Source organism: Capricornis sumatraensis, chromosome 11 (assembly GCF_032405125.1).
Source record: "Capricornis sumatraensis isolate serow.1 chromosome 11, serow.2, whole genome shotgun sequence".
NCBI classification, from domain to species: domain Eukaryota; kingdom Metazoa; phylum Chordata; class Mammalia; order Artiodactyla; family Bovidae; genus Capricornis; species Capricornis sumatraensis.
In genome coordinates this window covers 59,265,659-59,337,747 of record NC_091079.1, presented here as the reverse complement: position 1 = coordinate 59,337,747, position 72,089 = coordinate 59,265,659, and the positions used below count along the sequence as shown (strand labels likewise).

General features: G+C 40.0%; 1 protein-coding gene and 1 pseudogene across 2 annotated transcripts in view; one reads left to right on the top strand and one right to left on the bottom strand.

Annotated features, from left to right (window-relative positions):
• The window catches only part of PEX2 (peroxisomal biogenesis factor 2), a 16,335-nt gene extending 8,593 nt beyond the window's left edge, over window positions 1-7,742 (top strand). Inside the window, exons 1-2 of one of the 2 annotated variants that reach the window (XM_068983873.1) lie at window positions 5,187-5,244; window positions 6,243-7,742. In XM_068983873.1, coding sequence (XP_068839974.1) covers window positions 5,187-5,244; window positions 6,243-7,177 — 993 coding nt within the window. In that variant the 3' untranslated portion in view covers window positions 7,178-7,742. Of the gene's footprint in view, window positions 1-5,186; window positions 5,245-6,242 lie in introns of those variants that run through there. The other variant, XM_068983875.1, reaches the window with a different exon arrangement.
• Window positions 7,743-48,549: 40,807 nt separating this feature from the next.
• Window positions 48,550-59,210, bottom strand: LOC138088324 (putative MAGE domain-containing protein MAGEA13P; annotated as a pseudogene).
• Between the last annotated feature and the right edge of the window lie 12,879 nt (window positions 59,211-72,089).

Here is a 72,089-nt window from a genome sequence, read left to right as displayed (position 1 = left end):
CATTGCTTCCAAAGAACACCCAGGGCTGATCTCCTTTAGAATGGACTGGTTGGATCTCCTTGCAGTCCAAGGGACTCTCAAGAGTCTTCTCCAACACCGCAGTTCTAAAGCATCGAGTCTTCAGCACTCGGCTGTCTTCACAGTCCAGCTCTCACATCCATACATGACTACTGGCAAAACCATAGCCTTGACTAGACGGACCTTTGTTGGCAAAGTAATGTCTCTTTTTTGGAACATGCTATCTAGGTTGGTCATAACTTTCCTTCCAAGGAGTAAGCATCTTTTAATTTCATGGCTGCAATCACCACCTGCAGTGATTTTGGAGCCCAAGAAAATAAAGTCTGACACTATTTCCACTGTTTCCCCATCTATTTCCCATGAAGTGATGGGACCAGATGCCATGATCTTAGTTTTCTGAACGTTGAACTTTAAGCCAACTTTTTCACTCCCCTCTTTTCACTTTCATCAAGAGACTTTTTAGTTCCTCTTCACTTTCTGCCATAAGGGTGGTGTCCACTGTATATCTGAGGTTATTGATATTTCTCCTGGCAATCTTGATTCCAGGTTGTGCTTCTTCCAGCCCAGCTTGAGGCATTAGATGAGTAATAATGAAGATTTCAGTCTTTTAAAATGAGATTTGGCAAAATCAGCTGAGTCTTTTTCTTCTAAAGCTCATCCCTAGCCAAAGTAGCAATAATGTAATAGTAATACTGCCTGCCTGTTTCCAAACCACTTACACAACATTGTCTGCTTTAATCTCAGCAACATCTTGAGGTAGCCATTCATTTCCAACTCTTGGAAGAATCTGCTGCTAGTGATTTTTTTAAGATGACTTAGCAGCCAAGAGACCAAGCTGGAGTTTGAGCCTGAGTCTATCAGATTTTAAACCTGGTCTTTCTACTCTGTCCCAGGCACCTGAACAGGATGACAGAGCAATAGGAAGGCAGTGGCACCCCACTCCAGGACTCTTGCCTGGAAAATCCCATGGGCAGAGGAGCCTGGTGGGCTGCAGTCCATGGGGCCGTAAGAGTCAGACATGACTGAGTGACTTCACTCTCACTTTTCACTTCATGCATTGGAGAAGGAAATGGCAGCCCACTCCAGTGTTCTTGCCTGGAGAATCCCAGGGACAGGGGAGCCTGGTGGGCTGCTGTCTCTGGGGTCGCACAGAGTCGGACACAACTGAAGCGACCTAGCAGCAGCAGCAGCAGCAGCTCCTACTTTAACACACTGTGATGCATAATAGACAATGCCTGTTCTATGTTTACAGTGAAACAAAGTCACAAAAATGACTAAAATGTTGGATACTGAAACCTAAAACAAAACCAAAAAAAGAAACAAATTATTCATCTGGAAGAATAGTTTAATAATAGTCTTTTGCTCTAGTAAAGAGTCTTCTGTAGAGAGGAGATCGGGCCCAGCTGTTCTTAATCTTCACTGAAGCCAGGCCTGGGGTGAAGAAGAGGAAAGAAACAAGAAAAAAAGTTAAACTGTAACAGAAGGTATAAGAAAGAATTTTCTGATGATAAGGATTGTTGAATATTGGATTGGTTAGAGAGTGTGTTAAGTCTTCTTTCCTGGCACCCATTAAAAATTCCTGTCTTTACTAACTGTACTTAAGTATGATTCCTCCAGAAATGAGGGATTTGAGATCAGTGATTCCTGTCAGAAGCCAGTCTCTCTGACCAGTTTCTTCCTGCATACAAGTAAGGAACCTGAGAAGAGAGAGCTGCCCTCAGACTCCAGTTTATCAGCAGTGTTCAATCTGAACATTGATTCACTACCAAACTGCTCACTCCACCACGTATGAGTTCAACAGACCTTTACTGAGCAACTGCTACAGCTGGCCCATCTTTGCAGTAAGTTCTATAGAGATTACCAAGAACTGATTGTGACTCTAATATCTGAAGATACATAAGTTGGCACACTTGGCCCTCTTAACACATGCCATAAATTTCATCTGCTACTCAACTGAAACAAAGAAGGAAATGGCAGCCCACTCTAGTATTCTTGCCTGGAAGATTCCACAGAAGAGCCTGATGGGAGTCCATGGGCTCACAAAGAGTCAAACACTACTGAGAAACTGAGCACACAACTGAAAAAAATTCCCAGTCCATCCGGTTCAGGACTGGGGGCAGGGATGGTGTGATGGGAGTAGGCTGAAGTGCTGGAGTTGATGTCCAGTACAGCCTGAGCTTTTCAAGCGTACTTTGACAAATAAGAGAACTTCCTTTATCTCGTTTACCACAAGATACAAAACCTGGGAAACATGCCGAGTTGTCCAGACTGTCACAGTAGAGGAATTGTATATACCATATTTTCACCTATCCTGAGCGATTATGGAATTTTGCATGAGGAAAAGTGAGTTAGGTATCAGTCTCTGTTGATGGCAGGTACCTTGAGAAGCAGCTATGAGGCAGTTTCCCTTGACTGGTTCATGGTTAAGTTAGGGAAAGGTGTATTCAGACAACTGGAGTGAGGACCCCAGCACACAGCACAGACAGTTGCTGTGATAGTTAGAGATGGTGACAGTGGGAATTGGAGAGAGAATTGTGAAGCAGAATGTTGAAATAGGGTTGCAATGTACTTGGGGCTGGCAGGAGGAGATGGTAGAGAAGGTAAGTGTTCGGGTACATGAGAAAAGGCATAGAGGCAGGACCAGAAGAGAGTCAGTTAAAATTTCTTTGGTTTTCTCTGGTGATCCAGTGGTTAAAACTTTGCCGTTGTCCAACCCAGACAGTGCAGTTCCATCCCTGGTCAGGAAGCTAAGATCCCACAGGCCTCTCAGCAAAAAAAAAAAAAAAAAACAAGAAAAAAAAAACATAAAACAGAAGCAATAATGTAACGAACTCAATAAAGACTTTAAAAAATTGTCCGCATCAAAAAAGTCTTTTAAAAGTAAAATAAAGACTCTTCAGTGAATAACTGGTTATATGGTTAAAAAGGATACAGAAAGGCTAGAATCTAAAAAGTTTGTACTTTATCCTGGGGTCAGTGAGGTAAGAGATGATTTGGTAAATCTGAACAAATAATTGTCTAGATTTTGATTTGCCTATGAGGTTTTTTTAAATAATGTTTTAGTGTGTTTTTTTCTTAATTGTATTTCTTAAATACATCAGGGTTTCTTTCAGTGAGTTGGCTCTTTGCATCAGGTAGCCAAAGTACTGGAGCTTCAGCTTCAGCATCAGTCCTTCCAATGAATATTCTGGGTTGATTTCCTTTAGAATTGACTGGTTTGATCTCCTTGCTGTTTAGGGGACTCTCAGGAGTCTTCTCCAGAACCACAGTTTCGAAAGTGTCTGTTCTTTGGTGCTCAGCCTTTATTATGATCCAGCTCTCACATCTGTACATGACTACTGGTAAAAACGTAGCTTTGACTGTATGGACCTTTATTTAATTACATAAATGACATATTTAAAGAAGATTTTAAATTACATAAAATGTGAGAAAAATAATCACTAATGATTTTTTTGCATAAAGATTGAAAGTCTTTTTCTGTTGAGACAGTTCTGAGATTTTATGCAGTTGTCTTTTAAGAATCTTGCAATACCATGTAATTCTGCTGCTGCCCGACTTGTCCATCGATTTGCCTGCTTCCTTGTGCAGACCCAGGTTGGTGTCTTCATTTGCATCCCAAGCACCTGCAGAGCTAGGATACATTGATGCTCATAGACTTTGTGAAATCTGTGAGTGGTCTCAGTCTCACAAGGACTACATAGTAGCAGAAAGAGAAAACTGAATCAGAGTGAGATCTGTAAGAGCCTCTGCAGATCTGTGGACAAAAACCAAAAAAGACAGGAGGACTGGTGTGCAGCATTGAGCCGTGTGGGCGACAGGCCCACAAAATCGTGAATTTTGCCTGGAAATGGACTAGCCCAGTCATTCGCAACATCAGCAGGGAACTTGCTAGAAATGCAAATTATTGGTGCCCATTCCAGAGGACATCAGGAACTCTGGAACTGAGTCTGACAAGTCCTGCATGTGATGGTGATTAATGCTCAGGTGTGAAGGCCACTAGACTACAAGCAGAGAGACCACAGGACTGTGATACACAGACCCCAGCAGAGAAAGCTTTGAAAGGTCAGAGGTTGGTGATGGCAGTGATCGTGACCCATGAAACGCTACAGTGACTGGAGAAGAAAACCAAGGGAATAAGCTTATATTGTACAAAGAAAGTTGGATGTGCTGTGAATGGGCAGGACCTACCTTATCTTTAGACGACTGTCTTCCTGATCTTAGCATTTAAATAGATCAAGTAGATTTAAAATAGATCAGTCCCATCAGAGGGGCTCACACAAAATCTCCTCCCCAAATCTATCTCCCATATATCCTCAGAACTTCCTACTGAGCTTTTCCACTTAGCTGTCTCATAGGGGCCTCAGCTCTCTAAAACTGCCCAGATTTATTATCTTCCCTTCAAGCCTATATCTCTGCATATGTTTCCTATTTCAGAGAATTGGACTACCATCCACTCCATTACTCAAGTCAGTTATTCTTGGCTTACTTCTCACTGAGTCGTGTCCATCCTTCCACTTCGTAGCTTTCAAAGGTACCTATTTTTCTCCATCCCCACTGATACCCTTCTAATTTAGACTATCATTAGTTTCTCACTAAATCATGTTAACAATCATCTTAATTGGTCTCTCTGCCTCCAGTCTTTCAGCCTGTAATCCATTCTCTGTGTGGCCAGAACACACTGTTTAAAATGCAGAGTTGATCACTTCTTTCCTTACAGCTACGTGGTGTCTCCCCATTACCTTCTTGATAAAATGCAGCCTCAAAGGTGGCTGTTAGCATCAGTCTTTCCTTTCCAGCCTGATCTTTTGTCCTGGCTCCTCCCATCCTTAGCACCCTCTGTTCCTCTGTAGGAGTGGTTTTCTTGCCTATCTTTACCCTCGTGACACTGCTGATCCTTCAGGTGCCTACCTTCAGAAGGTCTTGCCTCTTCCGTGAAGCCTTCTTGGACCTTCTGCGGTCTAGTTGTAAGCACGATGTTCTTAAGTTCCCCTTGCACATCACCTTTCACATCTTGTAATTGCCTATTTATTATTTTCTGCAGTACACTCTTGCTTCATCCCTCTTCCCAGTCACTTGATTATGATCTCCACAAGGGTTGGGACTGTGTTCTCCCGTTTTATCACGGGCTTCTGACACATTCATTGGGAAAAAGCCGGTGAGCAACAAACATGTTGAAAGATGTGGCAATCAGCAGTCGAGATACGGTAACTCAAAATCGTTTGAAAGGTTATTGGGTGGAAATTTGTATTTTCTACCACTCCCCCACTCCAGACTTTCATCCTGTTTCTTGTTCCACTCATCTTGAATTTGTGGGAAGCATTCTCTATACGAAGCACTGGGCTATTTGCTAAGAATCAACTGTAAGAAGACTCAGTCTTTGCTATAGGGTTTATCCTCCAGTGGAGGAAATAGACAATTGAAAAGTAGTTTATATACAGTAGGGACATCATGAAAGAGGAAGGACAGAGAGCTAAAGAAACAGCTAGAGAGGCAACTAAATTAGAAGAAGTGGTCCCTAAGCTAGTACTCAAAAACTTAATTGTTTAGTCACTAAGTCACATCCGCCACTTTTGCAGCCCCATGGACCATAGCCCACCAGACTCCTCTGTCTATGGGGTTTCCAGGCAATGTGAGTTTTCCAGTTAGAGAATGGGAGCAGATTGTTCCAGATGAAGAGAACAGACAACAAATGTCCAGGAGTGAACAAGAGAAGGGAGCACTTTGTAACTAGAGGGTGAGGCATGAGGAAAGCAGCCTTGGGGGTCCACTTGGGAAGGGTCGTGTTTTCACAGTATTGCAGTGTGGGACAGGCACTGAAGGAGGCAGAAGGGAAGACAAACGTTAGATACCATCCAGTGGGGAGCTCAGAGCAGCCAGAATGAGAAAAGGCCAGGAGGGGATAGAGTCATGAATGGATAAAAGAAGGGGAACTCTGTCCTGACCCGTTCCTTTCCCTACAGCTCTTGGCTAGCGTGAGGCAAGGATTTCACAGAATTCCTGTCTCCTCTGTCCATTGTCACTTGTGTGTCAACAAGAGTTTTCCAGCTCTAAGTTGGGAAGACAGTACAAGATTGCGACTGTTCGATGATGTTTTCTTTGTGTGTGTGTGGCCGGGGGCAGGGAGTTTTGGGGCAAAATGAGGATTGCAGCCCGGGAGACAGCATTTTAGATAGCTCTGAGAAACTGCTCCGTCAGTGATGGTTTCTGATTGTACTTCTTCCTAGAGACCTTCAGAGAAGGCATGGCTTCCAGAGACGAGAATGCAGAGCGGACAAACAGAGTGCTAAGAATCAGCCAGTTGGATGCACTTGAACTAAACAAGGCCCTGGAGCAGCTCGTTTGGTCCCAGTTTACTCAGTGCTTTCATGGATTTAAGCCAGGGCTGTTAGCCCGCTTTGAACCAGAGGTGAAAGCGTTCTTGTGGCTTTTCTTGTGGAGATTCACCATCTACTCTAAAAATGCCACAGTGGGACAGTCAGTGTTGAATATTCAGTACCAGAACGATCTTTCCCCAAACCTGAGCTACCAGCCACCGAGCAGAAATCAGAAGCTCTGGTATGCTGTCTGTACAATTGGTGGCAAGTGGTTAGAAGAACGATGCTACGATTTGTTTCGGAACCGTCACATCGCATCCTTCAGGAAAGCCAAGCAGTGCGTGAATCTGGTGGTCGGACTTCTGAAGTTAGGCGGGTTGATTAATTTCTTGATCTTCCTCCAAAGGGGCAAGTTTGCAACTTTGACTGAACGTCTGCTGGGCATCCATTCTGTCTTTCACAAGCCCCAAAGTGTCCGAGAACTGGGCTTTGAGTATATGAATAGGGAACTCCTCTGGCACGGCTTTGCCGAGTTTCTAATTTTTCTCCTCCCCCTAATCAATGTCCAGAAGTTGAGAGCCAAGCTCTCTTTATGGTGTGTCCCGCTGACTGGAGCCCCAGGCAGCGACAACACGCTGGCAACCAGTGGCAGACACTGTTCTCTGTGTGGGGAGTGGCCCACCATGCCTCACACCATTGGCTGCGAGCATGTCTTTTGTTACTACTGCGTGAAAAGTAGCTTCTTATTTGATGTGTCCTTCACTTGTCCTAAGTGTGGCACAGAAGTCCATAGCCTGCAACCTTTGAAATCGGGCATTGAGATGGCAGAAGTGAGTGTCCCTTAGAAACTAAAATTGTTTCCTCTGAGAAGAACTGCTGCTGCTAAGTCAGTTCAGTCGTGTCCGACTCTGTGTGTCCCCGTAGACGCCAGCCCACCAGGCTCCCCCGTCCCTGGGATTCTCCAGGCAAAAACACTGGAGTAGGTTGCCATTTCCTTCTCCAATGCATGAAAGTGAAAAGTGAAAGTGAAGTCACTCAGTCGTGTCCGACTCTTCACAACCCCATGGACTGCAGCCTACTAGGCTCTTCCATCCATGGGATTTTCCAGGCAAGAGTACTGGACTGGGGTATTATGTCTAAATCCTTAGCATGAGTCATCCTGAGTGTACTACTTAGATATGTTTTATGAGGACACGTGCTTCTCAGCCACTGCCTTCTGTTCCTTCACAGGCACAACTACATTCTACTCACACTGGAAACCACATGATCCTAAATATGTGATATAAATGGTAACATGCTATTTTTTTTAATCATTGGGTTTAATTTTTAATGTCAAGAATAATGGGCAGTTTTGGGGTTTTTTTTTTTTTTTTTTTTTAACAAATGACCACTAAAACTGTGCCTTCATTCTGCCACTTCCTGGAAAGAGGTGAGACTAAAAATAAAAGATTATGGAGACTCTGGCCTGATTGTACATTTATTTTCAGAAATGACACCAGAAAATTATACAATAACAAAGAGTAAGACCTGTTGTTTGAAACTTTCAGACCCAATGTCCCAATTGTAATTGTAAGCTTTTCTCTGAAGCCAGCTTTTAAGGGGTTCTGTCTGCTTCATTCTCAGAGCTAATGACAGCCACCAGAGGCCCAAGATTTCTGTCCTACCATCTTTGATCCCACTGGCCAAAGAGCTTCTCACCTAATAGTCTGGCAGAGTCCAGGAGCCCACAGTCATTGGTCAGCCTGAAATTGTGTGCACATTCCTAAACCATGATGGAGAAACACTGTTCCCAATCCCTCAACTGTGGACGATGCACCGTCACAAACACCCCAGGAACCTAATACAGGACAGGAAGCAGTTGACCTCAGGCGCTAGTTAGGAGCATGGTGGCCGCTGGGCAGGGGAGAAGCGGTAGACCTTGCCCAGTCTCCATTTGCCCTCTCTCCTGGAGGTCTACACCCGCCTCTAATTTTACCAGTCATCTAGTCTGACAAGCACGTTAGCAACTGAATGGTCATCTTAGATTGCAGATTTGAAAGAATGAAATAAGGTCAACAAGATTTTGTTCTACCAACAATTTTTTTACAGTGTTATTTTGATAGTTTCTGAGCAGGTGCCCACATTATCATAATTTTAACATGAAAACAATACGCATGCTAACAGTTGTCAGTATTATGGATGGGGGCGGATACTTTCTACAGACCCTCATGGCACTTAGTACAAAATATATATTTTTAAATTTAATATCTGCCACCTCCACTAAGTGATATCCCCCCCATGAGGTCAGAGACTATAGCTCTTCTGCCCATCACTGGATAGTCAGACCCTGCCTCTTGTTCCGGGGTACTGAGACAGACATCTTGTGAGCCAGTGGCGAAACCTATCACAGATTGGGTTCTGTGGTGGGAAAGGGTTTGAAGTGCAAGATACTCATTAGGGAGTCCTATGCCTGTGAAAGTAAATGGTGAAGAAGCAGGAATAAGCTGAAGAACTTGTCCAACCCAGAGGAGAGCCCTGGAGCATTTGAAGGCCTCGATGTCCTAGGTGGAGCCAGAGCAGTCAGGCTTTTGACCTCCACCTATCAGATGCTGGCGGTGGCCACTCAGGAGGGTACAACCTCAGGCCTGGCAGCTCTGTTCCCGAGGCAGCGTGCTGCCCTGATCCCCACCCCCCACCCCCACAGCTGGGCTGCAAAGCCATTCCTAAAGGGCCATCTGGATATCACACCTGACCCTGTCTCTCCATTCTTTTTCTTCTTAGTTTTCCACATTTGTTTTTCCTGCTTGTAAGGATTCTTGGCCAAGAGCACACTGAGGGCAGCTGGTGTGCAGCTTCTCATCAGTGGGTGACACTGAATGCCGCCTAAAGGAGCTTCAGCTCACCCCAGAGAAAGGCCTGCTGGCCAAGCTGCAATGACAGGCCCAGACAGCACCTAGTCCCTGCTGCCCCAGGGCTGCCAGGGGACTTGGTTGAACCCTGGTGCTTCTGTTCCCACTCCCCAGTGGCTGCAGGGCTCCAAGTTCATGACCACTGGGTCGTATCTAGCTACATCATATATTTCCACTTTGGCATTCAGAACCCAACATTCAGCCCTGAGTGTCCTCCTTTGGGAAAATAACTTCTACACTAACATTTTTCTTCTCCCTCCCATGCACCTGGTTCTCAAGTCAGCTTTGCTCCTTGTGTGTTTAGTGTGTCCAAGTGGCTTCAGTGACCATGTCTAAAAGACATCAGTCCAGGTGAACACAAGCCATGACCTGTTCCCTCATTCCCAGCTCCCCTGCCTTCAATACTTAGTGTCCGTGGGGTTTGGACAAGTTTATTTAACTTCCCTGAGTTTCAATTTGCCCAGCCTATGAAATGGACATTTAGTAATGTTGACCTATTAAGCCTGTAACTGAGGCTTCCCTGGTGGCTCAGACGGTAAAGCGTCTGCCTGAAATGCGGGAGACGTGGGTTCAATCCCTGGGTCGGGAAGATCCTCTGGAGAAGGCAATGGCAACCCACTCTAGTACTCTTGTCTGGAAAATCCCATGGACAGAGGAGACTGGTGGGCTATAGTCCCTGGGGTCACAGAGTCAGACACAACTGAGCAACTCCACTAAGACTGTAATGGGGAATTAAATAGCGTATCATTCTTTCAAAAATTATTTCTCGAGGCCCTACAGGCATTCTTCGGTACTCAGAGATGCATTCATGAATAAAACAAAACCCTGGCTTTCATGGAGTTTACCTTCTTGAAGGGGTGATAGACAATAAACAAATGTTGTAAGATCGTTTCAGATGTTAGAATACTTTGAGAAAAATAAAATAGACTAAGAGAATGGAGAGTGACAAGGGATGCTGTATTGAATTACATGCTCCTGGAAGTCCTCTCTGAGAAGCTGAAGTTTAAAAAGATCTGAATGAAAAGAGAAAGCCAAGCAGAGGAGGGGTGCCAGGATAAGAAAATGGCAAGTGTCCCAGGTCTCAGATGAGCATCCATCACCTGTTCTGAGAAAGCAAGAAATCAGAGTGAACAAGACTGGGATATGAGGCAATGAGACGGGGATGCCAGGCCAGCCCATGCAGGCCACGGTGAAAAAGTACCTGAATTTATTCCAAGTGTGGTTTTTCTGGTGGCTCAGACAGTAAAGGATCTGCCTGCAATATGGGAGACCTAGGTTCTATCCCTGGTTTGGGAAGACCACCTGAAGAAGGGAATGGCAACTCACACCAATATTCTTGCCTGCAGAATTACATAGACAGAGGAGCCTGGCGGGCTACAGTCTGCGGGATCATAAAGAGTCAGACACAACTGAGTGACTTTCACACACACATTCTAAGTATGAGGAAACCGCCGGAAGACTTTAAACCAAGAAATGGCATCAAACACATTCTTTTAAAGGATCACAAAAACTGATGTGTGTAGAATTATGAGTAAAAGCAAGAAAACCAGTTCAAAGGCTACAGCAAATAACAAGCCACAATTGTTACAATTTCTATTAGGCTTGTGGTACATTAACAGCATGACTCTCTGAAATGGTCACAGACATGGAAACCAGCAAAGCCTTGAGAAACTAAAATAGGGGGTGGTTCCCTGAATCCCCATTTAGACGCTACTTTCTTTTAACTAGACTTCTGTGAACTTTCACCAACAGGTGAAAACTAAGAGATGTGAGACAGAGGACACTGGTAAAACACAAGCCTGTCTACAATAACAAGAAATAATAAAAAAGTTGATATCAATGGGAAAAAACTTAAAAACTAATCTGCTAGTATTTAGAATAGGGACCCATTGACTGTGAAGAATAACTAACTGAATAGTAATTTTGGCTTGGAGCTTCCCACGTGACTCAGCAATGAAGAACCTGCTTGCCAATGCAGGACATGCAGGTTTGATCCCTGGGTGCAAAGATCCCATGGAAAAAGAAATGGCAACCGCCTCCAGTATGCATGCCTGGGAAATCCCATGGACAGAGGAGCCTGGCGGGCTACAGTCCATGGGGTTACAAAAGAGCAGGACATGACTTAGAGACTAAATGACAACAATGGCAAAACTGTGGCTTAAAAATGACCTTGAATCATCAATAAAAACTACCATATAATCTGTATCATTTGATTAAGGAGGCAGTGACATTAGCATTGTTTTATTTGAGGAAGCCTTCAAAATGTGTTGGTACTCAAAGCAAAAACTTGATTCATTTGAAACATTTCCTTTTTAAAAAGTTGTTTTTCCTAACAGCACTCCCTAAGTGAAGCATTACTCTATTAAGAAAAGACATTTTCAGCAACAGAACAATTCCAAACAGATTTTTAGCCAAGCCAATAGGCCATATTGTCTATAGAACTGATGCTCCATGGTTCTCTGCAGCTAAAATTAGTGTGAAGAGTAAATTTATATTCATCGCCACCAGTAAGTTGGCAAATATTTCAAGTGTATTTTTTTTTCCTTCAAAGAGTATATAAATCATGTAACAAGACAGAATAGGCCTTTATGTTTGCAGGTCATCTCTTATTTTTTCTTGATATTTTTAAAAAAGTCTTATGGTTTTTAAAATGTCATTTTAAAAAAAGGAAGCACCATTTTGAGCAAGGGCCTTCATGGAAACCTGTCTTCGAATTGTTATTCTGGCAATTAAAACAAGTCAAATGAGGTTAAACCAAGTCACTCCTGAAGCCAGGAAATCCAAGTGTACAGTATTCAGTGGGTAGTACTCTTTCCTTCTCATTAGCAGTGAAGTAACTTCACATTAACAGGTTTTGGGTCATGCCACTGCTGAAATCCCCAAACCAATAAAACATAAATCTATTGAAGTAAAGCTGAATTTAAAATCAAATGGATGTGGATATGTTTATACGATTGACCTTAAGAATTTGTCTCAAGGAAACAGTAAGATTTTAGATGTAGATTTATTGAAATGATGGTCAATATAGCACTATTCATAATAATAATACAAATGTTCAAAAATAAGGAAATGAGTAAAATGGTATAGCTGTTTAATAAGTCAGTGTTATAAATACCATGGAAAAAAGTTTATGTAAAAATATACACAAATAATTTTATAACGGAAACATGTTTACAATATACTATTAAAATGAAAGAAGGAGGATATAAAGTACAATGTGATCTCAACTTTGAGGTAAACATGCACATATATCTTACAATCAGTGTCTAAGTAATTCAGTTTTCCTTTTTTTTTAAATTCTTTTCTGTATTCCTGTATTTTCTACAAGGAGCATGTAATAGTTTTTAATCACACCAAAACAAGTTACTTATTTCTTTAAAATCTCCTGGCCAGCTTTGCTTCAGTTCAGTTCAAAGGTAAACATCTGCACAGCTTGTAAACAAATCCTTGAACAATATGAATTTAGGAGATACAAGATCCTAAAAACCTTAGAGTACCTATTTTTGCATTACAATAAATAAAGTCTTTTTTTTTTTTATGGCCAACTGCCCACAACTCTTAAAATAAGTCTGAATTATTTCATGCATTTTAAATTACATATTAAATCTCTGACTCATAGCATATACATTTTTTTCAACCACTTAGAAATATGTAGGCAACAAAAAGGTAGAAAGTTCCCCACACCCTTTTCCAAAAGTATTTGTATGATACTTATAAATTCATGTAACGTAAATGAAAGTGGTTTAGTTACTTTAAAATATCTAGAACTAATACAGCAGATCAAAACAAATGACAGAAATATATTAGCAATTCACCTAAGCCTGGAAGATGACCATATATCCTGAACTAAGAGTCAAGACAGAGTCTGACCCAGGATTTTGTATTCCTTCCAAATGTGGACACAGAAATCCTGACATTTCTAAGATATTTTTATGATCTGGTTGCCAATAATACACATGAACTGCAGCTGATACTTTATCTAAATAGTCACAGTCCTGAATTAGCGGACCCAGAGGCTTTACTGTCTTGTAAGGTGTCAAGGATGGTTCCCTGGTAAACATATTCCTTAAGCACTCAGGAAATAGCATCTTTTCCTAACAGCCTCTTTTCTTTCAAACCCCTAACAATTTGTAAGAGTGCCTTTTTAGTCAACAAAATTCTGAAATACAATTGTTTTCCACTTGTGGAAATTATAGTTAATTGCTTTAAAAATGCTTAGCTCCAGACCAAATACAAAAGGCAGATAAATTCTTTGAGAGCAAGAAATGGAAGTCACTCAGTCATGTCCAACTCTTTGAGACCCCCATGGACTGTAGCCCACCAGGCTCCTCTGTCCATGGGATTTTCCAGACAAGAATACTGGAGTGGGTTGCTATGTCCTCCTCCAGGGGATCTTTGAAACCAGGGATTGAACCCAGATCTCTTGCATTGTGGGCAGGTTATTTACCATCTGAGCCACCAAGAAAGCCCCCATCTAATATTCTATGCAATATTTCTTAGTGCCGCTTCTCAGAGCGACCAGAATAGTCCTCAATTTCAGTCAGATGACTCTCAAACGTCAAAATAGGCTGTGAAGAGAGAGACTGTATCTTGCTCATTGTTTTCTGACACTGCAGCCAAAAATAGTGACTGGCACATTGCAAATGCTCAGTATTTGAAGAAGGCAAGAGACTTTGGGGTTTGATCATGAAGCTTTTCGCAAGCATGGAGCTGAACAGCTAATGGTATTATTGTGAGAAGATTTCTACATGCGTTTCTATAACACCATAGAGAAGCCAGCACCCCCAGTTTGTCTTTGTGATGAATTTTAGGAGTACCATTTTTAATTTAAAATAATCTGTGGTATTCTTGCTTTGAGAGAAAACAGTCGGAATTCAGGAGCACAATAAGAGAATTAATAACTTTTCTTTGAAAATGCATGCAATTTTGGAGCTGTCAATTTCAGCTATGTCTCTTTAAATACTTTTTCTTCTAGAATCCAACTGGGTAGATGAGATTTTTTTTTTTTTAATTCCATTATAGAAGTAATAGCCCTGTTTTGGTGTTTTGTAAGCAGATAATATTCTGCTAGTGACTGTCTTTGCAGTAATGCATTGCTCCGAATTTTGAATTCTATTATTTTACATCTACAGCAGCTTAAAGTGTATTTTTTATAAACAGCAAACTTCACCTCATAAAAATTCATTACATAAGGGCATAAACAAGTGCTTTTCCTTCTAGTCATTGGCAGTAAGTGATTCATCAGTTTTCCACAGAAAACCAATTTCATTGCAGATGCTCTGTAATTTCCAATCTCCCTGAATTGTGGAACCATATCACACAATCCCAATGCAAGGAATGTAAGGATTTTTTTTGTTAAGGTCTGTGCTTAGTCTCTTTAATAGGATTGAATATCATTTGCTGTCTCATCAGTTTTATTTTAAAAAATTAAATATTCAGTCTCCTATTCTTCCCTTTCCTGCATATGTTGATGCCACACATGGATAGGTCACTGGTAGAAAATTCAAAACCCACAGATTACTTGACGTCTGAAAACAATAACATTTACTCCTTTTCCCCGAGGTCAAACCAGACATACGGAGAGAAACAAAATTTTTCCAAGGCTAAATCCTTTTTTCCTCAACAATGTTTACTTTCTCTTTTCAACCCCACAGTGAAGGAGGAGTTTAGGGGTCTTTCTATTAACAATGGAACTCCTGGGGACTTCTCTGGTGGTCCAGTGGGTAAGACTTCCTGCTCTCAATGCAGGGGGCTCAGGTTCCATCTCTCATGGGGGAGCTAGACCCCACATACCCAGCTAAGAAGTCTCACTAACCACAACTAAGATCCAATGCAGCCAAAATAAATATCAATAAATAAATTTTTTTAAAAAATGAAATTCTTGACAGTGATCCTTGGAAAAACTGTATCCACCAATTCTTGAGTCTAATTTTGTTCAACGTTTCAGAGTAGAAACTAGAAAATGGGTGCATGTGGGCTTGCTAAGTCACTGTGTTCAACTCTTTGCAACCCCATGGACTGTAGCCTGCCAGGCTCCTCTGTCCATGAGATTTTCCAGGCAAGAAAGAATGCTGAAGTGGGCTGCCATTTCCTTCTGCAGGAGATCTTCCCAACCCAGGGATAGAACCCGTGTCTCTTATGTCTCCTGTATTGGCAGATGGATTCTTTACCGCTAGGGTATTAAAGTATAAAATAAGGAGTGAAAAGGGAAAAAAATGCCTGCAGATTCCGTGATGGTTTAAGACCATATATGATCAGTGAAACATTTCTTAGAAATGCTGAAAAGGAAAAGGTTAAATATCTCCAAAAAAAACTTAGGAAACTAAAGTTCAGTCTTTTTAAAAACACCTCAATCTTTGGATTGAGAAGTGGAATCAAAAGCATGATAATTAAATTTACGAATAACCGAAAGTTATGAGGTATTGCAAGGGTGAAGTGACAGATTTTCAAGATAACCAATTTGATTCTGAAGCTGGTCCTTATTTACCCCTCTGCCTTCCACTGCAGCTCTGGTTACTCACATATTTCCTTTAATGAGTTACATAAGGAAGGCCCATGGACTTGTCTCAGCAGGACCATTCCACTCAGAGGCTTCCAAGTGTGTTTTGAAAAGTTATAAATATCTGCCGTAAGTCGGCCATGCGGCCTGGAATTCCATCATCAATGGATGTCTCTAAAGTTAGAGCCTGATTTCTAATTTGCTAACTTTTATGGAATGTGCTGCCATCTCTAGTGGCTTTCCTGCTGGTACCAGGCAGAAACCAGAGGCAGCCAAGAAAGGGAAAAGCTGGTCTCTATACATACACCCATAAACTGCAAAACCACCAATCAAACCTAGTCTATCTCTTCATCCCCTGCGTGCCCTAATTATTGCACATTGCCTATTTTACTTACTGTGCTTCAAGTTTATTTAAATCAGCTTCTCCTTAAAAGAATCTGAAACTGAAAGTCATAGGAATAATTAAATATAGCCTCCCTTCCCATTCAACTCGATTGTTGAAGAAAGTGTTCAACAATTATTGAACACTTTCTTCAGTCTGTTGAGCACTGGAAATCCAATGATGAATAGGAGATCATAGTCTCCCCACGGAGAAGAGGATGAGAGTAAATAGCCAAAGTGCTTGGTGAGCATGAAGAAATGAATCATTTGTTTCATCAGGGACCTGTGCAAGGCCTCCCAGGAAGGGTGACATAGGGGTTCAGTCTTGATGGGTAAGTAGGGTCTCTTCAAATGAAACAAATGAAGAACACTGAAATGAGAAAAATAAAATTACTCGAGATTTAACACATGAACCCCTCATGCCCAAGTTCAGATGAATAGTCATTCAGCAGGTAATCATCAAGGACCTGTAGGGTGCCAGATACTGTGCAAGGTAAGCAGTGAGAATGAAACCACAGGACATGTTTTCTGCCCACAAGGAGCTCATAGGTTTCCCTGAAACTATTTTATCTCTGTGGAAAATAGATTCTGGTCAGAACAGGGGTTTGCATATGAGCAAGGTGAAGACAGGTTTGCAACATAAGACATCATCTAGAGAAGAAAACACAGGTGAATAATCTCAAGTGGAGATCCACAATTTATAGGGCCAGCAGAGTGGGTTAAGGATTTCTCAGAAGATACAGGGCAGCAAAACTAGAAATGAGATTAGTGAAAGAAAACATCCCAAGTAACAAAGTTTGGTGACTAAGTTGCCCAAAGTTACAGTGCAGGTGTTAGAACTTGTATCTTTCTTGGTGATGATGGTTTAATCAGTAAGTCATGTCCAACTCTTGCTACTTCATGCACTGTGGCCTTCCAGGCTCTTCTGTCCATGGGATTTCCCAAGCAAGAACCCTGGAGTGAGTTACCATTTCCTTCTCCAAGGGATCTTCCCAACCCAGAGATTAAACCCACATCTCCTGTTCTGGCGGGTGGATTCTTTACCACTGAGTCACCAGGTAAGCCCCAATATCTTTCTTACTCAAAATCTATTCTCTTTATATGTGAATCTGCATTTCAGTTTTCTTTTAGCTTCTCCCAGAGACTCATTGTTCAATTGACTTGCCCATGCTTCCTGTATCACATGAATCTCAACAAAAATTAAGAACATATCAGAATAAAAAGTTACTCAGATGGAACTATCCTTTCGAGTATTGGCTATAATAGGGCAGATGCTGTTCAAAATGTCCTGTTTGAGTACCTATACCAAAATTGAGAAATAGAGGAGGTTCAGTATATCCTTGAGATCCATGAATATTTGAAATGAGAAGTCAATGTCAATGTCAACTATCCTTTGTATATTTGTCTTTTTTCCTGCAATCTTATATTAGTTTGCCAGGGTTGCCTCCAAAAAGCACCATAGACTGGGTGACACAACAGAAATGTGTTGTCTCACAGCTCTGGAAGCCAGAAATCAGAAAGTGTCAGTCTAGTTGATCCCTTCCAAAGGCATTGAATTATGTGTCATGCCTCTCACCTGACTTCTGGTGGTTTGCTGGCAACCTCATGCATTCCTTGGCTTGGAGAAGCATCACTCTGATTTCTGTCTCCATCTTCACATGGTGTTCCACTGTGTACGTCTCTCCAAATTTCCACTTTTTATAAGGACACCAGTGATACTGAATGTTTGTTCTTGTCATTGTTCAATCACTAAGTCGTGTCTGACTCTGCGACCCCATGGACTACAGCACACCAGGCTCCTCTGTCTTTCACTATCTACCGGTGATGATAGTGATCATTATCACTATCAAACTCGTGTCCATTGAGTTGGTGATGCTATCTAACCATCTTACCCTCTGCCACCCCTTTCTCCCTTTGCCTTCAAGCCTTCCCAACATCAGAGTCTTTTTCATTGAGTTGGCTTTTCACATCACATGGCCAAAGTCCTGGAGTTTCAGCTTCAGCTAGGAATAAACTTTAGGATTGTGCATATTGAATCACTTGAGGAGTTTAACTGAGACCAGGAAGAGAATGGAGAGGATTTATGCCCTGGAGCCAAGGTGAGCGAAAGAATGGCACAGTGTTCTGCCCACCCTCATGAAATAAGTATGACTTGTGTATTAGTCAGTATTCTGCAGAAAAATAGAGCCAGTAGGGTGTGTGTATATAAATATGGATACAGATATAAATATATTTAAATATATATGAAGAGATTTATTATAATCGACTTGTACAATAGTGGGTGGAAAATTCAAACTCTGCAGGTACACAGGTATGCTGTTGACTCACTGTAGCCAGTGCTACTTTTCCAATCTGAAAGCCAGCAGGCTGGAGAATTCTGTCTTACTCTGGGTGGGCTGATCTTTTTGTTCTATTCAGGTCTTCAACTAAATAGATGAGGTCTGCCTACATCAGGGAGGGCAGGCTGCTTTACTCAGAGTCCACCAGTTTAAGTATTAATCTCATGCAAATCACCTTCACAGAAACACCAGGATAATGTTTGACATACTAGCTGGGCACCGTGATGCCATCCAAGTATTGGTTTACATAACTGCTAGACCCAATGTTCCACTCTACTGAAACTACTAACTCTTAGACACAATGATCTGTTAGAACCTGTTTCTAATCTCCAGTGAGAACTGTTATTTGGAAGGTAGACTATGTTCCAAGATGTGCAGTAACCCCCTGAATCAGGAAACTGTGTATTTGTCTTCCTGACCTTCTATTTATCCTTTAAAATGACAGAAACATTAGCTGTGAAACTAACCTGCTGGTTCAGATTCCTCATTTTCCTTCTTAGTGAGTTGTGTTCCCTTCCCTATTTTCTTTCAACTTTCTTTACTGCTGAAGTCTGAACAGAACTCAATTTTTTTCAGGTTTTTTTTTTTTTTTCTTTTTTGGCCATACTGTTTGGCAAGTGGGATCTTATTTCCCTGACCAGGGATCAAACTCTTGGCCCCTGCGGTGGAAGCATGGAATCTTAACCACCAACCTGCTAGGAAAGTCCCCAAACTCGATTTTTATTAGCTTATACTTTTTTACCCAAATCAATTAATTTCCCCTAAGTTAGTCTGTCAATTAATTTAATATTCAATGAAAACTAGATCTTGAATACTTATTATTCTTACTTTCTTATTTCAGTTAAATACAAATACATGATACCTATATACTTATTTACACCTGGATCATAATGAAGACCTCCCTTTTGAAATAAAATTAATGTTCTAGATGTGAGATATACCAAATCAAAAGCAACTGAATGCAGAAACAGAAAGCAAAAAAAAAAAAAAAAATTAGCTATCCAATTATCTACATTAGAAAGTCTGGGGATGCAGACACATAATCTAACCAAAGCCAAACCCAGAGTTCATCCACACCAGCTTCTACTAGAATAATCCATCAATCCAATCCAGGACTTTCAGGATGAAGCTGATCGGTTAAATTATAGTCAACTGTAACAAACATTATGTAGCTATACAAATATGAACAAAATAACTGGGGAGTGGGGGAAGGGGCTCTTTATTTCTTCTCCAAATCTTTGTATTTGAGAAAATATTCCTCTTACAAGGGCCAAACCAAGGTCAGTTTCCCCCATTCCAGCCAGTTAGCTCTCCTCTGTGGTCACAGATTTATTGGTCATTAACACCCAAGTAATCATCAAATCACAGGCTTGAAAGAATTTTCTTGAAGAATTCCTCTATAAAATATTTATCAATTAGGTATCCAGAGTCCATTTTATTACTTCCGATGACTGAGTTCACTGTCTCTCAAGAAATGTAGTCATGCTTCTGAGCAGTTTTATTTACTTAAAATGTTTACCTGCTATTTCAAAATAGTGGTCTGCTGGTCGTGATTACATCCAGTAAACCCAATTGAAAAAGTCTAATCTTCCTTCCCCAAGAGTGTCTTTTATCTAAGTAAGTAAGTGTTAGTAGCTCAGTCGTGTCCAACTCTGCAACCTGATGGACTGTAGCCTTCTAGGCTCCTCTGTCCATGGACTTCTCCAGGAAAGAATACTGGAGTGGGTAGCCATTTCCTTCTCCAGGGGATCTTCCTAAAGCAGGGATCAAACTCTGGTGTCCTGCATAGCAGGCAGATTCTTTACTGTCTGAACCACCAGGGAAGTTCCTTTTATCTACTTAAAATAAAAACAAAACTTGGCTCCCTTCCTTTTCTCTTATTTCATCAAATGCCTCCAGGCTTACCTACCCTCACTTCAGCACCAACACCTGCTCTGCAAAGAGTAGTTAGGTCAAACAGGTGAGTAAAGCCTGAAATTTCAGTCTGAATTTCAGGCTCTGTGCTAGGTGTTGAGCTCCAACATGGAGCTGTGGAGGGGTGTCTTATAATTGTCATGAAGCCCTCCCCCACCCCATTAGGGCTACCATGATGGCTCAGTGGTAAAGAATCCGCCTGCAATGAAGAAGACACAGGTTCCACATCCGGGTCAGGAAGATGCCCTGGAGGAGGGCATAGTAACCCACACTAGTACTCTTGCCTGGAGAATTTCATGGATAGAGGAGCCTGGTGGGCTACAGTCCATGGAGTTGCAAAGAGTCTGACACGGCTGAGTGACTACACATGCACACACCTCCCCACCGCCTGCCCCTGCCCCCAAGCCCGCCAGTTAGGTCCACTTGCCAAACTTTCTACCTGAAGGACTTGCTTTACCTGGAGAAATGGCCTTCTTCTTACTCAGGTAGAGATGTTGCATAGGTCCCAGACTCTGTCTTCCTTACATGACATGATGTCAAATCTGCCTTCTGTGGTCCCTTCCTAAATTTTTCTGTTGCTATCACCATGATTATATCATTAGTTTCTCAAAGATAGATTTCTCTTAATCTATTTTTTTCTTAAAAATGATACATGGATATACAATCAATTATATTTTAATACCATCTTTATAATTCCATAATTTTGCTCAATTGTCCTTGTCTAATTACAGTATCAAAGTTAAATCTTTTGAACCTGATTTTCAAAGACTATCATAAATTGGGTTTAACAAAATTTTAATTCAAATAGTTCAAAACTGAACTGATCATCATTATGCCCAAACCCATCTCTTTACTGTGTTCTTTTTTTTACTAACTGAAGCATAATTGATTTACAAAGTTACATGTACACAGCAAAGTGATTCAGTTATATGTGTATGTGTATATATATATATATATATATATATATATATATACATACATATATATATATATATATATATATATATATATACATATTAAATGTGTGTCTTAGTTGCTCAGTAGCATCTGACTCTTTGCAACACTATAGACTATAGCCGGCCAGACTCCTCTGTCCATGGAATTTTCCAGGCAAGAATATTGGAGTGGGTTGCAATTCCCTTCTCCAGGGGATCTTTCCAACCCAGAGATCAAACCCTGGTCTCCTGTGTTGGCAGTGAATTCTTTACCGACTGAGTTACCAGGAAAGTCCTGGTGCTTTCTGCTTCTCCCCAAATAACAGCAGCAGCCCGTGGCTCTAACAGCCTAATTATCTTTGTTTGTAGTTCATTCCAGTCATCAGGGACCTTGAACAATAATCACTGTTCACAGTGCATATAGGAACTAGTGATAGGGATTAATTTATTGTAACTAGAATAAGTCCTCCCAGATGGCACTTTAACTTTTACCATGATTTCTGCCTTTCTGTTTTTAAATATCTGACATAAGTGATCATTTTTAATGAACTCTTAGTCTTGTTGTAAATGGTAACATCAAAGTGAAAGTGAAAGTCGCTCAGTCATGTCTGACTCTGCAACCCCATGGACTATTCCCTTCTCCAGGGGATCTTCCCAACTTGGGGATCAAATCCCGCAATGCAGGTGGATTCTTTACTCCTTGAGCCACAAGGGAAGCCCAACAATACTGGAGTGGGTAGCCTATCCCTTCTCCAGGGGATCTTCCCGACCCAGGAATTGAACCAGGGTCCCCTGCATTGTAGGCAGATCCTTTACCAACTGAGCTATCCAGGAAGCCCTGTTGAGTGTTAATTATTTATGCTTTTTCTTGTTATCTAACACTTTGTGATTTTCATATATTTTCTTACATTTCTCTTCATATACTGCAAATCCACAGAATGTGGAATCTTCACATAAGAGCATGACCTCATGCTTTTAACTATGTGGGTGAAAACATTTACTAACCATTTCCCCCCAAAACTAAGTAACATCGGAGGATTTTAACTTGTGAAGAAGTTAGGTCAGAATCTGTTTTAAATTTGCTCCTAATATGTTATGTTGAAATATTAAGATGGCTTAATGAAAAAGAATTTAAGAATAAAAGTTCTTATCAGCAGAAAGTTTACTTGGCTCCTTGTTATCAAACTTTCCCAACAGTTCAAGTAGAGACAGGATAGACCGAAAAAATCTGAGTGGTTAAAAATTTTTTTTAATTTTATTTATTATTTTTTATATTTGACTGCACTGGGTCTTTGTTGCTTTGCACGGGCTTTCTCTAATTGCAGTGCTCAGGCTTCTCCTTGCAGCAGCTTCTCTTGTTGCAGAGCACAGGCTCGAGACACTCAGGCTTCATTAGGTGCAGCACATGGGCTCCGTAGTTGTGGGGCATGGGCTTAATTGCCCCATGGCAGGTGGAATCTTCCCAGACCAGGAATGGAACCCATGTCCCCTGTATGGGCAGGCAGATTCTTATCCACTGAACCACCACGGAAGTCCATTTAAAATCATTTGAAACTGACAGATAGAAGGGTGAACTGACTCAGGTCTAAGCCTAGAATACACCAGCTATCCAGACTTCCTACATTTTTCAGAAGTGATAGAGACCTGCCAACTCCAAGCCCAATACCATCTTGCTTGACCAACATATTACTTTAAATAAAGAATCAACAACAAACTAAAGGGGATGGGGATGCTACTTTGCCAACATTCTTCTGTTTGAAAACATTTTCAAAGTTTCTTGGAACCGTTTCACGGCTGAGGATGCCATGAGCACACTGAGAAAACATTTGGCTCCCCAGTGAGTAGACAACCTTTCTTAGAGCTTAAGTATTGGAGTTAATTGTGTGTGCACATGTGTGTGCTAGTCACGCAGTCATGTTCGACCCTTTGCGACCCCGTGGATTGTAGGCCACCGGGTTCCTCTGTCCATGGAATTCTCTAGGCAAGAGAGTGGAGTGGGCTGCCATTCTCTTCTCGATGGGATCTTCCCAACCCAGGGATCGAACATTGCATTGAAGGCAAATGCTATTAAAAGGTCAAGACTTACCAGCCTTCAAGTTTATCCTGGAGGATTTAAGCCTCAAAGAGGAAGAGCTGTTGGCCTTGTAGCAGTTCCTGGGGATTTGCCACAGCCAGGCTGCTTGAGGAAGCTGTAGATACGAGTGAGAGCTTGGGATCTTATATGGAAGAAGATGGTGCATGAAAATAAATCCCAGTAAGGCAGTCTGAGCCATCACAGATTAAGAAGAAAAAACAAACTAACAATTATTTAGAAACTGATACCTCATTTCCTTTGTCCTTTCTATGGAGTGTTGTTGTGCCCAAGTCGCAAAATCTCCCAATGACCACCAGGGAGCCGGTATCCGATAAAAAAGCAAGAGAGTTTTTATTACCAAGCTCGATCTGGGGCTCCCACCAGCACCGATGTAGCGGCTATAGGGAGGGAGCCCCGAGTTTTGGGTTACACTGCTTATATAGGGAATATTCAGGTGAAAGGGTAACAGAAAGGGGTGTTCAGGCTGAAGGACTACTGATTGGTTACCCTCTTCTATAGGGTCGTGTGTGGATCTCTGATTGTTTTTTTTTTTTTTTTCACTTACACGGTGAATCATTATTTCACAAAGGTAAATCATCACTTCCAAGGTAAATCACAAATGTAAATCATTACTTCCAAGGTAAATCACAAATCCTTGAACTTAAAGTCAGGAGGTTTATCCTAAGGGCTGATTGGCTCGTGCATAGCGGGGCAAGTTTAGGCAATATCCAAAGTCTAAGTCTGTTTGCCCGGTACCTTTGCAAAAATGGAATTCTTTTACAAGATGGAGTAGCTCAGGCTCTTCAGTGTGTCATTAATATGCATGATGTTTTAATAGTATTTGCCTCATTTTGAAAAATGGAAGTCTCTAGAGATGGTTCCTATTGTTAGCAGTTGAGGAGAAGGCTGACATAGGATTTTAGCTTCTTAAGGAGATGACGGGACCAACTAATTGTGATCAGTCTGAACCATAGGCCCAAAGTCTTCAAGAATGTGATTTCATCCACTTGTTTAAATGGCGAGCATGGCATTGCCTTATCTGAATGCTAGCATTCTTTAAAAGGGTGTTTTTCAAACTAGAGATCAGGACCCACTAGGGGTCGTTAAATCCTTTTAATTAGCTGGAACCACTGTTTTGGAAAACTAACATAAAATAGACCTAAGCAGAAAACACATTTCTTCACTGTGGGAGGGGTCATGTATTAGTTATGATAAGGACCCTGATGCTGGGAGGGATTGGGGGCAAGAGGAGAAGGGGACAACAGAGGAGAAGATGGCTGGATGGCATCACCGACTCGATGCACATGAGTTTGGGTGAACTCCGGGAGTTGGTGATGGACAGGGAGGCCTGGCGTGTGCGATTCATAAGGTCGTAGAGTTGAACACAACTGAGCGACTGAACTGAACTGAACCTATACTTGCTATCTTAGTGGCTTTAATACAATAAAATATTTTCTTCTCGTTTATATAAAGCCAGTTCAGGCTAGGTGAGCCTCCTCTATCTGACAACTTCACAATGCACAACATGTGGTCTCTAGGTCAGGGTGTCAACTGCCACAATGGAGAGAGAGGTTGAGGGCCACCCAAGGAGAATTTAAGTTCCAGGCATGGAAGCAGCTCGCATCACAGCTGCTCTGAGTCACGTGGCCACAATCTAACTTGATGGAAGGGGGCACAGTGTCCTCCTGTGCACATAGGAGAGACAGCAGAGGGACTTCCCTGGCTGTCCAGTGGTTAAGACTTCACCTTCCAATACAGGGGAGTAAGGGTTGGGGTGGAGGGGGGAAGTGTTGATCTCTGATTGCGGAGCTAAAATCCCACATGCCTCATGGCCAAAAAACACAAAACAAAAGCACTCTTGTAACAAATTCAATGAAGACTTTGAAATGGTCCACATCATCGACACAGGGAACTTGAAGCCTGTGCTCTGTGACAACCTAGAGAGCTGGGAGGGGGAGTTCAAGAAGGAAGGGGCATTTGCATACCTATGACTGATTCATGTTGATGTATGGCAGAAACCATCACAATATTGTAAAGTAATTATACTACAATTAAAATATAAATTAAAAAAAATTATCACATCAAAAAAAAAATCTTCAAAAAAAGAGACAGTAGAAATGGCATTTATATCACAGCACTCCGTTTACACCCATGCTTCACTGAGCTTGGCATGGATGAGCTTCTGTAGAATACGTACTTTAGATATTTTAGCAAAACCTCATTCTTTCAGGAATATTAGGCAGCAATTTTATTTTCTTTTTCTGAAAAATAGGTACTTCCTGTCGTCACTGGACTAAAAACACAAGTTGGTTTCTATGTTTTTGGATTTTCCTATCAAGTTAATTAAACAGACACAAATTGAACATCAGACAGTGTATTCTGGCCTATAGAAGAATCAAAGACAGAGGGTATGGTGCTTCTTTCCATTTCTCTGTCATCTGCTTCTGTATTAGCATCATTTCTTCAGCCTCATCCACCCACTGAGCTTCCGCAGTGGCCTGACATAGTCATACTTAGAGACTGCTTTTTGTCCTAAAAAGTTGCCAAAATGCAAAATGTCCTAATGTGAGAAAAACTGTTACCTTACTGCAAAGAACTGCAACTCTGGTGAAGAACTGCTAGCGGACTAGCCTACCTGTCTGAACTTTGAATTCCTCTTGTTAAGTCTCTCTGTGGATTCTGTATTCATTATCAGTCTTTACAGCCTCACCGCCTGCCTCTAACTAGATGCTGATGTGAACTAAATTGTGTTCTCCAGCCCCCATCTCAAGCCTAATTCTTATGTTGATGCTCTAATCTCCAATGAGACTATATTTGGAGATACGGATTTTAGGAAAAAATTAAGGTTAAGTGAGGTCGTAAATGGGGCTTCCCTTTAAGGGAGTGGCTTTAGTGTTAAAGAACCCTCCTGCCAATGCAGGAGATGTAAGAGACGTGAGTTCATTCCCTGGGTCAGGAAGATCTCCTGGAGGAGCACAAGACAACCAATTCCAGTATTCTTGCCTAGAGAATTCCAAGGACAGAGGAGCCTGGTGGGCTATTAGTCTATAGGGTCGCACAGAGTCGAACACAATTGAAGTGACTTAGCATGTACTCACCCACGAGGTCATAAGTGAAAGTGAAAGTCTTTGTGACCCCATGGACTGTAGCCTGCCAGGCTCCTCTGTCCGTGGGATTTTCCAGGCATGAGCACTGGAGTGGGTTGCCATTTCCTTCTCCAGGGGATCTTCCTGACCCAGGGATTGAAGCTGGGTCTCCCCCATTGCAGGCAGACACTTTACCATCTGAGCCACCAGGGGACCAGTGACCTTAACAAGAAGAGGAAGAGACAGTGGAGAGTTCTCCCTTCCAGCACGAACAGGACAATGTGAGAGACTTCCTCGGTGGTGTAATGGATAAGAATCCACATGTCAATGCAGGGGACACAGGTTTGATCCTTGGTCTGGGAAGATTCTACTTGCTGAGTTAAGCCCATGGGTCCTAACTACTGAGCCTGTGTATCCTAGAGCCCATTCTCCACAAGCCACTGCAGCGAGAAGCCCCAGAGCTACAAAGAGAAGCTCTCACCAGAACCTGACCATATTGGTACCCTGATCTCAGACTTCCAGCCTCTAGAACTGTAAGAAAAAAATTTGTGTTGTTAAAGGCACTCATCCTGTAGTGTTCGGTTACAGCAGTCCAAAAAACTAAAAATGGTGCCTACCTTGGATAAGCAATAATGATATATAGCATTAAATGTCGCCTCTGTGCAGGTTGCCCTCACCTGTCCAAACAGTCTTTCAGTCATTTGAGAACTTTGCATACACACTGCCTACACCACATTCACTTGTCTTTACTTGAGTGCACATTCTCACATCTCTTCAAATGTAAGTTCCTGGAGAGGAAAGATCACTCCAAAGATAATGCCTAGTAATGGGAACACGAGAAACTACCATCAGAGGCAAGTGTTATCTCCCTTTTGCAAATGAGAAAACTGGCCTTGATATGACCTTGAGGTCAGGCTATAAACCATTAGTGGAACTAAGATTTCAATCAATGGATGTTGAACTCTAAGGCACATTTTCTTTTAATAACAAACGTTACAAACCTCCTCTCTTCCCTTTCCTCCTATCTTGCCAAACTTTTGGACCTGGTTTCAGACCACTAGCTCAGCCCTGACCACAAAATCATCCATTAATTATTTACTTCTCTGCTTTTACACAATCTCTGTCCCTTAAATTCCTCCAGTTTTATTTGTCCCAGGTCCGCAACCCTGGGCCATCTACATTATTGGAGCTGACACTTTGATTAAAACAATGCAATATTGTAATATTGAGTGCCTCTGTATTTTAATAATTTAACAATGCTTTCCTTAGTGTGTTAGTTATTACAACATAGCTAATGAATCAATTTAATTAGATATAAACAAGTTTATTCTGCTTTCTGTTAAAAACTATAATCTAATTCTGTTCTTCATCATATTTATTTCTACAAAATAACAAGCTAAGTCCTTTAAATTACTAAAATCCGTGGAGATTATGCCATCAGGTACAGAAATGTTTTCCATCATGTCTTTAATTACTTTTCCCACTCATACAAGGCACTCACAGTAATATACATTATGAATTTCTTAAAGTATTGCAAAATAGAGTACAAAACATCATGCTCCTTAAAAGCCTGATGAGTATCATATTTTGATGATTCAGAGAATGAGCAGTAATATAAATAGATTAATGAAATTAAGAGTGATTCATATGCATTCCCTGGTGCAACTTGCTTTACTAAAGGAAGCACAATGCATCTATTTGTAAAGCAAAAATAGAGACAAAGACATAGAAAACAAATGCATGGACACCAAGAGGGGAAAAGGAGGGTGGGGAGATTTGGAAGATTGGAGTTGATATATATATACACTATTATGTATCAAATAGATAACTAATGACAGCCTACTGCATAGCACAGGGAACTCTACTCAGTGATCTGGGGTGACCTAAATGGGAATATATGTATATATGTACAGTAGTATGAAAGTGAAAGTTGCTCAGTGTGTCTGACTCTTTACAATTTCATGGACTGTACAGTCCATGGAATTCTCCAGGCCAGGCCAGAATTCTTCAGGAGTGGGTAGCCTTTCCCTTGGGATCCCAGCCTCCCACATTGCAAGGGGATTCTTTACCAGCTGAGCCACAAGGGAAGCCCAAGAATACTGGACTGGGTAGTCTATCCCTTCTCCAACAGATCTTCCCAACCCAGGAATTGAACCGGGGTCTCCTGCATTGCAGGCAGATTCTTTACCAACTGAGCCATCAAGGAAGCATGTGGAGTAGAAACTAACACAACATTGTACAGTAACTATACTCCAATAAAAAAAAATTTTTTTAAGTAGGATGCTGTTCTAGGGTTACAGGAAGCCCTCGTTCTTTCAGCTAAACGTCTGTACGTTCATGCTCAGTTTCTTCATTCATGTCCAGTTCTTTGCAACCATATGGACTCTACAGGCTCCTCTGTCCATGGGATTCTCCAGGCAAGAATCCTGGAACGGGTTGTCATGCTCTCCTCCAGGAAATCTTACCAACCCAGAGACTGAACCCACATCTCATGTGTCTCCTGCATTGCAGGAAGATTCTTTACCCACTGAGCCACCTTTAAATGTTTAAATATGCCATTTTAAAACAAGTGCTTTATTTAAATTTGATTGACTATCCTCAAAGCAAATGGCTTTAAAATATTTATTAGTCATTTTTCATTGAATGCAACCACAGCAAGCCATATCAGCTATAAAAAGTATGCTAAAAATAATATGAGTAACAATCCATAATATTCTTTTCAAGGTAAGTCTTTTCCTGATTACTGACAATAGTTTTCTTATTCTTAGTTATCATCTTTATTTATTAGAAAGATATCAAGTTTTAGCTCAAAGATGTTCTCCCTATAGGATTCCAAAAAAGTTAATAGCCTGTTGTAAGAACTGTGGGAACAAGACAGAATAAATTGAAGCCACCATTCCAATTAATCTCTGCTCAATTCTAACTTTCAGTTTTTTCCAGACTCTAGGATCAGAGATTTCAGAAAGAAAAAAAATAAAAATCTAAACCCCCAAATTACCAAACTACCCTATTAAATATACCCCCTGTATTTGAGTATTGCACACAATGAGTTCCAAGGTCTAAGCTCCCAACATAGCATAATAGTAAGTGGATGACAGCCTAGATCGATTGATTCTGGTGCTTAAAAGAAGAAAAGAATGCATATAAAGGGACTGGAATTGTTATTGACTTCTATTTATTTTTACAAGGGTTGTTAGTCCCAGGCCAGTTGTCCCTTAATTGCTCAGCAAGGTCTTGGGTGACTTTCTGCTCAACCAGTGCGTTCCCATGGAATGCAGTCTAATTGCAAATACTGGCTATCCATGAATCATGTAAACCTGATTCCATGGAAAGACACATGTAAGTTTCCCCACTAGGAATATGTTTATTCCAGTGATCTGTTATTTTGGATTATTGCTGCCCTTGCTCAGCCATTCAATGTATATCTTTTGTGTATCTATTTGCTGCTGTCTTTAGCATGGGAAAAACAAAATGAGAAGACACCGTTCTCACCTTCAGCAAGCACACAAGATGTCAAACCGATATTCAGTGCATCAGGAATTACTGTGCTTGAATCCTTCCAATTGCCTTGTAGGGCAGTTGTCACCATCCCCATTTACAGATGGGAACAACAAAAACCTCAGAAAGGTGAAATATTGAGTCCAAGTGCACAGAGTTAACATGTTACAATGTTACAGTCACTTGTGACATTACAATGTTATAAAACTTGTATTCACATCAAAGGTAGTTCCATTAATATCTAATCTTCAGACCTATGGTCCTTCTGTTATAACTTTCTACTTTCCTTTATCAGTTTAAATAGACAAAAATTAACTGAATTTATTTTGTTTCTAAGTCTTCGTCACACCACCCTTATTCATTATTCCTAATAGACCTTTTGCTATCTTATGTACCAAAACTTTAACACATTTGTTTTCTTTAACAAAAATAATATTTGCAAAAAATATTTTAAGCACTGAAATACCATACAAAGTCTTGTGCCATAAATATGTTTTTACTTCCCCCACATGCAGAGAGAGGAGCTCCGCAGAGACCACCCCAGGATAAGCCCCATTCTTCAGGCCAGTCGTGGGGGTGAAACAGCTGGGATTAGAAAGAGAGTGTGGTCATGAAGAAGCACGGCCTGAAGAAGAGCCAAAAAGGACTCTTAGTCATTCTAGAATTTGAGGAGTGATTTTTAACACGCCAGGAAGAAGTGAGTCAATAAGGAAGAATGTAAATCAAAAGGGTACAAGTTAAAGGAAAAACACAGTCACTTTTATGTAAATTGAAAGATCTTCTTCTGCCAAAAGGAAATTCTGGGAAAGATCTTGCCTGCACATCAGCAAAATGCAGGCAAGTTCCCATCTGTTTTCATCCCTCTGTCAGGAACAATTTTCCCAGACCAGTGGGACATGTAGACTGGAATGGAAACAGGATGGATTAAACCTATCTTTGCTATGAAATTGAAAAGGCGAAAGAGGTAGCTTTCTTTTTCTTTCTTCTTTTTTTTCAACAATTATCAAGACTAACTATCATATGAGCTAGACTAAACTACAGTGTTAAGATCAAGCCTTTTCTAGACTTTTTCTAGATTTAAAGAGTAGCCAAGAGGTCAATCCTTTTTAATTCCATCAGTCTTATAGGACTTAAGATTATAGGGAACAAAATGTATATTCTACAATGGAAATTCACCCCATTTTATTTTAAAAAATGTTTTTCTTTAATTAAAAAAAGTAGTGTTTTTTTAATATAAAATATTATTCATGTTAGCTTATAAAAACTGTTTTAGGACTAATTGTCAAACTGACATTTTGTAATTTATATATTTATTATATATATAATATCTATTTTAAAGCATATAATGTGAGATCCCTCACCTCTGTATAATTTTGTGAAAGTGTATGATTTTTAAAAAGTAAATTATCCATGTATTTTTTTTTGAAACCTGAGAAGTCTTCCTAATATCTTCCTAAACATTGTCTGTGTTTTCTCAATCTCCATTTTTTGGTCAGCAAATTGCTATGAAGTCTCTATTTCGATAATGGCTCCTGAATTTTTTTTTTTTTTTTTTTTGCTACTGTAACAAATGCTCACATAGTTAGTGGCCTAAGCAACATCCATAAGTCTTTTATCTCACAGTTCTAGAGACCATAAGTCCAGGACAGGTCTCACCAGGGCAAAATCAAAGTGGTGGAACTAATCTCTGGAGACACCAAGCGATAACACTGTGCAGTCGTAGAACTGAGACTGATGCTGAAATTCAGCCTCAATACCCTCCCATAGAGAACTGAGCCTCAGAGACAGAGTTTGGAGTGAAGTAGAAAAGAGTCGCTTTCCTGGCGTGCTGCAGTCCATGGGGTTGCAAAGAGTCAGACACGACTGAGTGACTAAAAACAACAGCAATAAGGCAAAGGGAGTCACAGCAGTAATGCCCTTAAAACTGTGTGCTCCGACCTATGAAGTGTTAGGAGCTTTATAGTAAGATTCAAAAAGGGTGTGATCAGCTCATGGACATTCTTCTGATTGGTTGGAGGGAAGTGGGAGTCAGCATCATCATTTCCGGTTCCAACCTGTCTTAGGTGTGTGTCTGTGGACAGAAAGTAGTTAACTTCTCCCACCTGGTGGAGGTTTTCGTATCTATAAAATAGGTCAAAGATAGTTTTGTGTGTATCCCTTGATGGGAAACCAGGACCCTACTCCAAGGCTGTGGCATTCATTGTTTCTTGATTGCTTCTCATTTGTTTCTATATCCCTTCCCCTCCCTGATTAGCAACTTCTGAACATGACCTTAGGAACTCAGGGAAAGTCATGGAGGCTGAATGAAGCCTATTTCTTATCAAGAAATGGGGGACATAGAAAGCTTTTTGTGTCCAGGAGCCACAGGGTGCTGCTCAGTATCAAGATCTCTGTCTTTTTGCTGTCGGTGGTGGTGAGGGTGAGGCAGGGGTTGGGAGCTGGCGGGGACCCTTAGCTCCTAGACGTCCAGTTCTTGCCTGAGGTCCCTTACCTCCCTGAAGTGGTCAGGGTCGTTCTCACACTTAGATCTCTCTCTCATGTCAGCCAGAAGTGGTTCTCAACTTCTAAAGACACATGTGATTAGACTGATTCCACTGAGATGATCTAAAATAATTTTTCAACCTTAAAATCCTTATGCTTAATCACTTCTGCAAACTCTCTTTTGCCTCGTAGGATAATATATCCACAGGTTTGGGGGATAAAAATGAGAACATACTGGGGACCATTATTTTATCTCCCATAGCTCCTCCACTAGGAAACTAGATTCCTTCAGATGATCTAGCTTTCCCAGTAACTCTCTCAAATTAAAGTGGATCATTACCCCAGGTTTATTATATTTCAAAACCAGAAGATACAGTCAAGATCCACCTCCATCCTTTTTTCACTACCACTTCTTAGCTTTGCTTGTTTACCCTCATTTAATTTTCCTTCCCAATTTTTTGCCTATATGACTCTACTCCTATTTTTTATCATGATTTTACTTAATTTCAGGAAGCTCCGCTTCATGTTCATATTTCTTGAAACCTGCATGAGATTCCCTCTAGACCTGCCCCTCATCATTCCAGTGGACCAAACACCCGATACTCAGATATCCTAGACCAAATCCAACACATTTTACCCTCATTCAGTTTTTGTTTTTTTCTCCTCATTCAGTTTTAACAGAGCTACATCTTCGCATTTTTATTACTTAGAATTCTTTAGTCCTTAAATTTCAAACTCTCAAATCTTCTTCTGATCCTTATTTTTGAGCTCCCCACCATCAAGCCTGTACTATTGCTAAATTTACTCTTTAATTTCTTCCAGACTTCAAGGTCTAACTTCTGTCTACTCTAATCATGCACTTATGCCAGACTCATTAATTTTTATCAGACCAACTTCATTCATTCACTTATTGAACAAGTATTTATTTAAAACCTGTTCAATGCAGATTTTGCAAAGAAACATTCCAGTTGTTGCTGATCTCACAAAGTTTGCAATCTACTTTCACTTTCCTTGCTACTAAGTCAGATCCCCAAGAATAGTTAAAACTATTCATTAACAAGTATTCCATATTTTATTGACTACATACCTTGCTCTAATTCCACTGCAGAGTTAGTTCCCCAAATATAGGTTCTGTTCTTGTCTACATCAGTTAATTAGGCAAAAACATAAATATTCAATAGCTGAATACATAAACATGGAAAACTTAGAACTCACTTTCTCTTTTTTAATTTTCTGAGTTTCTAAATGAAACTGTCAAGAAAGAGAGACATGACCAAACCTGATTTATATGATGACCAGTGTATAGAGCTGCTTTTACTAATTCATTGAATTAGTTAACTTACTACTCTTCTCCCAACAGTGATTATTTCAGGGGAGGGGGCGGGAAATGTGAGTCACTGTGACCTCATGGACTGTAGCTGCCAGGCTCCTCTTGTCCAAGGAATTCTCCAGGCAAGAATACTGGAGTGGGTAGCCATTGTCTTCTTCAGGGGCCTATTCCTGACCCAGGTCTCCTGCACTCCAGGTAGATTCTTTACTGTCTGAGTTATTTCAGAAGTTTAGTGTTTTTCTTTAAAGTACCCACATAACAATTCACTAACAACATAGTCTATATATCACAAAAAAAATGAAGACAGCCAGATGCAAACTCTCTCAGTTGCTATCACTTATTCCCTTCCAATCTTACTTATAATGGCAGCCCTTTCTAATCTTACTTTTCAGACTAACTCTGGGACCCTCTTTAACCCACTTATAGACACTGCTACTCCCCAAGTGTCCTGATGCTTGTTATATCAATCACCTACCCTCCCCTGCGCCTTTTATGGCTTCTACACCATTGGTTACAAGTCTGATTGTCTCATATCCTAATAAAAACTTTCCCATTCCTCTCTTTTATGCCCACCACTATAAATTTTTCAAGAAATGTTCATTTTCATCTCTTTTCCTCATATCTCATTTCCTTCTTAATCCCGTAGGATCTTATGACTGCCCATAAAATATCATTGCAACAATTATTTAAAAGGTCATTTAGACTCTATTGGTCACTTTTGGGTTCTTCTCCAGCTTGACCTCTCTATAAAAAGCTACTATTAATAATCCTGCTATATTCGAAACTCTCCCTTGACTTTCATAAGTGTCTACTTTTCTGACTTCTCATCTGAGCAACCTTCTACATTTAAGATTGCTCCATCTAACTCTCATCCTCTGGGTCCATCCTTTCTTCATGTCCCGCATGTAGCCCTCCACAGTGATTTCTGAGTCTGCACTTGGCCCAGAAGAGAATCCTTGATATCGATGATGCCAGTGATGTCAATGACTTGCAAGTCTATAGTTTCAAGACTGATTTCTTAACAGATGCCTGGTATTTTTAAAATTTTATTTATTTATGTGTATTTTTTATGGTAGGTCCTTGTTGGTTATCTGTTTTAAATATAGCAGTGCATACATGTCAGTCTCAAACTCCCAATCGATGCGTCCCCCTCCCTAGTAACCATAAGTTCATTCTCAAAGTGTGTGAGTCTATTTCTGTTTAGTGAATAAGTTCATTTATGGCATTCTTTTAGGTTCCATGTACAAGTGATATTCTATGATATTTGTCTTTGTCTGACTTCCCTCATTTACTGTGACAATCTCCGTGTCCATCCATGTTGCTGCAAATGGCATTATCTCCTTCTTTGTGGTGCTGTGTCATATTCCACGCACACATGTACTGCATCCTCCTTATCCGTTCACCAGTTGAAGGACATTTAGGTTGTGTCCATGTCTTGGCTATTGTAAACAGTGTGACAAAGAATACTGGAATGCATGTATCCTTTTGAACCATATTTTTCTCTGGATATATGCCCAGGAATAGGATTGCTGGATTATATGGTAACTCTATTTTTAGTCGTTTTTGCTTTAATAGTGGTTGTACCAATTTATATTGCTACCAACAGTGTATATGTTTTACATGCCTAGTGTTTTAACAGTCTAATATAGATTATTCTCCTATCCTGGCAGATATGCCTCCATAAAAACCTGAAAAGCCAGGCTCAAGTGTAAACTGTGAGATTTCTGGGGGTTCCTCCTCAGGATATAACAAAAGGTGAGAACTACCCCAGCCCTGCCTCCTCTCCTTCTCTCTTTCACTTTCGGACTCTATCCAGCACTGTACGGGACCTCATGAGTAGGCATATGGGCCCCCCAACCTCAGGTGGAGGCTGCATCCATACCCTTGCAAACAGCTATCCTTTGAGCATCTCTTGAGTCTAAGGGAGGCACATCAGACTGTGGTCCCAAAGAGGAAGTCTGCACCAATTCTAGAAGTGGATTGGGGGCCATTTGGACATGGTATCTAAGGTCTCAGGAACCCAGAACTGATGTAGCAATAGGTATCAGACTCCAGGGCACATCCATCTTAGACCTGTGGATTCCTTGTCCCAAGGAAACATATCCAGACCAGGACCAGGGTCAAATTCTCTAAATTGTGGACGCTTAAACAAGGGTCCAAGGGCAAGACTGCAACTACTACCTGCCAGTCCTCTCCATAATGATATTATACTGGGTTATCCAGCTTTCATTGTTTCTAACCTGAAACTTTGTCAAGGTTATTCTTGCTAATCATGGTCCTCCTCCCATGGACCTGTATATATCCCATCTACCTAGTCACACAGGATAGAGAAATCAAAGCATCTCGAATATCATCACCTCCTTCCTCCTCTCTTTTTGATTGTCACCCAGAGGTGGTGGTGGTTTAGTCACTAAGTTGTGTCCGACTCTTGTGACACCTTGGACTGCAGCCTGCCAGGCTCCTCTGTCCATGGGACTCTCTAGGCAAGAATGGACTATTGGTTCATTCTCTGAAATGTGTCTAGCACTTTTCTCCTTTCCAACTTCACTTTCATAGTCTCACTTGAGACTTCTGTTCTCTTTTTTGAGTAGCCTCTTAACCATTTTTTTTCCTTTCTAATCTCTTGACTCTCTAGCCCATCCTTTAAATTCAGCTTATCTTTCAACAAGTTAAATAATGACACATTCCTTCTCTAAATCTTCAGCGGTGTTTCATTGCCTACTAAATAAGATTCTTCCTTATTCATGCTTGGACTTCCCTGGTGGCTCAGACGGTAAAGCATCTGTCTACAATGTGGGAGACCTGGGTTCAATCCCTGGGTCGGGAAGTTCCCTGGAGAAGGAAATGGCAACCCACTCCAGTACTCTTGCTTAGAAAATCCCATGGACGGAAGAGCCTGGTAGGCTGCAGTCCATGGGGTCGCTAAGAGTTCACTTTCTTTATTCATGCTCGGTCATTTCCAACTGTTTTTGACCCCATGGACTGTAACCCACCACGCTCCTCTGTCCATGGAATTTTCCAGGCTAGAGTACTGGAATGGGTTGCCATTTCCTCCTCCAGGGGATCTTCCTGATCCAGGGATCGAACCCATGTCTCTTGTGTCTCCTGTTTTGGTAGGTGGCTTCTTTACCCACTGTGCCTTTTTTGTTTTTATATATATAATGCCTCACAGATTCCTACTTCAGCCACATTGGCTAAATTTCTATGCTAACAATATTTTAAAACTTTTATATTTTCTTACTTTAAAAAACTTTTCTTCCCTTAACCTAGAAGAGCTTTTCCCTTTTTCTTAGCCTATTAAGTTCAACTCAGAAGCTATTGCCTCAAGAAATCCATTGCATCTTGCTTTAAGAATTAAAGTTCTACTTCTAATCTACTTGGATAATTCCTTTGCTCTGCCATCCATATCTTTCACTATTCCATTCATTCATCCATCCAGTCATGCATTCAACAACGTTCACTGAGAACGTACCATGAACCTGACACTCTGCTTTATCCTATGAGAGTTTCTGCTCTCATGGAACTTAGATTAATAGAGAAGAAGGCTATTAATATTAATCATACAGTGGCCCTAAGATATAAGGATAAACTGACATGAACAAAGAAAAGAATTCTGCAAGAAAAGAAAGTGTTTTGTGAGAACGTGTAGCCGGTTTTCCTGGGTGGTTGGATGAGATTTTCTGAGGAATTGATAAGCAAAGTGGGATTTCAAGGACTAGTAGGCATCAACCGGATGAAAAGGGGATATGGTTAAAATGGGCTGAGAATGCTAAAGCTTCATGGTGGGAGTGACTTTGGCTTATTTTTAAAAAATGAACGAAAGTCAGAAACACTTGGAAGATATAAAGTAGGGGCTGAATAAAGTGAGAGTATCTGTTATGATCCAGAGTGTTCAGGTTTTGTCTTTATTCTAAGAGAAATGGAAAACCTCTGAGTTTTTAAGCTGGGGCAATGACACAGTTTTGTAAAGAACTGTCTGGTTGTAGCAGAAAAATTATCTGAGGATTATGAAAGTGGGTACAGAGTAATGAGTTACAAGACTTTTGCAATAGTTCAGGTGTGAACTGGTGGCTTGGGTGATGTTCGTGGTGGTAAACAGAAGTGTACAGGTTTGAGAAATACTTAGATCATAAAATCATCTAGACTCAGTGATGATTTGATATGGATTCAGGGAGAGAGAGGGAGATGTCAGTGTTTCAGGCTTGGGTATAATGAACGCTGATGCCATCCACCAAGATAAAGGACACTGGAAGAAGATCAGTTCTTGGAGAGAATATCCTTTCACTTTGGGGAAGCTTGTGTTTAAGGTTCACTTAAGATCAAAGGAGAAATCTGTGTTTGATGTATATTTGAGACTCATTGGCCTTGAGACTTCATAGAAAATATAGAGCATTAGAGAGGATAAGAGGCAAGTTCCATCCTTGAGGAACATCAATGTAGAAAAGTTTTCAAAGTGTGAGTTTGGATATGCAGAAGAGGGGGCTGGCATGGAAGAGGATGCCCCTACAGAGGAGTCTGGGAAACTTTTTTCTGTCTTCATTTATGCATATTTTGGCTCTGTATGTCACCCCCAGTGAAAGTTCCTTGAAGATAGAGAACATATCTTATTTACATATATAGTCCCCCAGCATCTTGGAACACTGTGTTTATGAGATGATGCTCGAATTGAATGTTGGTGACTCTTTGACAACAATTATTTTCTTCACATGGGAAAACACTCTTTTAAATCTAGACCTATTTGTACTCATTTAATGTTTTTAAACTTAATTTAAAACTTTTTGGGCTATAATTTAGGATAATTATGCCCAAAAGAAAAGTTATAGGTTTCCTCCTATTCATAAGATAATGAAGATAAGGTCCCAGTAATATCTTTCTCTTTGTTTTGTTTATGAGCAAAAAGCAGTCTTGTGTACTGATTTTTTAATGTGACTGTCACTAAAATTTGAAACTATCATAAACTATAAACATAAAGGAAATCTAACAAGATTAATTTTCCAAAAGTCATAACTTCATTATAGGTCACTTCCATTCCAAAATAAGTCTGAAAGGTGATCATTTTTAACATTTTCAATAGCAAAATGGTTTCAAGGTTAAATAATTTAGCTTGCACACCTTCCATTCTGTCATTTGTTTTCCAGATAAATAGTACATGTCAAACTCAATTTAAAATATTCTCCTATCATCTTAATATCCTTTCATAATTTTTGAACACTGATCTTAATGTAAATTTTCTTCTCTATTTATAATTCTTCTTTTTCCAACTCCTTCCTCCTATAGCAAAATTATACACAAATGAAGATACCTATTTGAAATCTCTAAAGCAAAATGATGTGATACTTTGATACTTTGATATCATGATACACGATACTTAATACTTTGCAAAAATTTTTGTTGATGGAAAAGATTGAGAGTAAAATTATATATATTTTTGAGTTGGGCTGAAACTTTTTTTTTTCCTTGGTAAGTCTTAACTAGGATCATGCAGGAATGTAAATTTTGTGTATTCACCTTTAAGATTAGCAGTTCTTTGTCCCCAAAGCAGATCAGTGACAAATGAAACTGGTATTTGTTACCACATCCCAAGCAGAAACTGATAACCACCTATACCTGGTGAGCAAGTACCTATTTGCAAAAACAATAGGATTTTAAAAATTCAGTCTCCAAGAATCCGTTTTAACTGTTCCTTATTCTCTTTATATACTTTTCTTATATTTTCAGACCCGTAAATGTGGGGCTAGGGAGCTCATGACACACACATTTCAACATTTTGGTTAAGGACTCTCACTGTGTGAGTGTGAGAATATCATTTAATTGTAAGAAGTTTTAAAAAAGGGGGAAAATCAAGAAATTACACTCTCTGTGACTCATCTACTGAAGAAAAAAGACAGATTTTAATAGATTTTATTAAGTATTGTCCTTGAATCTCTAGTTCACAAATGGGACAATAATCTGAGACGTCCACTTATATTTTCCTAGATTTCATTCTGTTGTTGTTGTTCAGTCACTAAATCATGTCCAACTCTGCAATCCCATGGGCTGCAACACCCCCAACTTCCATGTCCTTCACTATCTCTTGGAGTTTGCACAAATTCATGTTCATTGAATCTGTGACTCTATGACCATCTCATCCTCTGCCACCCACTTCTCCTTTTGCCTTAAATCTTTCCCAGTATTAAAGTCTTTTCCAATGAGTTGGCTCTTCACAGATGGTGGCCAAGGTATTGGAGCTTCAGCATCAGCATCAGTCTTTCCAATGAATATTTCACTTTACCAGACTTGAGTGGCTCACTGGTTTTTCTTACGTGAAATTGTAAACATCTTGACAACAGTGTTATTGTTCCAAGCACTTCTTGTCTAAAAAGGACTTATCCTGCTATTCAAAAGAATTTCTACTTCTATTCGTTCACGCCCTCAGGAGATGAATCTCTTTACAGAGATTAAAGGACAGCTCAGTTCAGTTCAGTTCAGTCGCTCAGTCTGTCCAACTCTTAGTGACCCCATGAATCGCAGCACACCAGGCCTCCCTGTCCATCACCAACTCCCAGGGTTCACTCAAACTCACGTCCATCAAGTCGGTGATGTCCTCCAGCCATCTCATCCTCGGTCGTCCCCTTCTCCTCCTGCCCACAATCCCTCCCAGCATCAGAGTCTTTTCCAATGAGTCAGCTCTTTGCATGAGGTGGCCAAAGTACTGGAGTTTCAGCTTTAGCATCATTCGTTCCAAAGAACACCCAGGATTGATCTCCTTTAGAATGAACTGGTTTGGATCTCCTTGCAGTCCAAGGGACTCTCAAGAGTTTTCTCCAACACCGCAGTTCAAAAGCATCAATTCTTCAGTGCTCAGCTTTCCTCACAGTCCAATTCTCACATCCATACATGACCACAGGAAAAACCATAGCCTTGACTAGACGGACCTTTGTTGGCAAAGTAATATCTCTTGTTTTTGAATATGCTGTCTAGGTTGGTCATAACTTTCCTTCCAAGGAGTAAGCGTCTTTTAATTTCATGGCTGTAATCACCATCTGCAGTGATTTTGGAGCCCCCCCAAAATAAAGTGTGACACTGTTTCCACTGTTTCCCCATCTATTTCCCATGAAGTGATGGGACCAGATGCCATGATCTTAGTTTTCTGAACGTCGGACAACTACAGCAAAGCAAAAGATAAGAAAATTATTGAACAGAATACAATGTAAGATAGTTATAAATACTAATAAAACAGTACTTTCCACAATACATGACACAAAGCATATAATAAGTATTCTGTAAAAATGACTGTTATTAAACAGTGAATTGAAACAAAAAGTTAAATTTTATAATAAGTAATTTACAAGTTGTACCTGAAGCTAAATGACAGAAGAAGGCTAACAATTAAGGCATAGCCAAAAATATTACTAACAAAGTTATCAAACAAGCCAAGAAAGTTGATATCAATAAAATGAAATTTAAGACAAATAATAATATCCAGGATAAAGTGAAAGTGAAAGTTTCTCAGTTATGTCCAGCTCTTTGCAACCCCATGGACTATATAGTCCATGGAATTCTCCAGGCCAGAATACTGAAGTGGGTAGCCTTCCTCTTCTCCAGGGGATCTTCCCAACCCAAAGAGAACCCTGGATCAAACCCAGGTCTCCTGTATTTGCAGGCAGATTCTTTACCAGCTGAGCCATAAGGGAAGCCCAAGAATACTGGAGTGGGTAGCCTATCCCTTCTCCAGCGGATCTTCCTGACCTAGGAATTGAACTGGGGTCTCCTGCATTGCTGGCAGATGCTTTACCAACTGAACTATGAGGGAAACCTCATCTAGAATAAAGAAGGACCATTATCTGATTTTCCTATTAAGAAAGTAAGTACGGCTTACTCTCTTAGGTGGCTTTTTTTGTTGTGAATAGGTTATGAAGAGAACAGGATGGTAATGGAGAGTTTATTTCTCTTTCATTTGAAAAAAAAAAATTCAGAGATAAGCATCCCAATGCTGGCTTGGGATCTCACATGATAGTAAAGACCCAACTCCTTCTGCTATTCCTCTGCTTTATAATTCTTTGAACATTGATTTCATTCTCAAAGTGACAAGAGGCTACTGGATTTCCAGCCATCACACCCACCTTCCAACTGGAGGCATTAGGGAAGGCAAAATCAACTGCCTTAAAATGCCTACCTGAAAGTCCTATCCACTACCTTCCATTTATATTTCATTGGCCAGGGTTTAGGGACATGGTCATACCTAACTTCAAAGGAGACTGAAAGATATAGTTATTGAACAATGCATATTTCTGCCCAAATTAACATCAGGGTCCTGGTTCTTAGTTAAAAAGATGAACTTGAATATCAAGTAGGTAACTAACAGCCTTTGCTGCAAATCCTAGACTTCCTAGTAACATATTTGGAGGGAAATATAACTTTACAGATATGAGTAGAAATGAAACAAAAATAGAAAAATAACATTAATAAGTCCAAAAGCTTGTTTTTTTTTTTTTCTCTTTTTTCAAAGGCAAAGAGAAATATCTTTGACAAGGCTTGTCAATGAGAGAGCAACACACACAGAGAGTGAACAAAATTGAGAAGAAACAGATACAGCATTATGAAGACCAGAGTTATAGGTAAGATTATTTTTACATATATGAGAATGTCATATATAAAAACTGAATAAGGCTAATTTTTAAAATCTTGATGAACTTTATGATATTCATGGATAATATAAATTTCCTAAACTGAGTCAAGGAGAATAAAATCTAACTGATCAATAAACATGAAATGTAAAATCTTGTAAAATGATTTTCTTCAAAAAGTACATGATCTACTCTTTTATAGTCAAATATGCAAAACTTCCAAGAAAAACTTCCATTCTTTTTATCTGTTCAGTGGAAGAAGGAAAAGTGGAAAGTTCTCAACTGGTATGTAACAGTACAATTACCCTAGTAATTACCTTAATAATAAAATATAACAAAAGAAAGTAACAAAAACCAAAACCATTTCTCTTCTCAAGATAGATGTACACCCTAAATTAAATAGCAAATTAAGCCAGCAGTATGTGAAAAAAAGAGCCCAACTGTAATTTAATATTATGAATCAGTAAATTCTCCCAATAGGTCAAAGGAGCAAATCAAAGACCATTTTGATAGATGATCTAAAAGCAACTGATAAATTTAATATCCTTTTAATAAAACTCTTAGCAAAATAGGGGATAGAATAGTTTCTTAACTTGATCTATATATGTATAGCATCTAAAATAACTGTCATCATACTTAATGTTAGAGTAGAAAGTAATTTCATTTAGAGTTAAGAATGGGACAAAGGTACTCAATTCACTGTTAGTATTTAAAGTCTTCCTGGAAATGCTAAGTAATGCAATCAGAAAGTGAAATGAGATCGTATAATACTGGAAAAGAGAAAAACAATTTTTAAAATCTTCAAATGATGTGGTTATAGACATGGAAAAAGTACTCAAGAGAATCAACTGAAAAACCTTGGAAACTAACAAACAATTTCATTAAATTGGTCATGAAATGAACTCAGAATCGTTTTCCTATATACCTATGATGACAACTACAATCTAAGTCCTTTGATGAAAAAAAAAGTCTTCCTTCACTGCTGAAATTCAGTTCCTAATAAATAAATGGAAAAGAAAATACATATAAAAATAAAGATAACCAGAAATAAACTTATGTTTATGGAGAAAACAATACATGCTGTCTATCTACACCTTCGATGGAGTGTGATCCTAGATTTCAGTTCATCATAGTACACACTTTATAGCAAAATTCCAAAACAGTTCTTTCACGATTGATTGAGATATAACAAAAGTATAACCTACATAAAAACATTCAGCTGTTTCAGTCATAATTTTGATGATTTTTGGTAAATAACCACAATAGTGCAACCACTACCACAATCAAATTTTTTAATTAAATTAATCGACATATTTAGGATGCATCCCAATTTTAAGGTAAACATTATGAATATGTGTGCATGCCCAGTCATGTCTGACTCTTTGTGACCCCATGGACTATAGCCCGCCAAGCTCTTCTGTCCATGGGATTCTCCAGGCAAAAATACTGGAGTGGGTTGCCATTTCCTCCTCCAGAAGATCTTCCAAACCCAGAGATCAAACTTGCATCTCCTGTATTGGCAGGCGAATTCTTTACCACTGTGCCACTGGGAAACCCAAACATTATGAATACATATTGCTAAAAATTTCTATCTTGAACTGGAGCTCTGCAAAGGTGAGTAATAGGGGACAAGGAGGAAAAGACTGAGCAAGGGAAGATACTTATGAGCCGATCTGTCTTCTCTTTTAAAAGAGATTCTAAATTTTAAGCACTTTAGGGTTGGGTTTCAGAACTATTCTATTTTTATTCATAGACAGAAAACAGGACTGAACCAGGGATTAGGAAAGCTTATAGGTTATTAGGAAAGTCCTTTTTAGGAAAATCATAGCTATTAGTCTGCTGCTGAGAAAGTTGGCTCTGTTCAAAGAATCTCTTAATTATCTCTCCTATTGCTGAAGCTGCAGTTAACATATAGAAAGGAGTGTTCTTCCCTTTAATGAATTCCCAAATGCTGTGGCATTTATTAAGGAAATATTTAAGTAGAGCCATTGTTCAGAGGATATTTTATTCTTTCCTTACTACCACTGCCCCTGCTTCAGCTTATTAGTTTCCTAGTGGGAGGTTAAAAGAAATCCACAAGAATATATTGTATTCTCTGTCTGGCCTTATTCCTTACTTAACTTTGTGCTCAACTGGTACAAAAATAAAAATAAGTTCAGACCCCAGTGGGTGCTGATTAAGAAACTCTAAAGTAGAATACAAGCTTTTAGCTCTACTAAGATTCTGTTTTCTCAGCCCTTTCATTTCTATCATTGATAAAAGAAAAATTTAAGTTTATAAATGCTCACTTTTTTCAAAGTGCATATAGAGTATTCAGTATGAGTGAGTCTTGGTATTCGGTTCTAGGATACAAAATGAATAATACAAACTTGGATCCTGGTCATATGAATTATAATCTGGCTAGTTGTGCTGTGCTGAGTCTCTTCTGTCATGTCTAACTCTTTGCAACTGTATAGACGGTAGCCTGCCAGGCTCCTCTGTCCCTGGGATTCTCCAGGCAAGAATACTGGAGTGAGTTGCCATGCCCTCCTCCGGGGAATCTTCCCAACCCAGTGATCAAACCCATGTCTCTTGCATCTCTTGCATTGGCAAGTCAGTTCTTTACCACTAGTGCCACCTGGGAAGCCCCAACTATGTGCTCATAAAATGTAAGAAGCACCAAACTAGGAAGAATACACCTGATGAGTACTAATCCAGGCTTGGGAGACCAACAAGTTTCCAGGAGGAAGTGTGTGAATCTACCGTTGGGGAAGACTGGGTGAATATAATTGAAGAACATTTTGGTGTAGGAAGTAGGCAAAATGTTTAAAATTCTTCTCTCATTTTTGAGAAGATTAACTCCCAACTTAGATCTGGGAATTTAAAACTGATTCCCCACAAGATGCTCAGTCCATCAATCAAGAAGTATTTATGGTGCCAATGAATTTCCAAACATGATAAGCACAGGATAAAATCATGAATGAGACCAAATTTCTGCTCTTGGGAGCATATATTCAACTGGCAGCAACACAGGTGCAATGATGCAATTTGTGTAACATAATCCAGTATCCCAGTCAACTTCAGAAGCTCACATGTCTTATTATTTCGCCATCTGATGCTCAGTGTCATGTGAGATGATAGGTATGGACCCTGTATTTATCTCAAAACATTCCACCACCTTATTTCAGATTATGTTTACCTTGTCTATGATTCCCCACCCATTCCACATATATTTATTACAGCTCTTGGCATAATTAACTTTTATGTCAGATTTATTTAACTTCTTGAAAAATTAACAGTCACATACAGTCATGTAATGACCACAACATCAGGACATAGAAATTCCCCCATTGCCCCTAAATGTTCCCTTTTGCCTCTTCTTCGCCTAATCTCTTCCATACTCCCATCCCCTGCAACTGATCTGATTATTCTTCCTCTAGTTTCATCTTTTTCATACACTGTCAAGCCTTTAGTGTCTGGTAACTTTCATTTAGTACAATGCTTTTAAAGATATATTTTATGTATTCTTCTTGCCTCATTGCACTGTTTGGGACTTCCCATACAAATCTGAATGGATGTGGTGATAGCACACATCCTTGACTTCTTCTCAGTTTTAGGGGGAAAGTATTGAGTGTGTCAAATTAAGTAAAATATTAGCTATAGTTATTTCAAGCTGAATCTTCCTTTTACTGTTTCCTCAGGAATCATTTCTATGGAGAATGTCTCACAACGGTTCGTTTGACATTGGGTGCTCTCTCTTCTCCATCTTGATACATCAGCACACTCCTCAGCTTCTGCACTCTGTGTATACCACAGCCTTCTCCCAGCTGGGATGCTCACATCTCTCAGGAAGCTCTCTCGGATTTATGAAACCAGCTTTGGGCCTTTTCTCTTCCGTAGGGCCCTTCTTTAATCCAGGGGAAGCATATGCATTTCTGACCTGTCATCAGCTTGTTCACAGTCTTGTCATCATTCTTTCTGCCACCAAGACCGTCTTTTAGATACTGGTCAACAATATGACCCAACTTCCAGGATTCATTGAGCAGATTCTGTAGAGGGTCAATTTGAAACATCACTCTTATGGCTTAAATGAAGGGAAAGCAATACCCAATCTTTTCCCAGAGGGAGGGAGGGCAAGAAAAGCACCACAAAAAGCAACAGTGTTCTCAGAAGACATTCTCTCTCCCAGTATCTTCAAACTCAGGCATTTTATTCCTTTGAGTGAGTGGGCTGAAGTCAATAAAACTGAGTTTGGGTGGGACCTTTGCAAATCTTGCATAGAGGAGTCAAATGACATTTTTGAAAGGTCAGGATGTTTTCCTCTATTGCTTTATTTCTTTGGAGACTTTAGTTGACTCAGAGGCAAAACAGGTCTCATTATATAATGTATTACAAGGAAATGTATTACAACTTCAATTTGTGTTTTTCTGACCACATTACACTGTTTCAGTTTATTTTCCATACATGTTGGGCCAAAAGAACTATATTTGTGAGTAAGGACAGCATATAAGGAACAGCTCTATGCATATACTCCTTTTAATTACTGCCATAAATCCCCATGATTTAGGAATTACTGAGGACTTGCTAAATAAAAAACTGCAAGTGAGATTACGTAAAACTGACAGAATTGCAAACAGTAAATATTTAACAGCAGCAAGGCAGAGAAGGATCCATAGATCTAAGACTTTTTTAAAAAGTAGAATCTTGCTTTGAAGTGAAATCTTTTTTTCACTCATTCAATGTGTTTAATAAATTCCATATAGGTACCAAAAAGAGTGTTAGGGAATGTAAGCGTTAATGGAGCTTCCATTCCCAAGAGAGAAAGAGGAAATAAACAAATAAATGAGCATGGCCATTTTGGATAGTGATACACGAACAAAACTATGTGATAACCTAGAGGGGTGGGTTGGGGTAGGAGGCAGAGGAGGTTCAAGAAGAAGGGGATATATGTATATTTAAGGGCTTCCCAGGTGGCAGAGTGATAAAGAATCTTCAGGCAATACAGGAGACATAGGAGACATGGGTTCAATCCTTGGGTCGGGAAGATTCCCTGGAGTAGGAAAATGCAACCCACTCCAGTATTCTTGCCTAGAGAATCCAGTGGACAGAGAAGGCTGGTGGGCTACAGTCCACGGGGTTGCAAAGAGTCAGACATGACCGAGCATGCATGCACGTATACCTGTGGCCGATTCATATTGTTCTATGGCAATAGTCAATACAATATTGTAAAACAATTATCCTCCCATTAAAATTAAAAAAATAAATTCTAAATGTAACAATTAATAAAAAATAGCATCATTTTTAAAAATAGGGAAATATGATATTAGAGTGAGTGGGCATGAGGGTAGGGTATTTGGCTAGATTTGAAGGCCTCTCTAAGGAGGTGATATTTAAATTGAAACAAATGACAAGAAGTAGCAAGCTTTGTAAAGATATGATGGCAGCTTGTCCTAGGCAGAGGGAACAGAGAGTGAAAATGCCCTCAGGCAAAAATATACTTGGTAAACTCATAGATCAGATGCAAGGCCCGTGTGACTGTAGCATAATGAGAGGTGGAGAAAGGTAGATGAAGAAGTCAGACAGGCAGGCAGCAGTCAGTTCATGTAAAATCTGGAAAGGTGATGATCAGTCATTGCATTTATTCTAAGTGCAGCTGGGAGCCTTTTGGAGGGTTTTAAGCCTAGGAACAATATGTTCTGATTAATGAACTTCAGGGGTCATTCTCTCTGCTGTGCAGAGACTGAATTCTAAGGAACAAGAGTAGGAGTTGGAAGGCCAAGTAGAGGGCTGTGACAGTGGTTCAGGTTTGATATTACCGTGACATACTAGGCAGTGAAGATGGAGAGTGAAGTGGATGGACAGAAGATTGTTTTCTGGAGCTAATTAAACTTTATTAAACAATATTTGGAGGGGGAAAGTAAAAAATAAAGATAAATATCCAAATCACCCATATACAACAGAAATGCAAAGATGCTATACCCTTCCTTTCAGATCCACCCTGATCCTCCACTGTGTAGAATACTGGCTGCTGTCTTCAAATGAAGACTGAATAAACTGCTTCTGACTTCACTCAGGGCAAGATAGTCTGCTGGGTGTGACACTGGGACTTTCCCTGGCCGTGACAGTAGTGTCATCCCAGGGGGCAGCTCTGGCCTGGGCTCTCTCATCTCTCAAGCTTCCTTATACCAGAATGAGAAGGAAGTGGAGTCAGTCCCACCCATCTGATTTTGGCAAAAAAAAAAAAAATTCGAGGACTTTCATCTTGCTGATTTCAGCATAGGCCCTTGAACCCCGTAGAAATCCATAATCGTGCAGGATCACTGTCACGACACCTGCTGATAATCTAGATATTGTTCCTTCATCAAATCATTATTGATGAGTTTGCTGGATTCCCCATAGATGAAATCCTTCTGCCCAGCATACAGCCCCATCATATTCAACACTTCCCAGATTTTCTCCTTGGGGGCACAGTTCCCCTCCATGAAGGTCATACCCAGGAGAAGTATCAGGAGACTGGTCTTGGGCATGCCCCGGTCATCACTCAGCCTCTTGTCATAGCTGAGGTTGAGTGATTTGACAAGGTCATAGGAGTGGCTGGTGGGGTCTACTTCTTTCACTTCAATGCCAGAGACAACCTCCATACACTCACAGACGTTGCTGAAGATCACAGGGAAGTTTTCTTTGTGCTCTCTGATGACACTCCTCAGCATTTATGCTTTGGGGGTGGATTCCTTTGTTACATATTTGACACACAGGAACTGCACCAGTTCAGTCACCTTCTGATTTAGCTCATGACTGAGCAAGAACTGGGGATCTGGTGGAGCCTTGGAGATGCTGGGGCCCTCCTCTTCTTGGCTTCTGATATTCTCATCAGATTGACTCAGTAGAGAGGCTGTGGTGGCAGCGGATGAGAAGCAGGCTCCCTGAGAACCCTGGCAAGCACTCAGTGCCCCAGTGGCAGGCACCTCCTCTGGGGTGCCAGAGGTCAAAGGAGTGAGGGAGGAGAAGAGTGGGTGGAGGAGAAGGAGGATATGGAGGAAGAAGAGGAGGAGGAGTTGGCCTCTTCCTTCCTAGCCATAGGAGCCTGCACACTTTCAAAGCCCTTTCTAGGCCTTTTGGGGCCTGGAGATCTTCCTCAAGCTTGCAGTGCTCACTTTTCTGACCCAGGGACATGATGACTTGTGTTGGAGGTGGCCAACAGGAGGGTGGGACCAGGTCTCCTCTCCAGGAGTGCTGCCACATGTCATGGGCTCCTGTTTTCCTGGTTGGCCTGAGGCCTCATAAGTGAAGTGCAGCTATGGTTTTTTCCAGTAGTCATGTATGGATGTGAGAGTTGGACTATAAAGAAAACTAAGCACCGAAGAATTGATGCTTTTGAACTGTGGTGTTGGAGAAGACTCTTGGAGTCCCTTAGAATGCAAGGAGATCCAATCAGTCCATCCTAAAGGAAATCAATTGTGAATATTCATTGGAAGGACTGATGCTGAAGTTGAAACTCCAATATTTTGGCCACCTGATACAAAGAACTGACTCATTTAAAAAGACCCTGATGCCGGGAAAGATTGAAGGCGGGAGGAGAAGGGGATGACAGAGGATGAGATGGTTGGATGGCATCACCGACTCAATGGACATGAGTTTGAGCAAGCTCTGGGAGTTGGTGGTGGTCAGGGAGGCCTGGCGTGGTGCAGTCTATAGGGTCGTGAAGAGTCTGACATGACCGAGTGACTGAACTGAACTGAACTGAGGTAGAAGCCAAACCAGGTGTTACTATCTTAGAAACCAAAAGAATAAAATATGTCACGAAAGAGAAAATGAGTGTCTTGTCTCATGTTTCTGATAAGTTTAACAAGGACAGAGGAATGACCACTGGAACATGGATGCCAAAGGCAACTGTTTGAACTTGTACAACTCATCAGAAATCAGAGTCTAAAACAAGCCTACAGTGAAAGTAGTTTATTTTGGTACTCAGTCCCATGAGCTTGGAATGGAGAACTGGAATGGGTAAAGCAGGGAAGGAAGGACAGTCGATATAAGCATGTATTAACTTGATCATCACTGGAGACTCTATCATCTGGGAATCTTCTAAGAAGCTGTAGAACATTCCTTAGAACTGCCTGCCTGTTAGAGACCATTTATCTGTAGGCCCCCATCCCCTACTGCTCCAGGGTTATTTATGGGTGTCCATTCTCCATACTTTCTGATTTTCTCAAACTCAGCTATTGAGAGATTCTGCCCTCAGTGTAATCAAAGGTGTCAGGACAGAAAGATAGAGTTATAAAGCACAGAAGAGAGGTATTGCCAGATTATACCTGAAAGGATCTGGTTGCTAACAGCAATATTTGGAATTTAATGTGAGCATGAAAAGTGTAAGGCAGGGAATAAGAAGGTCTGATAATATTCATTCCTAAAATTATTCAGGACCTTCAAGATAATGGTTTACTTTAATCTTCAAAAACCAATGCTGAAGGGTTAGTTGAGCAATCTATAGTCCCTGTTGCTGCAACAGGGATTGGGGCTGTGATTTATCAACAGCTCTCTCTCCCACCTATTCTAGATTCCCTCTACCTTTGACCAGCCATACATCAACTCTAGGTTGTTTCCTTTAGTAGTGACTCAGATCTTCATCCTTATAGGTTCTGAGTCTTTAGTTGTTTTGCCTTTGCTTGGCTGTGGTTGTTGGATTTGTCCCTTTACTGGTCATGGAATTAATAAGAAATACTTCTGTGAGTTCCCTGGGTTTTACACATGTTCCCTTCTGCCCTCATAATATGGTAGCAATGTTAGGTTCATTAGTAAGTCCTTTCTCTGCCTACCAACTCACTCACATAGCAAGGCTGAACTGATCAGTTGGTAGCAGTCTTTTCAAGTTCAGTAGAATCTTGGCTGTGTTCCCTGTAGAAGCATCTTTTCCACTTACTTGAGATACAGGACTTTGAATCCTACAGAACCTAAGATTACTGGACAAAAATATACATTCTGCAATTCCACTGTTTGATTTTCAGATCCATATTTCTCACAATTCTGGAGACTGGAAGTCTAGGATTATGGTGCCAGCTTGGTCGGGTTCTGATGGGAGCCTTTCCCTGAGTTGCAGGCTCTGACTTCTTTTTGTAGTCTCACATGAAAAGGGGTATGCTCTTTACCTCCTTACAAGGGCATGAATCCCATTCCATCATGTGGGCTCTGTGTCCATGATCTCATCCACACCTAATTACCTCCCCAAACCCCTTACCTTCCATATACTTTCACAATGAAGATTAGGCTTTTTATATTTATAAAGAGGAAAAGAAAGCAAGAAAAAAGAATTTCAATTCATATCTCACACCATATACAAAAGTTAAATCAAAATGGATCATATACTCAAGTATAAATTCAAGATTCATAAACATTCTAGAAGAAAGTACAGGAAATAACTTAATGTGATTTGTAAGTGATTTGGGGTTAGGAAATAATTTCTTAGCTGTTACACCAGGAAGACAATTTACAAAAAATAAAAATTGATTTATTGATTTATCAAAATTAAATCATCTTCTCCTCCAAAGACATTGTTAAGAAAATGAAAAGACAAGCCATAGACTGGGGGAGAAAATATTTGCAAATTATTTGTCTCATAAAGGACTTGTATCTATAAATACGTAAAGAACAGTTAAAATTCAATAAGAACATAAAAAGCACAATTATAAAATAGTCAAAGGTTTGATCATGCTCATCACCAAAGAATTTATACAGATGGTAAATCTGCACATAAAAATGCTCAACATCATTAGTAATTATGGAAGTATAATTAAAATCTCAATAAACTACTACCACACACCTATTAGCATGCCTAAAATTAAAACGACTCACCATATCAAGTCTTGGCAGGTATATGGAACAACTGAAACTCTTATGCACTCCCGGTCTAAAACAGTTTGGCAGGGTCTTAAAAAGTTAATTCTATGTCTATCATACAATACAGTCATTTAATGCCAACGTATTTATCCAAGGTAAATAAAAGCATATCTCCTTAAAAAACTTGTATATAAATATTTATAGCAGCTTTAATAGCCCAAATTGGAAAAATCTAAATTATTATCAGTAGAGGAAAGGATAAACAAATTGTCGTATAACCATTCAGTGAAATGCTACTCAGCAATAGAAAGAAGCATTCTAATGATATCTTCAACAACACAGATAAACCTCAAAAAGAGGATGCTCAGAGAAAAAAGAAAGACATGAATACCCTGGCGTGCTGCGATTCATAGGGTCACAAAGAGTCGGACACGACTGAGCGACTGAACTGAACTGAACTGATGCAAAATTCTAGAAAATTCTAATATTTGTAGTTGTAATTAATTTGCACTGGCAAAAAGCAGGTCCGATATATCCTGGAAAATGGGTGGCAAAGAAATGCAAGAGAGGGAATTGAAGGGCCAACAGGAAACTTTTGGGGGTGATGAATATGTTCATTATTTTGATTGTAGGCATGGCATTAGAGAAGTATCCATGTGTCAAAATTTATTAAATCATGAACTTTCAACAAGTTCAGTTTATGTTAATTATAGCTCTATAAAGCTAATAAAAAGAGAAGTATTTGACATAGGTATGACATGCTGCTGCTGTGTTGCACATGTGCTAAACTGTTTGCTCAAAAAAAACTGGAGAAATAAAGATGATCCAAAAATATGAGGCCTGTTGCAAGAGATGTCTGATGTAACAATATCAGAGAATGTAACGTGAACAGAGAAGCCCAAACAGTAGTGTAGGTAGAAAAACTGTTAAGTGATAATAGCTTCCAATTACATTATATTTATTTCCACCAAACTCTTAGCACTGTAAAAACATATATTACACACACAGATATTAGTACTATTTCCTTAAAATAGACCCAATGGTAGATAATATTGTATTTGTTATCTTCATTATAAAGATGAGGAAATTGAGAATCAGAAGAGTGTTAGTTGGGGTATTAATCAGACTAGTACAGAGGAACTGAACCAATAAAATATATGTTTAATTAATATTTAATGTTTACATAATATATAAATATAAAAGAGATTTATTATAAGAGTTTTGTCCACATGATCACAAATGGTGACAGTTTTCAAGGTCTTCAATGTGAGTTGGTGAGCTGGAACCCAGAAAGGCCTATGGTGTGATTCCAGTCTCAAGGGCAGATGTCTTGAAACCCAGGAAGAACTGATGTTTCAGTTAGAGTGAATGCAGGAAAAAGCTGATGTCCCAGTTCAAAGGCAGTCAGACAGAAGGAATTATCTCTTATAAGCAGGAAGGTCAGATTTTTTGTTCTATTCAGGCCTTCAACTGATTGGATGAGGCCCACCCATATTCAGTTCAGTTCAGTCGCTCAGCCATGTCTGACTCTTTGCGACCCCATGAACTGCAGCATGCAGGCCCCCCATCCATCACCAACTCCTGGAGTTCATGCACACTCACGTCCATTGAGTCGGTGATGCCATCCAGCCATCTCATCCTCTGTCATCCCCTTTTCCTCCTGCCCCCAATCCCTCCCAGCATCTGAGTCTTTTCCATTGAGTCAACTCTTCGCATGAGGTGGCCAAAAGTACTGGAGTTTCAGCTTTAGCATCATTCCTTCCAAAGAAGACCCAGGACTGATCTCCTTTAGAATGGACTGGTTTGGATCTCCTTGCAGTCCAAGGGACTCTCAAGAGTCTTCTCCAACACAACAGTTCAAAAGCATCAATTCTTTGGTGCTCAGCTTTCTTCACAGTCCAATTCTCACATCCATACATGACTACTGGAAAAACCATAGCCTTGACTAGATGGACCTTTGTTGGCAAAGTAATGTCTCTGCTTTTGAATATGCCATCTAGTTTGGTCATAACTTTCCTTCCAAGAAGTAAGCATCTTTTAATTTCATGGCTGCAATCACCATCTGCAGTGATTTTGGAGCCCAAAAAATTAAAGTCTGACACTCTTTCCACTGTTTCCCCATCTATTTCCCATGAAGTGATGGGACAGATGCCATGATCTCAGTTTTCTGAATGTTGAACTCTAAGCCAACTTTTTCCCTCTCCACTTTCACTTTCATCAAGAGACTTTTTAGTTCCTCTTCACTTTCTGCCATAAGGGTGGTGTCATCTGCATATCCGAGGTTATAGATATTTCTCCCGGCAATCTTGATTCCTGCTTGTGCTTTTTCCAGCCCAGTGTTTCTCATGATGTATTCTGCATATAAGTTAAATATGTAGGGTGACAATATACAGCACTGATGTACTCTTTTTCTTATTTGGAACCAGTCTGTTGTTCCTTGTCCGCTTCTAACTGTTGCTTCCTGACCTGCATATAAGTTTCTCAAGAGGCAAGTCAGGTGGTCTGGTATTCCCATCTCCCTCAGAATTTTCCACAGTTTCTTTGACATAGTCAATAAAGCAGAAATAGATGTTTTTCTGGAACTCTCTTGCTTTTTCCATGATCCAGCAGATGTTGGCAATTTGATCTCTGGTTCCTCTGCCTTTTCTAAAACCAGCTTGAACATCTGGAAGTTCATGGTTCATGTATTGCTGAACCCTGGCTTGGAGATTTTGAGTTTTGAGAGTTTTGCCAAGAGAATAGACTGGTCATAGCAAACACCCTCTTCCAACCACACAAGAGAAGACTCTACACATAGACATCACCAGATGGTCAACACCAAAATCAAACTGATTATATTCTTTGCAGCCAAAGATGGAGAAGCTCTATACAGTTAGCAAAAACAAGACAGGGAGCTGACTGTGGCTCAGATCATGAACTCCTTATTACCAATTTCAGACTTAAATTGAAGAAAGTCGGGAAAACCACTCAACCATTCAGGTATGACCTAAATCAAATCCCTTATGATTATACAGTGGAAGTGAGAAATAGATTTAAGGGCCTAGATCTGATAGATAGAGTGCCTGATGAACTATGGACGGAGGTTCCTGACATTGTGCAGGAGACAGGGATCAAGACCATCCCCATGGAAAAGAAATGCAAAAGAGCAAAATGGCTGTCTGGGGAGGCCTTACAAATAGCTGTGAAAAGAAGAGAAGTGAAAAGCAAAGGAGATAAGGAACAATATAAGCATCTGAATGCAGAGTTCTAAAGAATAGCAAGAAGAGATAACAAAGCCTTCCTTAGCGATCAATGCAGAGAAACAGAGGAAAACAACAGAATGGGAAAGACTAGAGATCTCTTCAAGAAAATTAGAGATACCAAGGGAACATTTCATGTAAAGATGGGCTTGATAAAGGACAGAAATTGTATGGACCTAAGAGAAGCAGAAGATATTAAGAACAGGTGGCAAGAATACACAGAAGAACTGTACAAAAAAGATCTTCACGACCCAGATAATCACGATGGTGTGATCACTCAACTAGAGCCAGACATCCTGGAATATGAAATCAAGTGGGCCTTAGAAAGCATCACTACCAACAAAGCTAGTGGAGGTGATGGCATTCCAGTTGAGCTATTTCAAATCCTGAAAAATGATGCTGTGAAAGTACTGCACTCAATATGCCAGCAAATTTGGAAAACTCAGCAGGGGCCACAGGACTGGAAAAGGTCAGTTTTCATTCCAGTTCCAAAGAAAGGCAATGCCAAAGAATGCTCAAACTACTGCACAATTGCACTCATCTCACATGCTAGTAAAGTAATGCTCAAAATTCTCCAAGCCAGGCTTCAGCAATAGGTGAACCACCCATATTAGGGGAGGGCAATTTGCTTCACTCAGTCTATCCAATCAAGTGTTAATCTCATTCAGAAATCCTCTTGGACAAACTCAGAAATATTTGATCAAATAGCTGAGCAACTTGTGGCTTAGACAAGCTGTCACATAAAATTAGCCAACATAGCTAGTAAAAACTGAAGCATTTATTAAAGAAGTAAATAATACTTTTGAGAACAATCTGTGAAGGTTATTTAGTTATAGCCAGATATAGACAGCAGCACATAGAGATGAGTAGGATAAACCTAGCACTGAGAATTTGTATTTGAAAAGAATAAATGTTAGTACATGTGTATATGTTGATATGATCTAGAAGAAAGGTAAAAAATTTTATTTCAGAGGAAATTATTAAACAGAAAGAAAAGTCTTAGAAAGGGAAGCCACTGACTAGAAACCCTGTATTAGAATTGTATCCAAAGCCCATTTAATCTCAGGACACATCCTACCTTTCTGATCTCATCTTTTACTACTCCCATTTCACACATTAAAAAATTTCTATTCTAAACACACTGTAATTTGCATTCCTCCGGGACTTTGCTCTGCCTTTAACCTCATATGATAACATCCATCATACAGCTCCCATACGGTGAACTCCATCTCATTCCTCAAAGTGAAAGTGAAGTTGCTCAGTCATGTCCGACCCTTTGTGACCCCGTGGACTGCAGCCCACCAGGCTCCTCTGTCCATGGGATTCTCCAGGCAAGAATACCGGAGTGGGTTGCCATTTCCTTCTCTAGGGGATCTTCCCGACCCAGGAATTGAAATCAGGTCTCCCCCATTGCAGGCAGATGCAAACAGACACTTTAACCTCTGAGCCACCAGGAAGCCCCAAACCCAGTTCATTCCTCAAAACCCAGTTCAAATATCTGTGCAGCTTACTCCAATGTCCTAACATCAAGTCTGTTACTCCTGTTCTTGTTCCTCCTAAAGTACTTCCTATGACCCCTAATAACTGTAATCATAGTATATGGTGATGTTTATTTCTGTTTTTTTCCTTTGTTAGATTGTCACCTCCTTGAAGATTCCTTTTTAAATCTCATTACCAAGCACCTACTCTACCATAGTGTTTGTTCTCAAATTTTATTTCAGTGGGTGCAAATATGAATAAAATATAACTGTCTCAGCTGAATCTCAGGGCAAATTTATACGCATGAAGAACTTTCAACATTTGATAGTAACTCAGTGAGGAACTGCTGAAAGTGAAAGTGAAGTCACTCAGTCGTGTCCAACTGTTGCAAACACATGGGCTGTAGCCTACCATGCTCCCTCTGTCCATATACCACTTCAAACTTAACTTCTGCAAGCACACAGGCGTATAGAGTGCAAAATGCCCAAGGCCAACAAGATATCATCCCTAGGGTTAACACGAGCCCCCCAAACACTCCCTGATCCCTTCAGGCAGTGTACAGTCATTTTCTTTGTCCCTTTGTATCAACTGACTCCTAAAGATGGTATGAGCATCCCTAGGCTATTAGCAATTCTGTGGAGGGAGGGGGTATAGTTTTCCACTGAGCTAAGTAGAAAAATGAAATTGAACAACAGAAGCTAAAGGACCTCAGTTCAGTTCAGTCGTTCAGTCGTGTCTGACTCTTTGCGACCTCATGAATTGCAGCACGCCAGGCCTCCCTGTCCATCACCAACTCCCAGAGTTCACTTGCTCAGCCTAAGGAAAGAGCCCCAATTTGAGTTCTACATTCTCTGGCCCTACTTGTACCACATTGGGGACATAACCCTCCTCACTTCAGCTGAACTGCTGCATTTAAGCATTTCTATTAACAAAGAAATAAATATAAACAATGTTTTTTTCCCCAGTAATAGGTCTTTTCCATGGGTGTCAATTCTCTTCTGGAATTTCTCTTCAACAAGAGAACTAGTGATAGATGTTCTTCGTATATATATAAATTCTAAAGCAAGCTGATCCTGGTGTACCATGCCCACTGTGAGTCTAGCACTTCTTATTTGAGATTTATAGCCAATTTTGAATTTGCTGTTGTTGCTGTTTGTTTCCCATCCCATTTCTCTGGGCTAGCAACCCTGTAAATAGTTTACATGTGGGTTCAATTTTTTGGCCTATTTCCTTGTCAAATTCTCAGGCTTTGAGCTTTCTAAAATGGCAGAAGTAATCAGAATTAGACTTGGGCAATGGGAAATGGTGCTTAGCAAGGTGTTCTGGGAACTTTCTCTCCCCTCCTTTTATTCTTCTCCTTTATCATCAAAATTTCTGCAGTTAAAAAATCCTTGGTATCTACCCACATCCCCCATTATAGGAGGTCTATTGAGCAACTCTTCCTTTGTGTAATGGCCCAATCAGATCCTGAGTTTATTTCACTTTTGTTTTGGTCAAAACGGACTTTGTATATGCTTATATTTAATGGTTTCCTCTTGGGACTCAAGTAATTCATATTTTATGTGAAGTAACTTAATTTTATGATGTGTCTGGTATGAATAGATTTTTTTTTTCTTCTCTACTCCTCTAAGATGATGACAATTTGATTTTCCATTTATGGTAACATTAATGTAATCTCCTGGAATTTAAGCACATCATTTGTGTCTAGTTTCTAACAGCAATCTCATTTGCCAAGCATCAGATTGAGTGCAGGTTTTCCTACAGACCCAGCACCACAAACATCAAGGAGAGCTTTAGCTGAGCAACCAATTGCAGATAAAAGGGAACACAAAATCCTCAGGATGGCCTCTCATCTTTGTCACGCTCCCAGCTGATAAAATGCCACCCTCCAACTTCAGAAAGTTATAAAACTGCCTCTACATATATATATATATATATACACACACACATATATACACACATGTATGTATAAAATCCATACATGTATGTATGTATAAAATCTAACATATGCCACTATTTATATATACATGTATATATAAATAGTGGCATATGTTAGATTTTCATTTTAGAATCTATAAATCCCATTTTAGTAAAGGACCTCTTACCATATTAGTTTGAAAGGCATAATGTTTCTTACATATACATATAAAAAATACCTAAAAGCTTCCACTGCTTGTCATTAATGATACCCATAAATTCCTTCCCACTGCCAATATTGCTGTCAATCAGGGAAATTAGTGCAAAGAAAAGTGCTGTGCTCAAATAAAGCAGACTTGGCCTGGAAGAGTTCACCCCAGTTCCATTGTTCTTAAGTGCCATGCTGCTTGAACATAATAGCAGCGAAGCTGAATCTCTGACAACGTGCATTTTAACTAGAATATTTTGACATTCTGTTTTACTTTTTATACTTGTGTCTAAGGGAGAAAAAAGGTGATTCTTTCTATTTTGCACAAAAAAAAAAGAATATCACTTTTTAGAAGTCATTATACAAAGAGTTAGTCAAATTTTACAGAATCATATACACCTACAAAAATGTGCCCCAGAAATACATGACCTATGTTAGCTCATAGTTTTTATTTCAACTCTTCTTTCCAGCCAAGATCAATCCATCTTCTCCCACTGACTCTATAAAATGCCTCTACCAAATTTCTTTGGGTATTCCTGAGAAAATCAGGCTGGGCACAGGGAATTTTTGAAATCTGATTTAAAATATTTATGGTTTCTTTAATGCAAATATTGGAATATCATCAGAACACTAATGATACTCTGCACTACATCTTCTTTTCATCTATTCTGACACTGTAGCTTTAGAGCTTACTCAGTGCCTGGCTGAGCTAAGGGCTCACATGAAAGCTGACTGGCTGAGTTTCAAGCTAAATAAAACAGAGGTGAGGATCTTAGGGGGTAAAGGGTTGAGAAGGGGCTGGGGACATTATTTAGAGAATGTTTAAACCTGAGGGTTTTCTGACTCACAACTGTGCTCCAAAAGCCTTAGAACTCAGTGAGGATCATGCCCTACGCTTGACCCTGAAAACTTTACTGGTCACCTACACATTGTGAATCAAGATGAGGCCACAGCAGTCCTTCATGAGCATGCCTTGCCCACAATTACATTATCTGTTAATGGTCATTTTTTGAATGATGCCACCACCAGATTATAAATTCCCTGAAAGTAAGGTCCCACCACTTCATGACCAATAGATGGAGGAAAAGCAGAAGCAGGGACAGCTTTTATTTTCTTGGGCTCCAAAATCACTGAGGATGGTGACTGCAGCCATGAAATTAAGAGACACTTGCTCCTTGGAAGGAAAGCTATGACAAACCTAGACAGCGTATTAAAAAGCAGAGATGTCACTTTGTCAATAAAAGTCTGTATAGTCAAAGCTATGGTTTTTCCAGTAGTCATGTATGGATGTGAGAGTTGGACCATAAAGAAGGCTGAATGCTGAAGAATTGATGCTTTCAAATTGTAATGCTGAAGAAGACTCTTGAGAGTCCCTTGGACAGCAAGAACATCAAACCAGTCAATCCTAAAGGAAATCAACCCTGAATATTCATTGGAATGACTGTTGCTAAAGCTGAAGCGCCAATACTTTGGCCAACTGATGTGAAGAGCTGATTCATTAGAAAAGAACCTGATGCTGGGAAAGACTGAAAGCAAAAGGAGAAGAGAGTGGCAGAGGATGAAATGGTTAGACAGCATCACTGACTTGATGGACATGAATTTGAGCAAACTTTGGGAGATAGAGGAGGACAGAGGAGCCTGATGTGCTGCAGTCCATGGGGTCACAAAGAGTTGAACATGATTTAGTGACTGAAAAACAACCACCAGATCCTGGAAGGCAGGATCTTCAATGTTCACTTTTTCATCTTTGAAGCTGAGTATAATATCTGTGATATAATAAGGTGATGGAGGGAGAAAGCAAGGAATGAGGGAGGAAAGGAAGGAGGGGAGGGAGGAAGGGATGTCTTGGCTTAGTCAATAAGTGATTCATGTTAATGTTAACCTACAATACTGCACTGAAAAAAATCTTTTGATTCGGATGACAAGAGAAGCTTAATAAAGTGTATGGCAATTTATTCAGGCTTAAACAATGACAGGAATAATGAAAATGAAAGTCACTCAGTCATGTCCGACTCTTTGTGACCCCATGGACTATATAGTTCATAGAATTCTTCAGACCAGAATACTGGAGTGGGTAGCCTTTCCCTTCTCCATGAGATCTTCCCAACCCAGAAATCGAAGCCAGGTCTCCTGCACTGCAGGTGGGTTCTCTACCAGGTGAGCCACAAGGGAAGCCAAGGAAGGAAGGCAGGAATAGCAAAGACCAAACAGAGCCTTTGTGCTAATCTCCTTCAAACACCAAGATAGACACAGGTTCAAACATGGATGCATAGCTTGGAGAAGCAAATGAGGTCTGGATTTCAGGCGCCACTACAAGCCTTTGTGCAGAGGACAACTTGAAGCCCCATAGATTTATCAAAGAACACCATCTCAAAGACCCATTTTGCTGATCTTTATATCTTAGCAGAAAACTGTTCTTTTCAGATAGGAAACTGATTTAATGTTAATAGATCCTCAATGGCTGGTTAAGCTGCTGTGCCTATTGCTATCCTAGGCTTAAGGTCTTAAATTCCTAATGTTTTCAATTATAGATATATATTTGTGCTCTAGAGCAGATTTTCTAAGAAAGCAGTTGAGAAAGTTCAGTAAGGATTCTCCTCTGATTTATCAAATGAGACTTTTTGACAAACCGCCTGGCTGATGGACAGTCAAAATTAAATGCTGGGACACTTCAATAATAAACCAACAACATTAGCTGAGAATTGACCATAAAATTAGTCATGGTCTAGATGAAATAAAGTTTGTGAATACTTAAAGGAACAAGCTGACAGTCACGGTGAAGTGTCTTTTTTCATGAATAGCATTCCCAGTGTGCCCTTGTTTCTTGATGTACTATGTTGTACAATACTGCACTGAAAAACAAAAGTGAAGTTGCTCAGTCGCGTCCAACTCTTTGTGACCCCATGAACTGTAGCCTACCAGGCTCCTCCATCCATGGGATTTTTCAGAATACTAGAGTGGGTTGCCATTTCCTTCTCCGGGAGATCTTCCCAATCCAGGGATTGAACCCGGGTCTCCTGCATTGTAGGCAGACGCTTTTCGTTCTGAGCCACCAGGGAAGTCACAAGGAAAGGAGATAATCTGCACTATTTCTAATCATGTCAGCTACTTACACAGCAGACGTACTCTGTTGCGGATGATATGAGCGAGTTAGCCTAAGTTAAGAGAACTTTAAAGTATGTAATCCACTGTACAAGAGAAAAAAATCTTAGAGATGTAGCCCCTGCCACATGGAAGAGTTATTTACATAGCTCAAGGTAGTTCAAGAGTTATTTACATAGTACAGATGCAGGGGAGCTGGGAACAGGTATCCAGCTACAGATAGAATTCTCAGGTCAAAGAGTCTACGTAACTCTGCAAAATAAATCTAAGTACTGATTTACATAATCCATAGAAAAAGATAACTTTTGTATTGAAATATGTGCCTAGATATTTTTGCAGTAGAGTCAACTTTATTTTTTGTTTAGAAAAGCAAAATAAATATAAAGTAATTTTAGGAATTTTTTTTTTAAAGAAAGAAATGTACAAAGGAAATCAAAGTACCCATGTCTCCACAATCTAGAGGTAACTGGGATAGCCTCCACCAATATCATTCTAGGATATTTTCCATCCATCAATATATATTGTTATAATGAAAGTGGTTCAAAGTCTACATACTATTCATAATTGGCTCTTTAAAATGGATGATATACCTTGCATAACGTTCCAGGTGAATAAATGTTTATCTAGACATCATTGATTGCTGTAGCTATTCTTGCACCATAGTGTATTCTTTTTTACATATGTAATATGTGTATATATACACACATCACCATGTATTTTGAAATCAGTGCACAACTTATTGCTGAACATTCAAATAGTATCCAATTGTTCACCACTATAAAGATCGCTTTAAAAAACACTCTTTGTAGCTCAATCTCTGAGCACAGAATTTGAATTTTCTTAGTATAAATATGGAAATGCCAGATCACATATACTGCCTATTGTAGCAGAGAATTTGTTCTATACACCAAATTCCACAGCCTCTTCTTCCTCCTGGATGCAGCCAGACTATCTGTTCCTCCCACCACTGCACTTAAGTGTGACCAGGAGTCTGAGGTTCAACCAATGATCATCAGTGCTGTAATGACCCATAGAGCCCTCTTACATGTACTTCTTCAAACTCTTTTCCCTTTTCAATTGTTTGGAATGGCAACTGAAGTTGTCATTAAAGTTGTCAGAACTTCTGTTAGTTTGGATGTCCCAGTGACCATGTAGAGAAAGGCTCTGCTCACAGGTTTACTGATTCAACATCACCTCATGTACAAGTAGAAAACCTCCACCATGCTGGAGTTGTTATGTGTTTGGAGAGTTATTTGATACTGTCACCAATACCTACATTTTAAAACTTGTAAAACATTTATTATCATCCTGCTGCTGCTAAGTCGCTTGTCGTGTCCGACTCTGTGCAACCCCATAGACGGCAGCCCACGAGGCTCCCCCATCCCTGGGATTCTCCAGGCAAGAACACTGGAGTGGGTTGCCATTTCCTTCTCCAATGCATGAAAGTGAAAAGTGAAAGTGAAGTCGCTCAGTCATGTCCGACTCTCAGCGACCCCATGGACTGCGGCCCACCAGGCTCCTCCATCCATGGGATTTTCCAGGCAAGAGTGCTGGAGTGGGGTGCCATTGTCTTCTCCGTATTATCATAAAGATGTCCAAAATAAATAATTTCTTAATTTGTTTTACACAACCTGACAATAAAAAATTATATCTTTTGAAAAGTCTCTATCAAGTGAAAATACGTCCTTTGTTCTAATCTGCATCTTTTAATCATTAACAACATTGAATGAGTTTTCCTATACCCATAAGTAATTTCAATTAAAATAAAATCACGACTCTTCTAATCACTAACTATCCTAAAAGTAGTGGTAGTAGTAATACTGACTTTCAACAAAGTGGAAATTAGGAAATACTGCAAATAGGTCTTCAAACTTTAAAGGAAAATATAAAAATGATTTACTAATTTATTTAAAATTATCTTATTTTAAGGAGTTAAGGTGATGAAGTTATTAGTCTAAATGACTGCAAGTTTAACATAAAACTGTAAGTTTTGGGAAAATAAATTTCACGTATTATTGAAATGTTAATGGGCATTCAGCATTTTATTCAAGGCAGAACAGAAAATCGGAAGTCAGCTACAGCTTTAGCAATTGAAATAATGGAAGTTTAAAGCACTATTTGCTAATTGTTCTTTGTTATCTCATGTCAATATTTAAAAGTGGTCTGCTTGAGCACACACAAATCTCTCAAGTCAAAAGAAAAAAGCAAAATAAAATTAATTTGCAAAATAATAGAATTTTAACTAATCCCTCCCTGAAGTATTTCCTATAACCTCATGTCTTCCTTTTTTTTAGGGCAGCCAAACACTTTAGCCTCAAGGCAAATACAAACTGGCTTTGAAACAGACTTTCAAAAGCCTCGCCCTGAGGTTGCTAAAGATTTAGCACAGTTAGATGAAGCCAGAGTAAAACTTTCCTCCTATTCCCTGAGACCAGATCCTCTCCTGGTACAAAAGAAAGTCAACAAGGAAGCAAGGACCTGCAGGTTTCTGAGGTCTAGGGGAATCTCATAAACCTTCACTTGGGCAGGTGTGAGTGACAGCGTCTTGGTAAATCCAGGAAACAGAAAGCAAAAGCAGCCCATAGCCCTTTCCTAGGAGTAGAAAGAATCCTAGGTTGGAGATGACTTCATAGAATATATAGACCAGAGATTACAACTGGCCCATTTATAGGTAGAATAATGACTCCCCAAAGGTGTCCATAATCCTGATCCTTGGAATCTGTAAATATGTTAATTTATAAAGCAAAAGAGAATTTCCGGGTGTGATTAAAGTTAAGGGCTTTGAAATGGGGAGAGTATCCTGGCTTAGCCACATGAGTACACTCTAATCACACAAGTTCTTAAAAGTGGATAGACTGTCACAGCTGTGGTCAGAGAGAGCTGTGACGACAGATAAAAGGCAAGAGAAACGTGGCACTGCTGGCTTTGAAGATGGAGGAAGGGGCCCATGAGCCAAGGAATGTGGGTGACTCCTAGAAGCTGGAAAAAGCAAGGAAGAACATTTTTCCAAGGGCCTTAAGAAAGGAACAAAGCCAGAGAGACCCACGTTAGACTTCTGACCTACTGAACAGTAAGGTAATAAATTTGTATTATTTGAAGCCACTGAGTTTGTGATGATTTGCTAAAAAAACAATAGAAAACTAGTATAGCTATCCACAGGCTACATATGGCCTATTGTTGGGAAATTTCACATAAAACCTTATTTCCACTTTCTTGAAACCCCAGAATATCTGCGAACATCGGTCTATATTTGCATACAGAAGCAAGCCACTCCAGGTGAATAGTGGCCCCTCTTCCAACAAGGGAAGATGTTCTTCAGGTGATGCCAGTACCTATTACACACTTACATCAGGTGGATTATCTATTGACCCATCTAAATACTATAGGTATATGCATATTGACTCAAAATTGCCTGTTATAAATGACTAGACCTTTAGCACTTTGTAAGAGCAATAGTATAATTTCAATGTGGCCAAGGAATATCTTGAAGACCGTAAAGTTTATAGGCTGTCCTGCTGAGTTTTTTATGCCTGAAGAGTGAGGGTCTACAGTTGGGAGTAATAGCTAAAGGAGCCTTGCAGTCAAAGAACAATAAAGGACAATTCAGCAGAGACCTGTGAAAGTGACAGCAACTAAAGAGGGCATGAATGGAGACATTTCACTGTAAACTGAGCACCATTGTGGGGGTGCTCCCAGGTACAAAAGTCTTTCTGGGTCCACCATTTCATGTTTGTAGGAAGAATGTCTCAGCTTCCTACACCTTCCTTGAGTTCCAAAGGGACAATTCAAACAGTTACTAATTAGGGAAGTAAGGGAATGCAGAGATAGGGGAGGAACAGTCAAGAAACAATAGTACAGAGATAGGGAAGAGTCAATGGGATTTCCCAGGCAAGAATACTGGAATGGGTTGCCATTTCCTTCTCCAGGGGATCTTCCTGACCCAGGGATTGAACACCAGTCACCCGCATTGCAGGTGGATTCTTTACCATGGGAGCCAACAGGAAAGCCCTGTAAATATAGGAAAATCCTTTAAAAAAACAATTACTAAAGTGTATAAAATGCAATCAGGTAGCAGAAGGAGCTGAATTAAAGATTAATGAAAATAGCTTTAAGTTCATCCATTATGTCAAAAAAAAATACAAGAATAAAAGTGATGAAATTATACTATAAACCATTACACTGAACTAAAAATTCCCATCTTGAGACACCTTTTTCCTATCTTTCATATCCATTTACAAAAGAGAACATAAAAAGTACAAAGCTATAGCCCACTCTTCCTTCCCTCTTTGAGACAAGAAACAGGGCAGAGAATAGAAGTCAAGCTTCAATTACATTAAGTTTAAATTCTTCCTATGAAAGGATGGACTACAGTGTTATTTTAGTATTAGAAAATATGTTTGGTTATTAATTCAAAGGAATTTGTATTTCTGGAATGCTTAAATTTGTGACAGATTTTCTCAGTAAACTTTATTGAGATAATTTAACATCCGATATAATGCATATGAACATTTTATATATACACGTGGGTAAAGAATCAGCCTGCATTGCAGGAGACACAGGAGATGCAAGTTCAATCCCTGGATCAGGAAGGATCCCCTGGAGAAGGAAATGCCGACCCACTCCAGTTTTCTTGCCTGAAAAACCCCATGGACAGAGGAGCCTGGTGGACTACAGTCCACAGGATCGCAGAGTCAGATATGACTCAGCAACAAACATACAATGAAGATAGAGAACATTTCAACTGGCCCCCAGTGAATGTATAGAACAATTCATAAAGTTCCTTTGCGCCCATTTGAAGTCAGCCTCAGACTCTCATCCTAGGTAATTGGTCTGATTTCTTTCATAAATTAGTTTTGTCTCTTCCAGAGTGTCACATAAATAAAATCATACATTTTGTAGTGGTTTTTGTCTGGCTTTCAATCAGTATATAGCAATGCTTTAAAAATTAACTTATGTTATTGCATGACTCTGTTCCTTTTCATTGCTGAATAGTATTTCATTTTGTATGAATAGAAGTTAGTTATATGTTCATCTATTGATGGATTTAGTTTGAGACTATTATGAATAAGCCTACCATAAACTTTTGGGTGTAGGATTTTATGAATATGTTTTCTTTTCTCTTGCCATGTCTTACAGTAAGCATACAATTCATTTTATAAAAAGTCACCAGAACATTTTTTAAAGTCATGGTACTCTTTTTCCAAATTACTCTTTTAACAGCAAACTGTGAGTGTTTCATTTGTTCTACATGCTTCCCAACATTTGGTATTTGTCACCCTTTAACTTTTAGCCAACTAGTTAGTATAAAGCAGTTTGTCTTGTTGTGGTTTAAATTTACTTTTTCCCTAATGTTGAATGATGTTGCTTATTATATATTTGAATACTTTTCTCTCTGACTTTTCTGTATAAATTTTGGCCTATTTTTTTATTTGATGATTTTCTTCCTTTTATTGAATTGTAAGGATTCCTTATATATTCCAGCTGGAAGTCCTTTATCAGATATGTGTCGCACATATTTTCTTCCAGTCTACATATTTTTTCTGTTTTTCAGTGGAGTCTGTTGAAGAGTACAAGTTTTTATTTTGATAATATCCAATTTATCCTGTTTTTTCATTTTCTTCTGTGGCTAGTACAAAATAAACCTTTCCAATTTCCAGTTGCAAAGATGTTCTTCCATGTTTCTTTCTATAAATTGTATAGTATTAACTTTTGTGTTAAATTATAATCCATTTCTAATTAACTTTGGCATAAGACCTGAGATGAAGATCAAAGTTCACCTTTTCCACTGGTTGATCTATTGTTCCAATAATGGCAATCCACTCCAGTATTCTTGCCTGGAAAATCCCATGGACAGAGGAGCCTGGCAGGCTACAGTCCGTGGGATCACAAGAGTCGGACACGACTTAGCGACTAAACCACCAATCATCATTTTTTTAAAGTCTATGCTTGAAGTGAACACCATTGTCAAGGTTCAGTTCAGTTCAGTTCAGTCTCTCAGTCCTGTCCAACTTTTTGCGACCCCATGAATTGCAGCTTGCCAGGCCTCCCTGTCCATCACCATCTCCTAGAGTTCACTCAAACTCACGTCCATCCACTCCGTGTTGCCATCCAGCCATCTCATCCTCTGTCGTCCCCTTCTCCTCCTGCCCCCAATCCCTCCCAGCATCAGAGTCTTTTCCAATGAGTCAACTCTTCGCATGAGGTGGCCAAAGTACTGGAGTTTCAGCTTTAGCATCATTCCTTCCAAAGAAATCCCAGGGCTGATCTCCTTCAGAATGGACTGGTTGGATCTCCTTGCAGTCCAAGGGACTCTCAAGAGTCTTCTCCAACACCACAGTTCAAAACCATCAGTTCTTCGGCGCTCAGCTTTCTTCACAGTCCAACTCTCACATCCATACATGACCACTAGAAAAACCATAGCCTTGTCTAGACGAACCTTTGTAGGCAATGTGAAGTCTCTGCTTTTCAATATGCTATCTAGGTAAGTCATAACTTTTCTTCCAAGGAGTAAGCTTCTTTTAATTTCATGGCTGCAGTCACCATCTGCAGTGATTTTGGAGCCCAAAAAAATAAAGTCTGATACTGTTTCCACTGTTTCCCCATCTATTTCCCATGAAGTGATGGGACCAGATGCCATTATCTTCATTTTCTGAATGTTGAGCTTTAAGCCAACTTTTTCACTCTCCTCTTTCACCTTCATCAAGAGGCTTTTTAGCTCCTCTTCACTTTCTGCCATAAGGGTGGTGTCATCTTAGTATCTGAGGTTATTGATATTTCTCCCGGCAATCTCGATTCCAGTTTGTCCTTCTTCCAGTCCAGCGTTTTCCATGATGTACTCTGCATAGAAGTTAAATAAGGAAGGTGACAATATATAGCCTTGACATACTCCTTTTCCTATTTGGAACCAGTCTGTTGTTCCATGTCCAGTTCTGACTGTTGCTTCCTGACCTGCATATAGATTACTCAAGAGGCAGATCAGGTGGTCTGGTATTCCCATCTCTTTCAGAATTTTCCACAGTTTCATCAGGTGGTCTGGTATTCCCATCTCTTTCAGAATTTTCCACAGTTTCTTGTGATCTACACAGTTAAAGGCTGTGGCATAGTCAATAAAGCAAAAATAGATGTTTTTCTGGAACTCTCTTGCTTTTTCCATGATCCAGCGGATGTTGGCAATTTGATCTCTGGTTCCTCTGCCTTTTCTAAAACCAGCTTGAACATCTGGAAGTTCATGGTTCATGTACTGCTGAAGCCTGGCTTGGAGAATTTTGAGCATTACTTTACTAGCATGTGAGATGAGTGCAATTGTGCAGTAGTTTGAGCATTCTTTGGCATTGCCTTTCTTTGGAACTGGAATGAAAACTGACCTTTTCCAGTCCTGTGGCCCCTGCTGAGTTTTCCAACTTTGCTGGCATATTGAGTGCAGCACTTTCACAGCATCATCTTTCAGGATTTGAAATAACTCAGCCGGAATACCATCACCTCTACTAGCTTTGTTCATACTGATCCTTTCTAAGGCCTACTTGACTTCACATTCCAGGATGTCTGGCTCTAGGTGAGTGATCACACCATCATGATTATCTTGGTCATGAAGATCTTTTTTGTACAATTCTGTGTATTCTTGCCATCTCTTCTTAATATCTTCTGCTTCTGTTAGGTCCATACAATTTCTATCCTTTATCAAGCCCATCTTTACATGAAATGTTCCCTTGGCATCTCTAATTTTGTTGAAGAGATATCTAATCTTTCCCATTCTGTTGTTTTCCTCTGTTTCTCTGCATTGATCACTGAGGAAGGCTTTCTTATCTCTTCTTGCTATTCTTTAGAACTCTGCATTCAGATGTTTATAGCATTCCTTTTCTCCTTTGCTTTTCACTTCTCTTCTTTTCATAGCTATTTGTAAGGCCTCCCCAGACAGCCATTTTGCTCTTTTGCATTTCTTTTCCATAGGGCTGGTCTTGATCCCTATCTCCTGTACAATGTTACGAACCTCCGTCCATAGTTCATCAGGCACTCTATCTATCAGATTTAGGCCTTTAAATCTATTTGTCACTTCCACTGTATAATCATAAGGGATTTGATTTAGGTCATACCTGAATGGTCTAGTTGTTTCCCCTACTTTTTTTGATTTAAGTCTGAATTTAGAAATAAGGAGCTCATGATCTGAGCCACAGTCAGCTCCCTGTCTTGTTTTTGTTGACTGTATAGAGCTTCTCCATCTTTGGCTGCAAAGAATATAGTCAATCTGATTTCAGTGTTGACCATCTGGTGATGTCCATGTGCAGAGTCTTCTCTTATGTTGTTGGAAAAGGGTGTTTGCTATGACCAGTGTGTTCTCTTGGCAAAACTCTATTAGCCTTTGCCCGCTTCATTCCATATTCCAAGGCCAAATTTGCCTGTTACTCCAGGTGTTTCTTGACTTCCTACTTTTGCATTCCAGTCCCCTGTAATGAAAAGGACATCTTTTTTGGGTCTTAGTTCTAAAAGGTCTTGTAGGTCTTCATAGAACCATTCGACTTCAGCTTCTTCAGCATTACTGGTGGGGGCATAGGCTTGGATTATTGTGATATTGAATGATTTGCCTTGGAAACAAACAGAGATCATTCTGTTGTTTTTGAGATTGCATCCAAGTACTGGATTTTGGACTCTTTTGTTGACCATGATGGCTACTCCATTTCTTCTGAGGGAATCCTGCCCGCAGTAGTGGATATAATGGTCATCTGAGTTAAATTCACCCATTCCAGTCCATTTTAGTTTGCTGATTCCTAGAATGTTGACATTTACTCTTGCCATCTCCAGTTTGACCACTTCCAATTTGCCTTGATTCATGGACCTAATATCCAGGTTCCTATGCAATATTGCTCTCTACAGCATCAGACCTTGCTTCTATCACCAGTCATATCCACAACTGGGTATTGTTTTTGCTTTGGCTCCATTCTTTCATTCTTTCTGGAGTTATTTCTCCACTGATCTCCAGTAGCATATTGGGCACCTACTGACCTGGGGAGTTCCTCTTTCATTCTATTTTATTTCTATCATTTTGCCTTTTCATACCTTTCATGGGGTTCTCAAGGCAAGAATACTGAAGTGGTCTGCCATTCCCTTCTCCAGTGGACCACATTCTGTCAGACCTCTCCACCATGACCTGCCCGTCCTGGGTGGCCCCACAGTGCATGGCTTAGTTCATTGAGTTAGACAAGGCTATGGTCCTAGTGTGATTAGATTGACTTGTTTTCTGTGATTATGGTTTCAGTGTCTCTGCTCTCTGATACCCTCTTGCAACACCCACTGTCTTACTTGGGTTCTTCTTACCTTGGGCGTGGGGTATCTCTTCACAGCTGCTCCAGCAAAGCGCAGCCGCTGCTCCTTACCTTGGACAAGGGGTATCTCCTCACCATCACTCCTCCCAACCTTGAACATGGAGTAGCTCCTCTAGGCCCTCCTGCACCCGTGCAGCCACCGCTCCTTGGTCGTGGGGTAGCTCCTCCCGGCTGCCGCCCCTGGCCTTGGGTGTGGGGTAGCTCCTCTTGGCTGCTCCTGTGCTGTCGCAGCCTGGCACTCTCGGCCGCCACCCCTGACCTCAGACATAGGGTTGCTCCTCTCGGCCGTGCTTATGCGCCATCCCAGCTGCCCACGCTTGTTCCAACTGTATAAAACGGTTTCAAGATTTTTTTCTTTCCTTTTGTTTTGTGAATAGCTTTGTCTTTATGCAAATATTTAATATTACACTGCCTTAATTATTGTAGTTATAAAGTAAATTTTGAATTCAAGAAATATGAGTCACTCAACTTTGTGCTTTGTTGTCAAAATTATTTTAACTATTCTAGGCCTTTTGCATTTCAACATAACTTTAGACTTCATTTTCTAATTCCTGCTGAAAGGCCTACTGCAGTTTTGATAGATGACGTTTTGGATTTATTGATCTATTTGGGGAGAATGAACGTAAAAGATGAGAGTTCAGTCCCTGGGTTGGA